Source organism: Sminthopsis crassicaudata, chromosome 2 (assembly GCF_048593235.1).
Source record: "Sminthopsis crassicaudata isolate SCR6 chromosome 2, ASM4859323v1, whole genome shotgun sequence".
Lineage (NCBI taxonomy): Eukaryota > Metazoa > Chordata > Mammalia > Dasyuromorphia > Dasyuridae > Sminthopsis > Sminthopsis crassicaudata.
In genome coordinates, this window is record NC_133618.1 from 363771887 (window position 1) to 363832968 (window position 61082).

A 61082-nucleotide genomic window follows, 5' to 3' on the forward strand; every position below is an offset into this window, starting at 1 on the left:
AATAAATCTGATATGATTTGATCTTGATGAAGACACACTGGCTTTTTTATTTGATCATGCCTTCACTTTCTAAAAGTCCACAAAAAGTCCACAAATCCTTCCTTTAATAACGCTATACATTTTGCCACATATAAAAGTTAAATTCACTGACCTATAGTTGGTGAATTCAACCCTCTTCCCTTTTTTGAAAATCAAATAATATTAAGTGCCTGTCATGTGTCAGGTACTATGTGTTATGCTGAGCACTGGAAATATTTTAAAAAGGGGGAGACAAAAGACTGCTTTCAAGGAGTTCACAATTCAATAGGAAAGACAACAAACAAATATGATAACAAAAATAAGACAGCAAAAAATAAAATTCTTTTTCCTTCAAAAAGGAAGGAGGTATATTCATTAGATGTTGCAAAGGTAGGATTGACAGCTTAGCAACAGATTGGATATGGAGAAGGGGAGAGGGTAAGAAATAGTGACAAATCAAACATGACAGGATGGTGTTCCCCTCTATAGAAACAGGGAAAATTGAAGGAAGGAAGGGTATAAGGAAAAAGATAACAAGATCCATTTTAGACAAGTTGAGTTTAAAATGTCTACACAACATCCAATTAAAGGCACTTGGTGATGAGAGATGGAGGTCAGCAGAAGAGCTGGGACAGGACAGGTAGATCTGAGACTCATTAGAACAGAGATGGTAATTAAATCCATAGGGGTTGATGAGATTATCCTTGCATATTCTATCCATCAACATCTTTCAAAGATAACTGATAGCAGTTTTGTAATCACACCTGACATTTTTTTAGTAACTAGGATGTAGTTTATGCAGCCTGGTGACTTGAACTCATTAAGGGCAGCAAGACGCCATTTAATGCTAAGTAATCCATGTAAACAACCCTCTATTTCCCTGAGTCCAACTCAGCAGAAGAAATATCTATGAATAAATCATAAGAATTACCCTCACCTACTAGACTTCAGGAAGGAAAACACAGTTAACTGTAAATTGTTAACTGGTATTTTTAAATAGTCCGGAAATGTTTTTTAGAACTGTCTTTCAAAGGTTCTGCAAAGGTTTAGGCTCTCTTCAAAACAGCTCTACACTGTTTTACTTAAAACCAAAAGAATGACAGTGGCACTCAAGGAATCAGGTCCAGGATGAAATATAAACCATTGGAATGCTGTTATATGTAGCTGCTACATGTCACCTTCTCCAGATGGTGACCGTGAAAGAGCAAACCCAGAGAGTAAGTCAAGCCTGTCCCAGTCCTGTGATGCAATCTGGGAAGACAGTTTAGCCTAATAATTCCAAAAGGAAGCTGATTTTGTTAATCCTTTTAGTCTTCTGTGATACATGTATTAGTACTATTGTGCTCTTATTCTTTCTTTAGGCTAACAGATATGAAAGTTACCTTGCTGAAATGACATGAAAAATCTTTGCTATAAAATCTAATTTGAGCAGGTGTAAAATGCACTATAATAGATCCTCAACACCAACAGCTTTTCCTCCCACTTTAGTCAATTTTACTGGCCTTGTTACAAGGAAGCAATAAATGGAAAAGTACGTGTAGATTAGAAAACATCTTTTTTCTTGACTTTGAGTATCTAACTGTCCTGGCAAAGAGGTAAATCTAATTCCTTTTGAGTTTTAATCTCTCAATCTTAAAAGCATCCTCCCTTGGGAAAAAACTTGCCATGCAAAAAGGGGAAAAATTTGGGCTCTTTTTATTCCCTTTAGCATGAAACTAACTTTTATTTTTTAACAAGGTTTAAGATTTAACTATTACAAATATATCCAACAGACAGCCAGAAAAAAACATAAGGGTAATATCTCTAGACTTCAGTTTCCTAATATCTACGAAATGAGAATGACACGAAATGAGAATGAGAGTAACACACAACTTCCTCTTCCCTCACTTCACCCTTAAAAATTTGACTTTCAACCTCAATACTCAACTGAAACTTCTCTCTCCTGTTAACAATAACCTCCTAATTCCAAATTTGATGGTCTTTTCTCTTTTCTTTATCCATCTCAACAATCTACTATATTTGATGTTGTTCAGCACCCCTTCCTCCCAAATATTCCTTTCTAGAGAATGTAGGTGTTGCCTAAGGCTCTATCCTGGGCTCTTTTATCCTCTCTATCCTCTCTCTAGGTGATCTCATCAATTTTCATCATCTCTAAAAAGAAGATTCACAGATGTATATATATATATATATATATATATATATATATATATATATATATATATATATATATATATATATATATATATATCACCAACTGCTTCTTGGGCATTTTAACTGGACAGAGGCAACCTGTTGGGACCCTGGATCTCAATCAGCCAGAGTCAGGATAAGCAAAAGTCTTTATTCTTGGTCTTTTGGGGTCGCAGTCAGGGGATTAAATCTAGGAATCTCCACACCTCCTTCCTCTCTCTCCACCACCAAAAAATGATCCTTCTCTTCCTCCTCCACTCGATGATCTCTCCTCCCTTCTCTCACCACACCCATGGATCCAGCCAGCATAGAGTTATGCTTAATGTTAATAGAGAATTGTCCAATTGGTAATTAGCCCTAAGTGCTAGATTACCTAGCATCTAGGTTAAGTACATCTGCTCAGTTCTAGCCCTTTACATCCCAAATTCAATCTGAGGATGCATTATCTTTGTTTCCAGATCGATCTTGCAACTAAACTTTACTATTTTGTCAAACACTCCACCAGTATTCCAGTCTCCAAATCTTGTAATCTCAGTCTCTCTCACCACACATTCATCCAATAAGCTAACAAATCTTGCTATCTTATTTTTTTTTTTTTAACCTCCACAATATCTCATCTAGCTCCTTCTCTCTGTTCTTACAGCCAGTCACCAGTCAAGTTCAGGTTCTCAACATTTTTTACCTAGACCACTGCAATGGTTTCTTAATTGGTCTCCTTGCCTCCAATCTCTTCTACTTCTTTCCATTCTCCACACCACTGCCTGTCAAAGTGATTTTCCTAAGTGAAGATCTAATCATGTCATCCCCCTATTTAGTAAATCTCAGTGATATCTAATTCACTATATACCAAGATAAGATCCAAACAAGTCTATGATAGAGAGAATCACATAAGACACACTCGTTGACCCAGTAAAACCATGACTAGATCTATACCCCCCAAAAAAAAAGATGAAAAGAACCCATAGGTAACAAAATATTTATAGCAACTCTATTTGTGGTGACAAAGAATTGGAAACTGAGGGGGTACCATCAATTGAAGAATGATTGAATAAGTTATATGATTATAATGGAATACTACACTGTGCTATATATAATCAATCAAGGGGATGATTTCAGAAAAACCAAGGAAAACTTGTATGAACTATTATAGAATGAAGTGAGAAGACCCAGAAGAACAAAGTATACAATAATATTATTATACAGACAATCAACTTGGAAAGACTTAGTGATCATCACAATGGGGAATACCTGAATATCATCACAGTTCCAGAGGACTCATGAAGAAACATGCTACCCACTTCCTATCAAAAAGAAACAAGACTTAGAGGGCAGATTTCTACATAACTTTTTGAACAGTCAATTCAGGAATTTGTTTTGCTTGACTATACATGTTTGTAACAGGGGCCTTATTTACTTATTTAGCTAGCTAGCTATGTATCTATTTTATTTATTTATGGCTATCTCATTGTAAGTGATGAAAAGATGGAGAAGACAGAATTTCTTTTGAAAAATAAAAACTTTACTTAAAAAATATGTAAATATATATATATATATATATATATATATATATATATATATATATATATATATATATATATATATATATATATTCTTCTATGTGTTTATAAAGTCTTTCACTCCTTGGTCCCATCTTACTTTTAGAGCATCATTACATTCATTCCCTTCTATCATCTTTGCCCAAACAGACCTACTATATCTTCTTTGTACACTCTTTGTCTTTACACTAACTGGCTCCCAGGCCTGAAATGTACTCTCTTCATTCAAGATACAACTCAAGACAGTACTTTTTACACACAGCCTTTTCTGATTCTCTCAGTTGTTTGGTGCCTTCCTTCCTTAACTTCGTTTTATTTTATGTGGATATGTGGATGTATACATACTCATTAGAGGGTAAGCTCTTTGGGAGTAAAATTCTTTTAATTTTTTGTAAATGTATCCCTAGCATCTAGCACAATGCTTGTCACATAAAAATAAGTGCTTAATAAAATATCTGTCAACAAATAGACAAATATATGGTCTGTAAGCATGGGTCCATCTCTCAGAGTTCAAATAAGTAACATGTTAATATATGTATATGACATATATATAAACATATGTAAGAGTTGTTCAAATGAGTAACATGTATGCGCAACACACATATATATAAAATAAGGAATATATAAAATTTGGCTTTTTGGGGGCATCTTACATAACTTTGAGAGATGGATCCACCTTTACAGATGAGGAAACTGAGACTAAGAGAGGTTATACTCAGAGTCATAAGTACAGAAGTAAAATTCAAAGCCAGCTATTTCTAAGTACAAGACCAGCTCCTTACAGGCTACAAATACCATGATGCCTCTTTAATACTGTCTACTTCCTAAGGAGCTTGTAAGGATCAATATGTCACCTTCTATGTGAAAATTTTACTCTGTCAGTCAGCACAGACTGATCAGTCTGGAACTCTGAAAAGACTTGCCCACATTATAGGAATGGTGCCAAGAGCTGGGATTTCTACAATTCCTCTGACAAGCGCCTGACCTTGTTATGTTGCCTCTGCAAAATAAGATCACTAATGTGAAATGCTGTAAACCATAAAACATGTAAGGTATTATTATTAATAACATGAATAGAGGAAGACCCAGGATTCTTTAAACATGGAGTACTCCTGGGAGGGAAAACTACTTCCACCAACTACTCCCTTACAACTTAAGGAAGGCTGTGAAAACAACTTTTCCTGACTCTAAGTCTAGTACTCTATCCAAGATTATACATAATCTCCAAATCGTCAACTAATTCCATTATTTTTGTTACATTATTATAATGCTGTGGAGGCCATCAAGTTGATCATAGAAAGAACTCAGTTCAACAATATACGGACGTGCTTGTACCCACACAACTTGCTAGAAAGTTTCAGCCCTTTCCCTGCAATACAGAATAAAAACTTCCATTAAGTAGAGGATCAGTGGATCACCTAACTTTCAGTCACTGTCCTAAGCCAACACCAAGTATCCATACACAACAAAGTCAGGAACATAGCTTCTCACAGTAGCTTCTCAGCTAATATAATTATCTTCGGATTCTACATATCCTTTACAAGGAACCTAATGTTTACAGTATCCTAACAATTAACAACTGTTTTGATTGTCTTTCATGTCTACATCTCTACAACAGATATAGGCAGTATGTAAAATAATTATGACATTATCTTGTACTATGGCTGTAAGAAAGGTTAGAGATCTTGTACCTGGTAGATCTATTTGCTTTCATTCTAAGCATAATTTGATATACATTACAATATGTAAATATAAATCACATTAGGTACAAAGTATAATCTTACTATGGGAAGAGCTTAATAAATACCTGCTGACACAGCATTCAGCAAGGGGATGGTCAATAGGGGCAGCTGGATGGTCCAATGGACAGAGCACTGGCCCTGGAGTCAGGAGGACCTAAAGTTCAAATCCAACCTCAGACACTTAACACTTCCTGGGTGTGTGACTCTGAACCCAACTGCTTCACAAATAAATAAATGAAAGGGCAATTAATAGTGCATATTATCAAAAAGAAGGAGCTCTAAGAAAAGACATAGATGGCTAAATGTATATTTAGGCATCATAGACCAGGGGTGAAGAGGAAAATAATGGGGATTAGCTATCTGAAGGTGAGGGTTATCTAGAAAGAGACAGCTTTTATTTCAGCTACCTCCTCCCAAGGTTCTTCCCATCCCAGAGCCCATTTCCACCCAGTTCTTACCCTACCTCCTCAAACTCCCTTCCCCAAAGCCCAGCCTCCCCTGTTCCCCACCTCCAGCCAACAAATAACAACTTGTTAACAACTACTATGCACCAGGAATTGTAGACAAAGACAAAAATGAAGAAGTCCTTCTCTTTCAGGGGCTAACATGTACATATACAAACCATATACAAAAGTATCCTTAGGAGAGAAGATACTAAGTATCTGGGGCGACCACGTGGAAAATGGCACTTGGGCTTAAAAATTAAGAAAACCGGGGCTGCCCCAAGGAGGTGACAAGAGAGGTAAGACGAGAAAGTCGGGCGGCTGAAGTCATGGGCACAGGAAATGAGTGCCAAGTGGGAAGCAATACAACATGCCGCGAGCGCAAATACTTCATCATGGAAGTGTAAGCTTGGGGTTTTTAATTAAATCAATTTTAAATGCAATAAACACCAAGGCTTCGAACGTGCATCTTAGCGACAGAAATGTTTTTAAAAGATCTAGGGTAGGAAACCTAATGGTCTCAGCCAAGAATTACTAGGAATGAAGAAACCGACAAGGCCGTGTATGTGAGAGGTGACTTTCGTATCCGAAGCTTGTTTGGAAATGGGTTTGGTCGCAAAAGTGAACGCATTCTTCCCACAAGCAGCCCCCTCCCCCAGCGGCTGGACTGGTGTGACTGAGCAGCACTGACTACGTGCACTAGTTTCCCAAGCAGGGGATGCTGCCTTCAGCAGAAAACGACCCGAAGCTCCCGCTCTCTCCCGAGTTCTGGGGCGGTACAGATCTAAGTAAGAAACGTACCACCCCACGTGGTAACCTCACAAGCGATAACAGAACAAAGCTGGCTACAAGTTTCGCTATCGAGTTAAAGGTTTGGAAGGACACTGGCCGGGGAGAGTCTGGCTCTAACTCAGTGACTTCACGCTTTTACTAAGAAAAGGCACAAAACGCGCCGCAGGTGTCAGTGATGCCGGGGCTGGGAAAGGGAAAAGCAGGAAAGAAAAAGCCCATCCCGCGGACAAGAATCCAGTACTTCTCCGATTTATGCCTGTTTAGGTTCAGTAAGTCCCAGAATGGCACGGGGTGGAGAACAAATGTAACGTTAGAATTGAGGACCGGTTACCCGATGAAAAGCACGTTTCCCCCACTTAGGGCTGTACACACTAAAGCAGAAGAGTTCTCTTAAAGGGTCAGTCTCCTTCTCGGGGAAGTGATCCCGCACATCTAAGCCAAAATGCGGGGGCACTAGGACCACAGCGCTGCACACAATCTCAGCCCTAGTTAAACCCCAAACGTTCCGGACTCCGCTTCTGCTCCGGGGCGGTCAGGCCAGACAGGCGCGGGAGAGGCTACCCCCCCCTTTGTCCAAGCTCCTTCACTTCCCCGAGCCCACTGTCACCCAATGCTTGCCTCCCCTCCAGAAACGCCCTCCCCCAACGCCCGGTCTCCCCGCTGCTCCCTCCCCCATCTTCTCCGCCCCAGAAACTCTCCTCCCCTCCCTTCCCCAGCATCTTCCCCTGAGCCTCCCAGCGCTGATGAGAGTACCCCTGGGCTACCTCGCGGGGCTCGGCCAGCGGCGGGCATCAAAGTCCAGCTTCCAGCGGTCAGGGAAAAGGAGAAAACCTCCCTTTGCATTTTCCATGTATCCCAAGAGCAAGAAGAGCCCTCAGCACTTGGGAAAGTGAAAGCGAAAGCGAGGGGGAGGAGCCTAGAGGCCAAGCTTCCCCGGCCACGCCCACCCCCAGTGCGCAGGCGCATGGATTGGGGAAGAGCGGGAGGGGGGTCTGGGTTGATCCTAGGCTGAGCCTAGCGTTTGGAAGGAGGGGAAAGAGTTGTCTCCGAGATGCAGCGCACCAAGCTGGGTCTCCTGGGAAGTGTGGCTCTGGGCGAGTCCCTCAGCCCTGTCTGCCTCAGTTTGCCTATCTGTAAAATGAGCTAGAAATGGCAAATCATTCCTGTATTGTTGCCAAGAAACCCCCACGTGGGCATCTAGAAGGACTCAAAAAGCCACTTAACCTCCTCTGGCCTCAGTTTCCCCATAGCACCTATAGGCCCAAATGAGATATTTGTGAAGTGCTCAACACAGTACCGGTTCAAAATAGCTGTTTAATCAATGCTAGCTGCAAAAGTGAATGTTAAAAAGGACCTTTGCATGTATTTGGAAAAATAAAATACTATTAAGAATAATTTTTTTTAAATTTTCTTTATACATAATTAGAAAAAAATACTGTCTAAATGAAAAAAATAAATAAATAAATACTAGCTGTTCTTAGCTATCACTCAGAAAAGAGACCCGTCTGGAGCTCGAGGCCCAGGCCACCTGGTCCCTCCAGACTCCTTGCTGGGCAGGCTGGCCGCAACATCCCACCAGTAATCTTGTTACAAGCCATGGTGGTTCCGTAGCACCTGAAACCCAGGATAAACAACACAAAGCAAAGACTCCAGACCCGTGTCTTGAGCCAAGGTGAAACTCAAAAGAAAGAGCAAGCCAGAAAAGAGAAAGGTTGTCCCAGGATCACCAGCTCTAAATCCGAAGTCTGTGGTAGGAAGTGTGAGGGCTCCTCCCTGTTAGGCGAACTGAGCATGACTCTTTAAACATAAGAATTGATGCAGGGTAACAAAGGCAGAACTAAGAGAAAAATTATACACTAAAACTCATAGATGAAATAACAGATTAAGGTCATAATCTCCCTCCATTCCTTCCTCATTCCTTCCTTCCTTGTTTCCCTCCCCCTTCTCTCCTTCCCTCCCTCCCTTCCTTCTTTTTTCCTCTTCCTTTCTCTGTCCCTCCTTCCTTCCTTCCCTCCTTCTCTTCTTTCTGTCCTTTTTTCTTTCCTTCCTTCCTTCCTTTCCTCCTTTCTTCCTTTCCTTTCTCCTTCTTGTTTACTCTCCCTCCCTTCTTTCCCTCCTTTCCTTCTTTTCTTCTTTCTTTCTGTCCTTTTTTCTTTCCTTCCTTCCTTCCTTTCCTCTTCTTCCTCCTTCCATGCCATCTGTCCATATAGGGTATATCATGCCCTTTCTTGTGGGTCCTTTGCCCAAAAGAATGCAAATTTTGATTACTGAAATCTTGCAAGAAATTTTGGAGTTTATGGAATAGATTTCTTTCTTAAGGACCATGCCTTAAAAAATTGACATGAGTGAACTCTGTATGACCTGAGTGAGCTCTGTAAATGAGATTAGATTCAGGGTAGTCTCCCCTCAATTCCCAGGCAAGGAACCAAATGATGAGATTAGATTCAGGGAACCAAAATGATGAGATTAGGGTTCCTGATAGTCAGGGTGTTAAATGATGAGCTGAGTGGCAGGTTTGGGGTTCAGGGAACCAAATAAAGAGGTTTGACTCCCCTACACCTCCTTGGGATTCAGTGCATGGGTAAGGAATTTTGGGAACTCCTTCTGTGGTTCAGAGGTCCTTCAAAAAGGAATTTACAAACCCAAAAAGCTAGACTAGTAAAAAGAAGTTTATTTTAGGCATTGGGAAGTCAGCCTTGGCTGTGCATGAATAGAAAGGATGAATTCCTTAGTGGCAAGGTCCTGGCAAAGAAATAAAGTTTCTAGTAGAGAAATCCCAACAGAGAGATATAAAGTCTTAGGTGAGGATAAAGAGAGAGTAAAGCTGAAGAGAATATTATTCCAGTGGGCAGAGGCTGCTATGCCAGGAAGAGAGAGTTTCCTTGGCATGCCATATTAGATCCTCTGCAAAGATTGAGCCCCAAGTTGCCATTTTTATAAGGAAATATGAGACAAAAGTTTCAATTGAATGAGATCCCCCCAATGCTGTCATTGCCCCCAAACCTGGATGAGACCACTTACTGGGAGTGGTTTTGAGCTAACAATAAGGGTAGAAAATCTTGGAATTGAATACTTCAACTAGTCCCACCAAGATAAACCACTTTATCTTGGTTCCTTGGGATGGGTCTCACAGAGGAAGATTCAAGGAGAATTTCTCCTTGAAGGAGTTTTCAGAGAGTTTTGGGGTCCCTTTGTCAAAATCACAAAAACCATATCCCCTTTGATCTACAACCCAATGGTCTTGCATCAGAGGGAAATAAGCTATATCATTCAAGAGCAAATCAAGGTCCTGTCGGGAAGTCACAACCCCAGGCAAGATTTCACAGTCAATTGAGAATTATCAAACTTCCCCTAGACTTACACATAAAAATGGGTCTTCAAAAAATGATTCTTTGCAGATCTATCTCTCCCTTGAGAAAGATATGCCCAATGAGAAAATTCCTCTTGTTGTTTCTTTAACAATAAAGCCTCTTAATCATAGCCTCTGGATTTAGCAAATTCTTTTGCTCCAAACTCCAATCTTTGAGAGAAGGAACCTTACTCAAATGGTGCCTCACCTCATCACTGGCTCTCTTTGATTGGCAAACAACAGCTCTCAGCCCAAAGCTCACTTGACCATTATTTGGGCCCTTTCTGGTTCAGAGGGAGTGTAAATAGCAATTGTTTTTGTTTTGACCAGAAACCCAGGGTCTTTTCATTATTAGGCAAATAGAAAGCCTCTATTGACCCAGCATGCACTCTAAAATTACTGCCAAGCCACTCTCTTACTCTGTTCTCAAGTCTCATCCCAGTTTCTGGGTCTTTTTTGAACATGACCTTTTGTATTTGTTATCATGAAACACACAGTTTATTGGTCTGAGTAAAAGAAAACTAAAGCAATTACTCATCATCATCCCCACACCTCCTCCCAGCCCATAGATTATAGGAAAGATCAAAGGAAAGAAGTCCACATTTGGAGCTTGTCGGAAATTTAAACAAGACAGAGATGAAAGTTCACAAAGTGAAAATTTAATAGCCAAGATTAGAAATCAAATTTTCCATCACCAAATCTAGTGGTTTTGCTACTATAGTATAAAAACACTATAATGTTTCTCTGCAACAAGGGGAAAAAAAATTTTTTTTCAATGATTTAGCCCTGAAGGTCATGATTTTACCTGATCAGAAACCTCAAAGGGAGGTTTTAATTTAAATAAATATATTTATTTATTTATCTCTTCCAGAGATGCTGTCAGCTAGTACTAGGTGGACCAAAAGCTTCAAATCTTTCCAGTTTCTAATAAGCCAGGCATGTAGACCCAACAGAGATGGAGGAAAAAGCACTCCAAGAATTCATGTTAGCCAAGTGCCCCTCAATTGTCCAGAGACAGGAACTGAAGCAGAGTAATAGATGCTGCCTGGTACTCCATTAGCTAAGATGAGGAGTCTGGGATTGAGGTACCTTCTGTCATACACAGAAGAGACACAGAAGGAAGGAAGTACAGAGGAACAGACGAAAGATGGGGCAAAACGTCGAAATATCAGATAATGGTTGGTAAATCACTGAGAATTTTGTCTCTAGCCCTCTTTGCTTTCCTCCCCGCCTTCCCTCTTCTGGAATCCAGTATTCTTGATCCTGTTTGCCTTACTTCCCATTTCTCCTCTGACCAATGAAGAAGGGATGTATGTGTATGAAAAAATATTCATTACCTTCTTCTTGCTCCCTCTGTAGCATCACAACCTGCATTTTAATGGCCTTATTCTTTTGAATAATCATTTTTATTACTTAAAGCTGATGTTATACTATATGCCCACTTATACTTTGTGACGGAATTCTCTGTTCAAGACTAAAAATGAGAAGGCTAACCCAAGACAATATTTTCCCCAGACTTGCTTAACATTCAACTGAACCTGATCTCATCTACATATATTGTTTCCATCTACTAAAGAGATTGTCTCAGTTTTCTATTTGTATCTCTAGTATTTTGCACATGGCAAGCATTTAATACTTTTTTCATTCACTGATTCATTCATTCAGTCTACAGATTCTAGAGATCTAGAATGTATTTTTTTATTTTTCAGGTGCATCATAATCAAACTGGGTTACTATTAGAGGGGAAAGGAATAGATAGAAAAATGTGAATCACACAATTGATGATCACACAATGATAGATTTTTTTAAGCTCTCTGAGAGCAACACTTAGGACTCATTTATTTTTGTAGTTTCCAACACCAAAATAGAGTCTATTAATAATAAGAGCTAATATTTGTATGATACTTACTATGTACCAAGCACTGTGCTAAGTGCTTTAACATTATTATCTTATTTGATCTATACAACAACCCTGCAATATAATTACTATTGTTATTCCTGTTTTATAGATGAAGATTTTGAGGCAGAAAGAAGTTGACTTATTCAGAGTCAGGTAATAAATGTCTAAGGTTGGATTTGAATTCAGGTCTTTCTGATTTCAGGCCTAGTGTTCTATCTACTGTACTGATGAGGTTTGTATCCTCTCGATTCCTGGTAGTGATGAGGTTAGTGGCAATAAGAAAGTTGTTAAAATCCCCGCAGGTTCAAAGTGAAAGAATTCATTTATCCCAAAATATTATTGGCAAAATAAAAGTTTATTGTTGGATAGAAACTTCTCTAGTGGCAAAGTCAGGGAAATGGAGTCTGGCACTGAGAAGAAAATGCCTTCTCAGCAGGCAGAGGGTCCTAGCAAACTGCTTGGGCCTCTGCAAGAAGTGAGTTTAAGGAAACCTGTTATATAGGTAGCTCTTGGTACGGAGCAGGGACAGCCTGAGCTGATCAGACCAGGATTTCTCAATTGAATGAGAATTTAGAATTTCAAAAAGATCAATGGAAGTTGATTTGCCCTTGAATAGTGTTACTTCTCTCATCCTGGGAAGATGGGCCCTCTCTAGACTCCTTGGAACCTGGGAGATCCTGATCTTTCAAATCAAAAAGGGGACACAATTTAAATTTTAAAGGGAACAGTTTCAGTAAAGGGATCACAATTTCAGTGATAATCTTAAAGGGAACACAGCTTCAGTAAAGGGAACAGTTTCCCTTCCACTTTAGTATCACTTAATTGTACATAAGAGTTTGTTAAATGAATGAAATTAAATACCCATTAACTCTTCCCAGAACAAATAATCTTTTTCTTTATAATGGTTTCTAAAGTCTATATACATATTTTACGGTATTCAGTGTCCTGTCATCAGCAGAGCTTACTGACCTTCTTACCATGGCTCATTGTCCATGACCAAGACAGAGGTAAGCTGCAGTCCAAGATAGGCTCAGCAAAGAGCGGCTCCTATTCCATCCTTAGTGGAATTCTGACCCTGAGACCTTTAGCTGGAGTTTCCAGTGGCCAAGAATCAGTCCATATCTGCTCAGTCCCTCTAAGTTTTTGGCTTCCTTCCTTTTGGCAACCAGGTCTTGTGACTTTTCTTAATACATCCGTGTTCTTATTAAGCCACTGAAGTCCATTGAATCTGCAGAGAGGAGAAAATGCTAAAGAGCAAGAGGGGTGTCAAGTCAATCATTAATGGGCCATTTGGAAGGTCTCAGGGAATGTCTCAAGGAATCTGTCTTCATCTTTGTGATAGATCAGAACTGAGGGTCTACTCAAAACTATATCCCTCATTAAAGAATGTGGAGTATCTTATCTCCTGCTCTTTATTTAGAAGCTGGCCCATGATTTTGGCATAATAAAGTCTTTTGTGACAAGAGAATCTCCTTGAATTCTTTCAATCTGATTACACTTGCACTTATTGAAATTTTTTATCATTGTCTTGTATAATGACATAGATGGCACCCATCAAATTGGGAAACTTTCAATAGGTTTACTGATCCTAAATATTTAACTTTAGGAAAACTCATATTGGCCATCAGCAGGATCTATTTCCTAGAGTTACATGGGTCTTTCATGTTGTCTATGACTATGAAATTGTTAAAAATCTCTAAGTGGTGAAGCACTCTTAGCAGTAACTGGAAAGATTATCTTACTGCCCAGACCTGAAGTTAGATCCCAATGATCAAGTTACTGAAATTAGAGCTGACAATAGGAAGCATTATTAACGAATAAGCAAAATAGTCAAGCTGCGGCAAGGTCTCAGCATGTGCCCAGACTCAGCCTTTACCAAGATTGCCAAGAAATCTTGAGCTCCAATGGTCAGGGTGATGTAATGGCAAACTATGACTGATATTTGGCCCAGAGAGGCTGGAAAGTGTCCAGGGAAACTCCAAATGTCATAATAGCAAAGCAGGTGCTCCTCACATATCACAAGACATGGCTAGTGTTCCCTCCCCATATGGCTGGTGACTTAGACCCTGGGAATCTCCAAGTGGCTTCATTTCAAATAAGGATTCACCCCTTGTATAAGAATGAAGCAGGAAGTAGGTCCCATGACCAGCTGCCTTTCAACAACCTCCTCATTCTTTTTTCTTGTTTCTTAAAACAGGATTTGTGACTTGTTCCATTTATTCTATGGTTCTGTGACTTATTATATGCTGATGTTGGGGAAAGCGGGAAAAGAGGTTCCTCAATATAAAAACAGCCTCTCCTCTTATAAGTGTTTGAGTCTAAGATATCAAAGAGGATCCTAATCCTGTCTCTGGACTTGGGCCAGAGGTATGCCTCTTGGGATCTGTTAAGTCCACAAGTATATATTAAGTGCTTCCTACAAGGCACTTTCCTAAGTGCTGGGTATACATTACCTTCAAGGGTTTTGCGTCATTCCAGAAACTTTCAGGAATTCTGATGTTCCCACATGGTGCCTATTCCAAATAGCTCTCCTTGAAAAATACCAACAGGAATGTGTTTGCAGCAGAAGTCAGAGTCAGATCAAATCAGCATTTATTGTCCTGGGGACACAGTATCCTCTGGGAAATTATGACCTTTCTTTTGCTCTAGAATTGATAGAATCTATCCAAGTCAACAGTTATTTATTAAGTACTTATTATGTTCTTAAGTACCTAACCTCAGAGAACTGTATCTGATCAGACTCCAGGATAGAGTCAGTAGTTCAAATTTTGGCTCTGCCACTTATCTTAGGCAAATTCACCTCTCTGAGACTCAGTTCCCTCATCCTTAAAAAATGAAAGGATTGACTTGGATGGATTCTATGTCCCTTTTCAGCTCTAACTCTGTAATCTTTTGACTTGGGCAAAAATAGGACCTCATCATAGAGAGGAAACTGTGGCCCACTGAGAGTTGCTAAATTTGTCCCTGTAGTGAATCTCTTGGTTATGATGAGGTGCAAATGATAGGCTAGTGGTCAAGAACTGGGATGGGGAATCTTCTCTAGCTGGCACAGGTTTAATGAGAAAGAATTTGCAAACCCCAAAAGTCTCTATGGCAAAGGGAATTGTATTGCTCATTAAGAAGCCAGCCTGTTAGGAAAACAGACTTTTTAGTGGTAAGGTCCCGTCAGGGAAATAACAATGATTAATGTTTCACAGAGGGCAAGAGTTCTAAAGGCAGGCAGCTTTGCCAAGAAGAGAGCTTCCTTGGAGAGCATAATCCTGTTTCAGACTTCTGCAAAGATTGGGTTGTCTTTTATTAACCTTTTGAGATTTGGGCTCTCATTCACAATTGAATGAGATTCCTTCAATGTTATCAATGCCCCAGGCCTAGATTCCAGTTGAAAAGAGATTGCTTATCTTGGAGTTTTGAGCCATTCAATATCAGGCTGAGATCTCCAACTGAATGAGACCACTTAAGAGAGCATTGTCTGGGAAAGGCATGCTTCTCCCAAGGGAGAGCCTGAGACCCCAAATCTCCCTTCTTTTACAGATTAAAGGGGACACAGTTTCAGGGTTCACCCCCATCAGTTCTACAATCACAGAGCATTCCAATCAATAGTACTCCAATCTCAAATACTTAGAGAAACTTCAGAGCCAACCTCCATTCTTGCAATGCCCCTTAGATGCCTCCTGGGCACATGATAGGATGTTTGCTGCCATCAGACTCGTAATCAATTTCTTTTTTTTTTTAATTTTTAAAGCTTTTTATTTTCAAAACATATGCACAAATAATTTGACATTGACCCTTGTAAAATTTTGTTTCATATTTTCTCCTCTTTCCCTCCACCCCCTCCCTTAGATGGCAAGCAATCCAATATATGTTAAACATGTTAAAATACTCCTAACCAATTTCATTGCATTTTAGGGAGAGCTAGATCAGTCTTAATAAAAATCTGCTTTGATGACAACTGTTACATTGCAATGGCTGATTTTTGAAAAGTCATTGAATGCTGCCCTCTAGGGGTCACCAGAAGGATCATAAAAAATGGGCCTTGAAATCTTAAGGAAATATAAGCTTCATAGCACCGGAGAATTTGTGGGTTGAGAAGGAAGAGTCTGACTCTGGGCTATTTGGGCTCTAGGTTGTCTCCTCCAACTCAAGATAAGGATACCCAGTATATACAGATGTATATGGGTTTATGTCAAGCTTTCTGCCTATTCCCACTCCCTTACCTTTCTGATCTGTGAGAAATGGTATTTTTGAAGTTAAGACTAGGTTCTTAGAACTCCTATTTTGTTTTTAGCTTTTTTTCTCCTGTCCTCATATCTTAATAACAATAAATATAACTGTCAAAAGAGATAATGTATATAAAGTAGTTTTAAACCTTAAAGAGCGATGCAAATATATTGAAATAGAAGTCCATTCCTTAAAGCACACTTAGTATTCTCTTTCTAGTGGAGGCTTTGAAATTTACTTCTAGAAATGTTTAATGATGCATAATAGAGGGCTTACTCTCAATTCAGAGGATGTGCAGGTAATATGTGATTTCACTTAATTCATGAAAAAGAAAGGTGTTTTAATAGGCTAATGTAAAATTGTCTTATCTTCTCAGCTGATTTTTGAATGAGAAAGAAAAGTTTTTGGTAAGGAGTTCAACAGAGGTTTCACTTGCCTGCTCTGCATTATTTTCTTACCTAGGCTACCATATGGGCATTAACGTGATGAGGTGCTAGAATTGAGGGTATGAAATCTCCTAACAGCAATGGGGTCCCCTTGGCCAGCGGCACAGATTTTGCAAAAGAATTCACAAACCCCAATAAATACAGGCATATGGTTTGTAGCAAAGAATGAGTTTACTTATGCTAAGAAGAGAGCTTTCTTAGTGGTCAAAGAATCCTGTTAGGATAATTTTGCAAAGATGGCTTGACACTGAGAAGAAGATACCTGCCCAGAAGGGCAGGTCTTCCTGGTTATGAATTAGCAAAGATTGGGGTTCAGAGTTATCTTTTATTAGCCTTCCGATACTTGGGCCTTTTTTTAATTTAATTTTATTTTTTTTAATCTTTGGATGAATCTGAGAGACTGATTTTCAATTCAATTCAATTCAAAATTGAATGAGATTACTTATTGGGAGTCTGAGCCATTCAATAAAGGATGTTGACTATGCCCCAAACTGAGATTTCCAATTGAATGAGATTACTTAACTGGAAATTGTCTGGGAATGGTGCTAGGAGGGTTTGAGAGTCAGGAACACTTTTTCCCCAAAGATTCTTTTCTAACCCTTCTCCCCAGCAAAGATTAAAGAAGACACAGTTTACATCAAATGCATGGATCACTGCTGATTTTTTTGTCTTAGATGTGTTTCTTCTTTCTTGATATTAGGCTGGTGAGCTATAATGTTAGAAAAAGACATGAAATCCCCAAAATTATTCTCCTTGAAGGAGAATTATTACTCTTTCTCTGAAGACTTGATCTTCTAATCTAAATATAGATTAAGAAAGGAGCTCCAGAATTTATATGAGCTATACAAATGTGTCCAAACATAGTTGATATGTTAGCTATCTTGCTGAACTGCTTTTTTTTTTTTTAAATCTTTCATTTTAATTCTTTGTTATAAGGGATAACTAAGGAGAAGAAATTTTCAGAAAAATGAAGGCAATATAAAATTTTTTTAAAAACATGATAAAAAGGTGCTTTTAAAAAATTTAAGTGGGGTTCTGGTGGAGGCACAGTAGATAGAGCACTGACCCTGGCATCCGGTGGACCTGAGTTCAAATCCAGCCTCAGACACTTAACACTTATTAGCTGTGCAAATCCTGGCCTTGAAAAAAACAAACAAGATTGAATGGCAGAGAAAACAGATTAACCTGCCTATTTGTTGCCTTTTTTGATATATTTACCACGAAAAAGCCATCTGTGTTCAACTACTACTTCAAAGTTTCTCAATCTAATCCTAGCACCAAGAGTATATATAATCCTCATCACATGATTTTAATTCCATATCAATATTAAAATATGTGTGCCAGTCCTATCGTTGAGGTTGGAAAGGGACCTCAAAAGGTTGGGGTCCTAGACTGGTGTCTCCAAGAGGCAAAGTTTATTGTAATTATAACAAGTGGGTTAAGTTCCAAAAGAATTTAGCAAAGAACCAGGAACAAAGAGACACATTTATCTAGTGCTTCATGCCATTGATGTGCTAATTTTATGGCCTACAGGTGGAACTGAGGAGTGGTCTCAGAAATTTGGTTATCATTGACCAGCAGATCTAGGACTATCTTAAAGCCAGAAAACTTCAGAATCATTGTTAGACAAGATTGTCAGAACTATAGTATTCTAAGGTCAGAGAGCCTCAGGATCACTAATATATCTACTCTAAAGTCTAAGGGAAGAAATAATATATTTCTAGGCCACAGGACTTTTATAGTCATTGACAGATAGGTTGCCAGAGTACTCCAAAGTTGGATGAGGGGGAAAAAGACCTCAGGATCATAAATTCCAAAGCCAGAAGATTTAGAATCACTAACAGGTTTGTTAGAACAGAAGCACCCTAAGGCAGGTGCTTAAAATTATTGCTGTCTCCCCTAGAAGCTATATTCAATCATTTCCCCTCTCAAGTAATTTGAACCTCAAATTCATTTGGAACAAAGAAACAGAGATCTCATCTTCTGGACTGCTTCATGCTGATAAGGGGTGTAGAGCTGTCCTTGCCTAGTGGGATTTAAACTGAGTTGGAGACACATGCAACTTAAAGAAGCATTCAAGAGTGGTGCTGAGAATCAGTTAACTGATGGTATTCATAGCTTGGAGTCTGGAGGAAACAAATCTCACAAATATGTTAAAAATGAAGGGGCCAAATATGAGCAAAAAGGATAATTAAATTGGAATTAGTAAAAAGGTAATTAGAGAAAGTAACCAGGAAACCCCCATACACACACACCCAAGACTAGGGTGGGGAGGGAGAGCAGACAAGGCTATCATGAAAGTCTCTCATCCAGACAGCTCTTCCTAGGGTAAATACCAAAGAACATTTCTCCAAATCCCTGCTTTTGACTCCTCAAAGAAGTAGGGGTAATGGGTAGAATAATATGGTAGAATATACATGGATAGAATAGAATACATATAAAAGGAGTGATTACTTAAGGTGCAAGCACCATGATGTTTAGTTAATCTTATATGGGTTTTTTCTCCTTTAGCAAAATCCTCTGAGGCTTTTCAGTCTTACAAGGGAAAATTTTTACCCAATTAATAAAGGAGTCAACAAAAACCAAAAGCAGTTTGAAGCCCCTGAAAGAGCATATATGTATAAAATCTATTTGCCAGTCCTCCTCAGATATATAACCTCTTTCCAGATAGACTTCAGAATGGGGGGGGGGGAGTTAACAGTCCTTTCAGAATTTACTTGGGCACAAATTGTGCAGACCTGATTGATCTGTTTAGTTGTTTCTCCTAGCTTGTGACCAGTGAAAATAGGTTTCACATGAGATTGAAGAGCATTTTTTTTTCAAGTGAGTACCTTGGTTTAGACCAAAAGAAGTTTCCACTAGCTGGCCTCTGCAATTAGAAGTTGATCTGAAGGTTTGAAACTGAAGGGACCCCAAAACTCTAAAACTCCTTGAAGGATAAATTTAAAGGACAAATTCTCCTTGAATCCTGCCACGGTAAAGACTCTGCCTGAGGACAAACAGCTACATTCTATAATCTAGGTGGGGCCAGCTGAGTCCAGAGTTGGAGATACCAATCTCATTGAATTAGAGAAACATCCATTCAATTCCAAGATTTTCTATTCAATTCCAGCTCAAGCTGAAAACCCAGCCCCCATGGAGCAGGCCCCAGCTTGTAGCCAAGGCTTATAAAAAGAGCTAATCTTAAACTCTTTCTCTGCTGAGGAGCTAATAATATGCCATGCCAAAGAAACACTCTCTCCTGGCATATTTGAAAACTCTGCCCGCCAGGATGATATTCTCTTCCAGCATTACTCTCTTTATCTTCACTTATTTCCCTAATGAGACTTTATATCTCTCTGTCGGGACTTTGCCACTAAGGAATTTAGTCTTTATCTTCATGCATGGCAAAGGCTACTTCACAATGCCTATAATAAACTTCTTTTTATCAGTCTAGGTTTTCAGGTCTGTAAATTCCTTTATGAAGGACCTCTGCACTACCAGAAGGAGGTGCCCCAAAACTCCCTACCCATGTGCCAAATCCCAAGGGGATTTAGGGGAGCCAAACCTCTTCATCTTGTTCCCTGAACCCCGAACCCGCCACTAACCTCATCATTTAACTCCCTGACCACCAGAAACCCTAATCTCCTCATTTTAGTTCCATGAATCTAATCTCATCATTTGGTTCCCTGACCACCCTAAATCTAGACATCATCAAAACCACCCAGAGGGGAAATTGGTGAACCCCTTTCTTTAACAAGGGCTTGTTCCTGAGAGCTATGAAAGAGTGTAGGAGTTGGACAGTTGGGGAATTAAAGGTGCCATGTTTAGAGGCAAAACAGAGGCACAGACAGCTGAATCTGCAAGCCTGTTTCCCTTGGCCTGAAGTGAATCCCCTTTCTGGTGTTTTTACAAAACATAACAGAAACCTCTTTAGGTCTCTGGACATCTTGTCATAATTGTTTTGCTGTCAAAAATTCCCTTTCTTTCCATATAGCCCAATGAGCAGGCAAAACATGTTGGAGTCAGTTTAGATGTTCATTCTCATTCCTTTTCCAGTTCTAAACCTCTGTGAGGGTAAAAGTACTCTGAATCTCATGGGGGTGGGGAGCGGGCTAAAACCTCCCATGGTTGGCCTCCAGTGAGCTTGGGGACTTCCTCAATTAGGACTGTGGCAGCCAGTTTTTTTTTTTTTTTGTTTGTTTGTTTTGTTTTGTTTTTTATCTAATAGTTTTTATTTACCAGATATTTGCATGGGTAATTTTACAACAATGACAATTGCCAAACCATTTGTTCCAATTTTTCCCCTCCTTCCCCCCCCCCCATGGCAGGTCGACCAATACATGTTAAATAGAGTATAAATTAAATACTATATATATACATATATATATATATATATATATATATATGTATATATATATATATATATATATACATATATATATACATATATATATATATATATATATATATACATATATATATATATATATATATATATATATATATATATATATATATATATATATATATATATATATATATATATATATATATACACATACATGACCAAACAGTTGTTTTGCTGAACAAAAAGAATCAGACTTTGAAATAGTGTACATTTAGCCTGTGAAGGAAATAAAAAATGCATGTGGACAAAATTAGAGGGATTGGGAATTCTATATAGTGGTTCAAAGTCATCTCCCAGAGTTCTTTTTCTGAGTGTAGCTGGTTCAGTTCATTACTGCTCTATTAAAATTGATGTTATATATGACATATTGTTAAAGAGGGCCATGTCCATCAGAATTAATCATAATGATCTCCTGGTCCTGTGGCAGCCATTTTCTTAAAGAAAGGAGGGTGACCTAAGGACACTGAGTCAAGTTTCTTTGAGAAGTAGGCAATGGGTCTGGGATCAGATCTAAGAGTCTGAGTCAAGACTCCTGGGGTCTAAAGAAGAACCAGAGATCATTATTGATCACAAAATAGAAAATTTTGATTATATCAAATTGAAAAGCTTTTATACAAACAAAACTAATACAGATAAGATTAGAAGGGAAACAATAAACTGGGAAAACATTTTTTCAGTCAAAGGTTCCAATAAAGGCCTCATTTCCAAAATATATAGAGAATTGACTCTAATTTATAAGAAATCAAGCCATTCTCCAATTGGTAAATGGTCAAAGGATATGAACAGACAATTCTCAGACAAAGAAATTGAAACTATTTCTAGCCATATGAAAAGATGCTCCAAGTCATTATTAATCAGAGAAATGCAAATTAAGACAACTCTGAGATACCATTACACACCTGTCAGATTGGGTAGAATGACAGGGAAAGATAATGCAGAATGTTGTAGGGGATGTGGGAAAACTGGGGCACTGATACATTATTGGTAGAATTGTGAATACATCCAGCCATTCTGGAGAGCAATTTGGAACTATACTCAAAAAGTTATCAAATGGTGCATACTCTTTGATCCAGCAGTGTTACTACTGGGCTTACATCCCAAAGAGATCTTAAAAGAAGGGAAAGGGATCCGTATGTGCAACAATGTTTGTGGCAGCCCTTTTTGTAGTGTCTAGGAACTGGAAACTGAGTGGATGCCCATCAATTGGAGATTGGTGGAATAAATTATGGTATATGAATATTATGGAATATTATTGTTCTGTAATAAATGACCAGCAGGATAATTTCAGAAAGGCCTAGAGAGACTTACACGAACTGATGCTCAGTGAAATGAGTAGGGCCAGGAGATCATTATATATTTCAACAATACTATATATTCTGATAGACCTGGCCCTCTTCAACAATGAGATGAGCCAAATCAGTTCCAATAGAGCAGTAATGAACTGAACCAACTACACCCAGCGAAAGAACTCTGAGAAACGACTATGAACCACTACATAGAATTCCCAATTCCTCTATTTTTGTCCACCTGCATTTCTGATTTCCTTCACAGGCTAATTGTATACTATTTCAAAGTCCAATTCTTTTTGTGTAGCAAAATAACTGTTTGGTCATGTATACATATATTGTATTTAACATATACCTTAACATATTTAACATGTATTGATTAACCTGCCATCTTCAGGGGGGAAGGAGGGGAAAAATTGGAACAAAAGGTTTTGCAATTGTCAATGCTGAAAAATTACCCATGCATGTATCTGGTAAAAAAAAAAAAAAATATATATATATATATATATATATATATATATATATATATATATATATATTAAAAAAAAAAAAAAACTCCTGGGGTCTGGCCTTGTTTTTCATCAACATACAGAGTAAAAGGCTTTTAGGTAGAGCTAAGGTTGGGCAAAAGATTAATTTAGTTTTCAGAGTCTTAAAACTTTGGCCTGATCAGGGCCCCCAATCAAGGGGAATTATGTCATAGAGGAGCTTGACAATAACCAAAACTAGTTATAAAATTCAGCCATGCTCACAAAAGTATTCAGGAAGTGATTAACAACCTGATGGGTTGTGTGGGCCTTTAGACAAACTTCATAGCCCTGGGTGGAAGAAGGCCTGGAAGTTAAGGGTTTGTATAGATGCAGCCAGAGAAGCCTCTCAGGTAGGGCTGCAGATCAAGATATCTCCATATTGGATAGCCAATGCCTGTGCAAATGTGTGGGAGCTATCACAGAAGCCCTAAGTCATTAATATGACTGTCCAGGTTAATTGGTGGGGGTTACATTCCCCTGGATTTGCCCCTTCAAAGGCAAAAAGAAATTGTGAGTCATTATGCAAAAGAAAGCATCTTTAAGATCTAGAGTAGAGAACCATTGTGTCCCCTGGGATACTTGTATTGGGCTCATGGCTTCTATTGACCATTTGCTCTGATTATAGAATTTTTCTATAAGAGGAAAAAGCAGGGACATGAGAATAATAGCATCAAAAGAAGTCCTTCAGGCCTCAGCCTGAAAGCACATACATGACAAGATAAAGCATCCTTAGTTCTATTTAATAGCCAATCATACAGTAACAATTCCACCTTATAGTCAGACCCTGGAATAATCAAATGGGAACCAAAGAAACAGAACCAAGAAACTGAGTCAGAAGGATCCCACCATAAGCAGAGGCTAAGATTTTCCTCCCAACTCTTGACTAGATAAGATGTCTACTTATGATAGTTCAGGAAGTAACTTATGACATTTCACTCGAATGGTAGGCTTCTGACTTAATGATTGGGCAATCAAATTCAAAACTCTAATAGCAAATTCTACTAATCACAGTTTAGAACTAGATACATTATTTTAAAAGCTTACCAGGACTTACACACATGAGATGTTTGTTTAACATGTTTTATATGTTTAAACTTATCCTGTTGCAAAGGATCAATCATTAGACAAACTTATAGATTCTTAGTAAATACATTCCTTATTTAGAAATTATAAATCCTAAAGAGGCTCATTTCCTCAGGATTGATGACCTTGATTTCAAGAAAACTGGCAAGCTTACAAATTAAGAGGGGATTGACAGAGACCCCAGAAAAGTGACTGAGTTTGCTGTTGCCCACCCCAACTATTCTTAGTGTTTTCATGGGCTGTGCTGTTTAATACCTCCCCCCACTCTGTAAAGGGGGAAAAGGTGTTGCACACCTCATACTTGGAGGTGAATTGATAAGGCTTTCACCTCATCCCTCTTGTTCCACACAGTAATTACCAATTTTAGGGTTTAACGTAATGACAATAACTCCAACTAACTTAGTTAACAGTTTTAGAATTTTCCTAAGTAATAAATAGTTTTAGTTGTAATTTCTATTCCCTCAAATAAGTTTCTCTTTTGTTTTAGGAAGAAAATAAGACAATTCTTAAAATTGAGATAGAACAGATTTTTAAATTGACTTAACTTTACTTAATGAGATTCCCTAAATTCTCATTAAATGTTCTAGACAAACTGAATTGCATTTGGTTATATTCCAATTCATGCAAATCATTTCTTTTTGTGAGTCAGGAAAAGGGTTAAGGTGCCAGTTTTTTCTGACAAGGCCTTCAGGAGTTTGATTCTAGATAACTCAAAAACAGGCTGTTTGTTGCCAGAGTTTTTAAAGTAGTAGTAAACTGCTTTTCTGTTTTCCTAAAGTTCCCAAAATCTTAAATCTTCTGTTAACACTATCAGTGCAAATATACTTAATTTACATATCCCTTTAGTGGGCTTTAATTAGAGCTCCTTTAAAATTGATTTTATTCTTATATTTCAAATAACAAATTAGAAATCATTTATCTCAACATTGGCAATATATATTGGTCACATCTAAAAACCCATAAAGTTATCAAATATGAAGCAATTATGTCCAATAAAGCAGTTAATATTCATATAGTATGCTTTATGCTAAGCACTCTTGCAATCATGTGATCTTCACAACAACAATCATTATTGTTTCTCTTTACAAATCAGAAAACTGGGCAAAGATAAAATAATTTGTCATAAGTTACACAGCTAATACATATCCACAATTGAAACAGAGAATGGTGGTCTTATCAAATGCAGAGGTTGAGTGGCTTTCTAACCTCATACTGCCATGTTGGGTGCTGACAGAGGTACCCAGATTCTTCCCAGGCAGTTGCTGGTCAGAACCTGCTGAAGGCTGGAGTGACAGGTGTCAGGATCTCCAGTTGATGGTAGTTTCAGATGCTAGGGTTCAGGGAATGCTGACCATAGAACCCTACTCCCATTCCATCCCTATTCCACCAAGCTGGGTTGTGGAGGTATTTGAGCAAAATTGTGTAGGGTCTCCACCGTTTTGCTGCTTCCCCTAGTTCTACAAGGTAGGCAGAATTTGACTTTCCCTACAGTAATTTAACTCTTTTCTTAATCTAAGCTGAGATGAGAGAAGTTAGCAAACGGAGGGACTTGGATTATACTGATTTTATTAGCAATCCCCACAACTGAGATGAACTCAGGACCACTCCAGAGAGTCTAGTAGAGAAGGTCCCTTGGAAAGTAAAAAGTTGCTATTGACCTAGCTTGTTTTTTTCCCTTTTCTTTATGAATGGGGTAAATTCCTGGAATTATCCCCAATGTTCCAGGAATTTTTCTTGCTATCTTAAAATGACTAATTGTCAAACTTCTTTTTTTATTAAAGCTTTTTATTTTCAAAACATATGGATGGACAATTTTTCAACATTGATCCTTGCAAAACCTTGTGTTCCAATTTTTCCCCCTTTCCCCCAATTTCCTGCCTCAGACTTGCCAAACTTCTTTTTTTTTTTTTGCTGAGGCAATTGGGGTTAAGTGACTTGCCCAGGGTCACACAGCCAGGAAGTGTTAAGTGCCTGTGTTTTTTTGTATAGCCTCCCCAGCTTGGCCAGAGCTAAATTCCACAGGAAAAAGTTAGGCTTTTATGAGTCAAGGATGTTAAAAAATCTTTCCCAGCATTTTAATTATAGCAAAGAAGTTTTTTCTTGCTGGTTGCATTTTAAATCTTTTCAGGTAATAGAATCTAGCTCACAAAACAAACATGATCGTTCTGCACAGAGACGCAGACACAGACAAAAATGACACAAAAGAGGGCTGTCTCATCTTTGCTAAAAGCCATCCTTTAATATTTTGTCCACAATCATGAGCAGAACATATTTTATCTATATTGGATTATTTGTTATTTTGGGAAGGGGAGAGAGGGAGAAAAATTTGGAATACGAGGTTTTGCAAAAGTGAATGTTGAAAAGTATCTTTGCATGTATTTGGAAAAAATAAAATAGTATTTTAAAAAATCATGATGGACTTGGCTCTTTTCAACAGTGTAGTGATTCAAGGCAATTCCAATAGACTTGTGATGAAAAGTGTCTCCACATCCAGAGAACATCCAGACAAGAGAACTATGGTGATCACTGAATGTGGATCAAAGAATAATATTTTTTTTTACCTCTTTTGTTGTTGTTTGTGTTTTTTTCATTCTGGTATTTTTTCCCTTTTTGATCAGATTTTTTATTGTGTGGCATGAAGAATACAAAAATACGTTCAGAAGAATTGCAAATGTTTAACCTATTTCATATTGTTTGCTATCTTAGGAAAGAGGGAGGGGGAAAGAGAGGGAGAAAAATTTGGACCACAAGGTTTTGCAAAGGTGAATGTTGCAAACTATTTTTGCATGTATTTGGAAAAAATAAAATACTATTTTTAAAATCGTGAGTAGAGAAGGATTACTATTTGAACCTTCAAGAAAAAAAATAGAAATTTTCTCACACTGGGCTCCATTACTATTTCTGGAAGTTTCATCCATAGTCCACACCAACTCAAAAAAAAAAATTAAATCACTACATTTAAAATGGAATCATGGGTCCCAATGCTGTTGCAATGCTTTTGGCTTCTTTTAACCTGTCTTTGGTGGATCTTCATGACTATAGGAGACTGCAGAAGTTCTCTCACTCACTCTTATTTATTTCTTCCAGCACCAGCAGTCTGTATAGCTCCTTTGCTCTACTGCATTCTCATGATAAAGTACTGGTAGACTAATAGACACCTGTCCCTCTCCCAAATGGTTCCCAGATGCTCCTCCTAGGGAGAAAGAAAATAAGTGCTGATTTGATTCATATCACCACTGCCAACTACATATAATATAGTATTAATCTTGACTTCAATAGTCTTATCCCAAACCTAGAAGAGTATGGTGACTCTAAATTATCCTAGAAAGGAAACAGAGATAATCAATGAACAAGTATTTTTGGAAATAACTTCAACTTGCACACAATTCCAAAATCTCTTAAGTCTATTTTTTTCTCCTCCAATGTGACAAAACTCCCAGCTCTAAGAAGTATTTTCATGTCCTTCTTCCCAATCATGATTATTGTTGATGTAAGGAATCTTTTGGGAAAATGGTTTTGTTCCTACAATTCTTTGGGTCCAGTGAGATTCTTCCACAGGGGAGAAGGTCCTGAACTGGCTCTCAGAGTGTAAATATGAAACCATCTCTGAGGGAAGAGATTGTAAAAGGATAACTAACGCCAGAAGTAAATAGGGAGAGAGATGAAAGAGAGGGAAAAAATGTCATGTCAGTGTTTGTACAGGGCTAAACAAAGGACTTTAGGTGTGACTGGAAAGAATTCCATGTATGGCATAAGAAAAAGAATGCCTAAGCCTTCTATACTGTGAAATTTAGTACCTATTATTCTATACACCTGAAGTAGTCACATGACATAAGGTGGAAATTATCTCAATGAGAGACTGATGCCATTAGGACCAGTATCACTTGGACCATGAGTTGACTGGCCATGTCCTGCACCTAATAGATTACATTAACAGTGGGGCTTCAGTAGAAAGCAGGAGTCCCCAGAGAAGTTTGAAGGGGACAGAGTAGCTTATGCTAATTATGAAGGGGACCATAGTTGTAGCTTATGCTAATTCTTAATTATGTACCTTGAACATTTCTATTTTTAAGTAATTGTTCTGCTATAATGACATAACTTTGGTCATGAGATTCAGAGGGGGACAGAGGGTTTATGAAGAATAAAATTTAAACACATATATAGATTCTATGAATCTAAGTGTAACTTGGAAGACTTGTTAATATAGTCAGAGAGAAAAGGGGAGAAGAACAATTCCTGAAAAACCCAACAAATGGACAATAAATCCTTAAATACTTGAGTTTCCTTTTCTGCTTAAGTTGTAAGCAACCAATTTCTAAACGCAATTTGGTCTGTCAGAAGAGGGAGCTATTGTTATATATAAAACTGCATCCGATCTCCAGATCTCTAAAAAACAGGGTTGGCTATTGCAGATAATGAAGGGACTCAATAAACTAAAATGTTTATGTCTTATATGGAAAAATGTTATCTGTACTCTTAAGATTGTTATCATTATTTAGACAGTTTGAAAGCTGATAAAAGCCTAGGGATGAATATAATGGGATGATTCTAAAAAATAAAATTGTGCAGGGAGAGATAAAATGGAGTAATCACACAAATGAGGCATAATTGCAAGAACTGTTACAATGGAAGCAAGTGGGATTGAAGAGCTAGTAGTGCTAGAATCTTACATCGGAACAGTTAAATACAGAAGAACTTATATCTAAAAGTGAATAAAAGTCTTTTCAAATTTATAAAACAAACAAACAAACAAAAAACAATAGGAGGATGAGGGAATAGGGATGAGGGAAGGACTTTTAGAAGGTTGTGTAGACCAAGATGTAGGAGGGTGGGAAGAAAGTATAAGGGAGATACTCTTAGAGGGATTGATAGATTAAGGAACAGGAAGTCAAGGTAGTGGCTATAAGTAAATTTGATGCTCAAAGAGATCCGGATAAGGTAAATACAGAAAGAGGAAAACATAACTAATAATTATAACTTCAAACGTGAATGGGATGTACTCACCCATAAAACTGAAATAGATAACAGAATAGGTTAAAAATCAGAATTCAACAATATGTTGCTTAGAATTATATTAAAAATGAGAAATACACACAGAGTTAAAATAAAGGCTGGAGTAGAAGTTGTTATGCTGGAATTGATTTTTTAAAAAAAGTAGAGATAGCAATTATAATCTCAGATAAAGTTAAAGCTAAAATAGGTTAAATTAAAAGAGATAAACAGAAACTATGCTATGTATCATCAATATTATTTAATACTGTTTTAGAAATGCTAGCAACAGTAATAAAAGAAAAAAAATTTTTTTGAAAGAACCAGAATGGGAAGTGAGGTAATAAATTATTTCTTTTTGTAAATAATATGATGATATATTTGGAAAATCCTAAAGGCTAAACTGAAAATGTAGTTTAAATAATTTTACCTAACTAATCTATTTATTAATTACTGTTCTAATTAAATTACCAAAAAATTATTCTGAGTTAGAAAAAAGTATTGACACAAATCATTTGGAGAAATAAAACATTAAGAATTTTTTAAAAAAACCTAATTTTTGAAAAACGTAAAGGAAGGAAGTTTACCACTACTAAATTTTAAATGATATTAATAAAGCATTAATTTTCAAAACTATCAGATTAGACACATAATAGTATGTAAATGATTATAGTAACCTTGTGTTTGACAAATGTAAAGAATTACATTTAGGTATTAAGACTTCATTATTTGGTTAAAATTGTTGTGAAAGCTGGAAAATATCCTGGAAGAAATTGTGTATAAACCAATATTTCATACTATTTACCTAAATAAAGTCAAAATGTATATATAGTAATAAAAATAAAATAAAAAGATAAAGCTACATAGCCTGCCTAACTTGATCCAGGCAGTGTATTTCAATAACTATGTGTGGATCATTTAATTTTTTATAATTATATTTTATATATATATATTATATTCTAATATATCTATTTATATCTGTATAAAGAAAGATATTTCAAGAAAATTAAAGAACATGGAACACATTAACTATCAGACTTATGGGTAGGAGAACAATTTGTGAATAAATGAGAGAAAGCATTGTGAAGAATAAATTAGATAATTTCAATGACACTAAATTTAAAAATTTCATACAAAGGAAAGCAGAAAATTGGGGAGAAATTTTATAGATAGTCTCTCACATAAAGATCTCACATCTTAAATACATAAAGAATTTTGTCAAAGTTATAAGAATACAAGTTATTCTCCAACTAATAAATGTTCAAAGGATATGAACAACAATTTTTGATGAAAAAATTAAAATTATATGTAATCATAAGAAAAAATGCTACAGATCATTACTAATTGAAGAAATGCAAATTAAAACAATTTTGACATATTTTACACCTATTAGACTGGCTAAAACAATAGATATCTTTCAATTGTGAAATGGCTAAAAAAGTTTATACTTGTATATACTTGTGATGGAATACTTCTGTGTTATAAGAAATGACAAACTGATTGATTTTTAGAAAAACAAGAGAAAACTTGCATGAAATAATGAAAAGTCAAATGGGCAATACTAAGAGAATATTGTCTATAATAATAGAAGTATCATCATAAGAATAACTTTAAATAATTAATTAATATTGAGTATTATAAGTACTCAGATCAATTACAAAGACTATGAAGGAAGATGCTATCTATCCACCTACAGAGAAACAACTGATAAATAAAACTATGCATAGTATGGTTTTACATATATATATTTATGTGTGTATGTATGCATGTATACATAAATACATATATATCTGTGTTTAATTGTAGCTTTCTCTAAGGTGCTATAGGTAAGAAGGAAAAAATTAAAAAGTACACAGCAAAAACAAAAGAAAATTTAGAAGGAAGCACAGAAAAATAGCGTAGTTTTGAAAACAACACGCAATATTTATTACATAGTTTTAAAAAATCTGAAATAGAAATTCATGGTTTTATATTGAAACCTCTATTTCTGTTGTACTACTTACTTGGAAATTTTTTTCTGTATTTAAGTTCAAAATTAACAAAAAAATAAAATAAAAAGATAATGCAACATAGCATGCCTTACTTGATCCAGTCAATGTATTCCAATAAAACTCTGTGTGGGTCATTTAGTTCTTTATAAATTGGATTCTACTTTTTCACTAATATGCATTACCATTTCAGAAATGTTATATCCTCATTTCTGATTACTCTTAATATTTTATCTTAATTGTGCAATCTTTAGCTTTCCTTAAACTATTTAGGATCATAGATTTCTAGCTAAAAGAAATAGCTGAGATCATTGGTTCTTGCCCTTGCAGCTGTATGGATAGTGTATTAGAGAGGGAAATTTTTAAAAGGAGAGAGACCAATTAGGAAGTAAGATTTGACAATTGATAAATTGATGGCTATGTGGAGAAAGCCAAAAAACCTTCAGGGACTCTCTGTTTTAGGAAAAAATACAAACTCTACAACCTAGCATTTACTTCCCTTCATGATGTGATCATCTAACCTGCTCTCCAGGTTCTTTTCAACTGTGGGCCTAGATCACTGTATGTCTATCATTCCATATTAAGATGCATGTGAAATATGGACAATAGAAATTTGTCATCTGTTTGGTCTTTTTTGTGTGGATGAACAAGCCGCAGTTTTTTGAATAATTCCAGATCTTTTCCAGAAGGCTGTTTTGAGGCTAGAGGCAATAAATATAATATTATCCAGAAATAGAAATAGCTAGAGACTTCACTATTGCCAGGAAGCTTCTCTTTGACCTGGATTTCACACTAGATCTCCACTATCACCATAGTGTTAAGGGAGAAGTAGCACCCCTGGAATAAGGATTTGCTGTACTCTTCTCAGGGCTGCTCACCCATTTTTGGCATCTACTTTAATCCAATTCTTATGAGTGGCTCCAAAGAAGATGACACCTGTGCAATGAAGACCAAATTACAAATGCAGAAGAAAACAACAAAGTCAAAACCACCGCATCAGAAACCTCAAAGAAAATGAATTGTTTTCAGGCCATGGAAAATCTTGAAAAGGATTATAAGAATCAAATAAGAGAGGCAGAGGAAAAATTGGGAAGAGAAATGAGAATGATGCAAGAAAAGCATGGGGAAAAAAGTCAACAGCTTGGTAAAGGAGGAACAAAAATTTCCTAAAAAAAAAAAAATAACATCTTAAAAAAACAGAATAGGTCAAATGGTAAAAGAGGCACAAAAATCCAATGAAGAGAAGAATGCCTTAAAAAGCAGAATTGGTCAATTCTGGGAACCTATAAGTTTTCCAAAGTAGTATAATCTTAGAAAAGGCCTGTGCTCTGGTCTGTGAGAAACCCCAGGCATTCTTTTCTGACCTGGAACTGAGACTACAGTTCCAGTAACCCTGTGGCTGCAAACTCTGGTGTGCTAGGGCTCCTCCTTGTTTGGTAAATGAATTGACTAGGAATACAACCAAGAATCAACTAACTGCACAGCAAAAGTGAATATAATCCTATAGGGGAAAATGGGTGTTCAATAAAATAGAGGACTTTCAGGCATTCCTGATGAAAAGACCAGAATTGAATAAAATATTCAACAAGACTAAAATGCTTATATTCCTACATGAGAAAATGATCCTTGTAAATCCTAAAAATTTTCTCATTATTAGAGCAGTTAGAAAGTATATATAGACAGAATACAAAAATGTGAGCTGAATGATGGCATTATCTAAAAAAGGCATTTATCTAAAAAAAAAAATAAGAGGCAAGAAAGAAAGATACATTGGGAGAATGGGAAAGGCAGAGATATGATGGGATAAATTATCTGACATAAAAGAGGAAAAAACTTTTACAATGGAGGGGAAGATGGGGAAAGTGAGGGAGAAGAGCTTTACTCTCATTAAAATGGGCTCAGAGAACAGAAGTAGGATTATATTGTAAACAATAACAGCAATATTATACAATGATCAACTTTGAAAGACTTGGTTCTTCTTGGCAGTTCAGCGATTTGCCCAAATATATGTATATATTTTGACCAGCAATGTCTTTGTATTCCAAAGAGATGACAAAAAAGGGAAAAGGACTCACAAGGGCAAAAATATTTATAGCAGTCCTTTTGGTAGTGTCAAGGAACTGGAAAGTGAGTGGATGCCCATCGGTGGGGGAATGGCTGAATAAGTTATGGTATATGAATGTAATGGAATATTATTGTTCTAAAAGAAATAATCAACAGGATTATTTCAGAAAGCCCTGGAGAAACTTGCATGAACTGCCACTAAGTGAAATGAGTAGAACTAAGAGAAAATTGTACAAAGCAACAACAAGATTATATGATGATCGACTCTCATGTACTCTTTTCAACAATGAAGTGATTCAGGTCAATTCCAATAAACTTGTCATGGAGACAGATATCTGTATCCAGAAAAAGGACTATGTGGACTGAATTTGATCATAACAGTATTTTCACCTTTGCTGTTGTTGTCTGCTTACTTTTTTCCTAACTTTTTTCTACTTTTGATCTGATTTTTCTTGTGCAGCATGATAAATGTGGAAATATGTTTAGGAGAATTGTACACGTTTGACCTCTTTTAGATTGCTTGCTGTCTAGGGGAGAGAGTGGGAGAAAGAGAAGGGAAAAATTTGGAACACAAGATTGTACAAAGGTGAATCCTGAAAACCATCTTTGCATGTATTTTGAAAATTAAAAGTTACTATCAAATTTTTTAATATTAAAAATTGTTTTTACATGTAATGGGGAAAATAAGCATAATTTAGGTCTCAATGTTATACCTCAGTTTCTCTGTCTCAATTTCCCTGAATTGTTCTGCCTCAGTCTCCCTGGTGGCAACCCCCCTTCCTGGCCATTAGGACTGAGATAATTAGTGCTGGGAGCCCTGGCCCACTGGCATTCCAAAGAATCATCAAACTCCAGATGGCTTATCTCAAATACTTAGATGGGACTCTGAACCAGACTTAGTGTTTCCTAACTTCTTCCCTCAGAATTTGTGATCCTTCCTCTTTACCCCCAACCTGTCAGAACTGAATTTATGGTCCTTTCCTGAAGTTCCTGCTCACCAGTGCTCTACTCCCCCTTGCCTTTGCTTCCCTGATCACTGGAGCCCTATAAGAGTCTCCGGAATCCCTTGCTTTTTGTTGGATGCTTTGAGACAAGAGTGCCATCTTCCAGCTGGCTAACATGGCTCAGCCAGTACAAACTCTTCCTCTAATAAAATATTTAAAAACCTCATCTCTATCTTGCCTCAGTTTCTCTAGCACTACGTCAAATCAAGTCCCATTTCCTCCACAAAGCTTTCCCTTCTCTTCCTTCCTATTCATCTTTTGTATATATGTGTGAATGTGTTGCATTTTCCCCATTAGATTATAAGCTCTTTTAGGGCAGAGTTGGTTTTTCTTTTTCATATTTGTGTCCCAAGCATGTAGCACAGTACCTGCCATATGGTGTTCATCCTTCTTTTTCATTGTGGGAAGGATTCTGGGAAGATGATGAAGTTGATTGGTGGATCTCAAGATCTCCAGATTTCCCCCGCAAACAGAACAAATTTGTGCTTCAGAGCAAAATAGACTCGGGAAAAATCTGGAAGACTTAGGGTAGAACAGATGTCCTCTTGATACAACCTAAGAATATCTGAAGAAAGACCCAGGACCAGGATTAACCCGGATAACACTTCCAGGACACAGTGGGGAGCTTTGGGGTGAGCTGGGTGTGACTGGAGCCTCGTCTGGAATCATAGGGACTTTCATCTCCTGGACTTTTGGGGGAGTCAGGGTCTGGGAAGAATGAGGGAACTTGGCTGATTGGGAACACCAAGCTCAGATGCGCTGCAGGGACTTGACCCTGGATGAGAAGGAACCAGTATACCAGTGATTACAGAAGCAGCATGGGGCTGAGATGCTGCTGGCTGTGGACACTTGCTAGAAGGTAGAGCACTTGGTTTGGGGTTCAAGATCAGAGGGGAAAGCTGAAGGGCAGCTTGAGACACCATTCCCTATGCCCCACAATTAGAGATGCTTTCAGTAATACCTCTTATTTAAAAAAAGAAAAAAGAAAAAAAAAAAAAAAAGAAACTGGCAAAGAAGAAAAAAATTCACCACTCCATACTATGGGAACAGGAATACTGGGATTAATCTTCAGTGGAGGACACTAAAGTAAAAAAACAAAAAACAAAAAAGGCCAATGTTATGATGAATGAGTGATGTTTTGATTTGCCTGTAAATTGAATTTAAGTGATGGCAGAGTTGCAGGAAGTCATCAGTCTCATTCTCTTTTCCAAAGTCATTGGAGCTCAATGGAAAGGCAATAATTAAAATGATTGCTAACAGCCTCAGATGCCAAATTCTAAGCATTTCACAGCACCTGCTTTAGTGATCTTCATGGTAGTTGGAACAAATTGTTCTCATCTGTCCATTCTTTCTTTCTTTTTTTATTTATGAGGTAATGGGGTTAAGTGTCTGAATCCAAATTTGAACTCAGATTCTCCTGACTAACCACTGGGAAATCTAGCTATCCCAGAAGTCTTCACATTCTTGGAGCAGACATCCCCTTAACTCACTGACAGATTTGTGGCTTGTCTTCTAACCTAGTATAGCTTGTCTGTGGAGATGGATTTACTGGGATGTTGCCTCTGCACATGCTATGGCTTCTTGGAGCCACAAGTGAGAGTGGGGTCACAAGTGAAAAACAAAAGAAGGTGAGCAAAATGAAAAAAAAAAATTTGAACTTGGATCCCCAAAAGCGATAGTGCTCTCTGAGCAGCTCATCCATTTCACCTGACACATAATAGGTGCTTAGCAAATACTGATTCACTGACTGACTCAATGATCTTTTCCCAGTTGTCATTGGTGGAATTCTTAACTGGCCTTCAAGTTTCACTTCAAATGCTGCTTTTTCCATGAAGCTTTCCTTCTTTGATTCCCTCCCTTTTCATCCAGATGTTATGTTTCTCTTATATAAACACGGCATCTGGTATGTGCCTTTCTTTTTATTCTATTTTTATTCTACCTTACAACTATTCTTCCTTATTTGATTGTTAAACATCTAAAGGCAGGGGCTAGAATCTTGGATAGATTTTGTAGATAGATGATGCTAAAAGAATAGTGTTTGAATGAAGAAAAGATTAGATCCTAATCACATATGAACATCATGAATCAGTTATAGTAAGCATGTAGAAGGAAGTATAAGCTCAAGGGGGAAAGGCTAGGGGAGGAAGCAGGGAGAAAGCAGCAACGTCAGAGTTTCTTACTTAATAATGCTGATCTATTTATTTAGTGAAATGACCTATTTTGAAAATGCCGGAGTTTGCATTTCTTATCACTGTGGTATATCTGAGTATTCATAAGAGTCCGTATGATCTCTCACAACCAGGAACCTTATTTAGCTTACATCTTCAGGCCTTATCTATTGGTTTTCCTGTCTCTTACTCACTGTGTGAAAATTGGACTGAAGATCCAATACAGGGAGCTTAGAAACTGGAGATGTTCTTAAGATTTGAAATTGTGAGTTAGCCTCGATAAACAAGGCAGGTTTCTGAGGGTAAGTATTCTAAATTCTCTTCTTTAAAAGAGCATAAACTTCTCCTGAGAAACAGGAAATGCTATTATATATGACTGGGTTGGAAGAAAGTGATGAAGCGGCACCATCAAGTTCATTTTACTTGCGGCTTAAAAGTGACTGTTTTTTGCTGCCTTTTAAGGATCACTTCTTGAACTATACCCCGTATCAATGTGTGAGGATAACAGGAAAAGATTGTTTAAAAACCAACTTTAAAAAAAAAAAAAAAAGAAAAATTGAACAATTGACATTTCTTTTGTTTAATTTGCGTAATCCTTAAGTAGATCTTGAGTTTGCATTTATTTTCTTGGAAGTAGGTAATCAGTGACTCAGAAACTGTGTCTTCTTTTGCCTTCAGACTTGACTGGAAATTCAACTCTATTAGGTCAGCCACCCCAGCTCTAGTCCCTAACTAACCTTTGACTACTCTGTCCTATGATATCATTTCTTCTCTTCCCTCTTTTTGCTTCTGCATTGTGGATCCACTCACCAACTTCCATCTTGAGTCTGCAAGAAATAATATCTTTTCAAACTCCATACTATGAGATTTGCAAGAGGAGAAGTCAGAGCTTGTGCTCTAAAGGAGCTCACACAATGGTTGGAAAGACACAATCATACACACACACACACACACACACACACACAGACAATGCATGGTTTTTTATATATTGTTATATGTATGACAGCATATAAGCAGATGCTACTTTGAAGTTTAAACTGTGAGTTCTATAAGAGAAATAAAATCAGTTAAACCTGGAAGTCTTCAAGGAGGTGGATTTTGAGCTGGATTTTGAAGGAAAGGAAGGTTTTTAATAGGAAGCATGTGGTGGTTTTCTTAAGTAGAAGAGAACATTGAGAGCAAAATGTGGAGATAAAATGAGAAGCTGGCTATAAAACCCACCATGGATTTGACTCTCAATCTATAACTCCCAAGCACCTAGATAACTAAAATTTCCATAAAGTTTTTGCCCCTAAATTAATCTCCTTCACCTAAAACAAAAATAAAAATACTGATGTAGGCCAGAAATCACAGGGCTACGTATTGACCACATAGAGGAAAGTCTAAGACCTCTCTCCTTATATTATGGCTTGCAAGGTACCAGCAGCAAAGGAATTAAACCAGGAATAGAGATCTAAGCAAAAAAGATGACTGAGATTGAATAAGATCTTTTGAAGGCACATCTAGTTCTAGCTGTGGAATTGCAACCAGTGCCTACTCACAGATTATAAATTCCTTGAGAGCAGTACTTATATTTTTTTAATTATTTAAATTCCCAGAGTTCCTCGCTGTTCCTCACACATTTATAGTTGTTGTTATTTCAGTCCTGTACATTTCTTCATCACTCCATTTAGGGTTTTCATGTCAAAGATACTGGAGTGGTTTGCCATTTCCTTCCCCATTTCATTTTATACATGAGAAATTGAGAAAAACAGGGTTAAGTGATTTGCCCAGGTTCACATAGCTAATAAGTATCTGTTGTGTTTCCAGGACTGTGACCTCAGGTGATGAATGGCTATATTTTACCTGTTAGCTTTTGCAGGTTAAGGTGCTGTAAAATTAGTTCAAGGCTCTCTGGGCCATCAGAAGAAGCTGTAGAGCAGAGATTCTCAAATAGTTTGAATTCAAGACTCTGGTACTCTTAAAAATTATTGAGGACTTCCCAAGGAGCTTTTGTTCATGTGGATTAGGATATTTACTGTATTAGAATTAAAACATCTTCTTATAAAAATAGTTTTGATCTGATGGACCCCCTGAAAAGATCTGAGGACCACACACTGAGAACCACTGCTCTCTGGTAAGAGACTCCCTCAACTGGATGGCTTCTGTGGGTGGTTGCTGCATATTCAGTTGGCCCACCCTGAAGGAACTAAGCTGGTTACTGGAAACTTCACATAAGGAATCATAGTCTGGAGCTGGAACTGGTCTTAGATATCTTATCTAATTGTCTGATCAGGTCTGATCCTCTCATTTCACAGATAAACAGACCCAGAGAAGTGAACTAAGTAACCCCAAAATCACCCTTATAGTAAGTGACAAAACTGGTATTTGGAAGTTAGTTTTTTCAACATAAATTCCATCTTTTTTTTTTTCCCCCCTTGTGCACCCTGCCGGATTCAAGAAGGAGTATTGGGACTTTTCATGAGGAAAATATTAAATCAGATAGATTGAGTGCAATCTCCAGACTCAAGCTTTGTTCTTCCTTTGGTTCTCAGTTTAAGATGGAAAGAGGAAGGAGGATGCAATACCCACTTTCTCTTAAGCCTCAACTAAATCTGGTAATAATATTTATCATGCTTGGTGAGCAACTGACTCTAGCTTTCATACATTCAGTCAGTATACATGTACTTATTGCCTACTTTGAACCAGGCACAGTGATAAATTAAGCACTATAAGGGGATGCCTTGTGCCTACTCCAAGAGTATCAGATGCTAGATTAGAAGTCAGGAGCAGCTCAGAGGCTATCATCCTCAGGGGATGCTGACACAAAAGGGGTGGGGCGGAGGAGGAAGGAGGTGGGAGGTAGGGCGGGAAGCAAAGGAGGTGGGGGAGAAAATAATGTTTTCAAATCTTTCTCTTTCTGGTGGGGATTCCCAGGGTGAAACTGAGGGCAAAGTAAACTTCTAAGAAGGGAAAAAAGCTACAAACTAGAGAATTGCTTCCTGTGAATCAGGGCAGAATGTTCACAAAATCTAGGGGCAAAATCAAGTGGGGTGTGAAGAGCAGGGGAGTCAATTTGAGTTTGAGCTAGAGTGGGTCCTTAGGACTTTACCCTCAAATTTGCCCCAGGGTGGAAATCATAAAGGGTCACAATCAATTATATTCTTCTAAGCAAAAAAGTTAGAGCCAAGGTAGAAATTGATGGTAAGGTGAGAGAGAAGATAAGGAACCTCCTTGGAGCTAGAAATCAATGATGGGATGTTAAGAGAAGAGGCTAGAAGAATCTTTTGATAGAAAGGTGGATCTGCAAAGGAAGAGTCTGGTAGGACCCAAGCTCGGGCTTCTCCTAGAGTTGAGAGAGAGGCCCATCCTTGCCCAGTTTTCTAGTCCTCTCACTGCAGAGGCTTCCTCACATGTCACATAGCCAGAAAGGGAAAAGACTGGAGATCAGAAGCATCATGTGGCATCATTATTCAACAGATCCGATGGGTAAAGAGAAGGAATGGACTGATTTCAGCCCTTAGCTTAATTATTCTGTGAGGAAAACATGTGTTTGTGTGAGTGTGATAGGATACAGATTCTAGGGGAAATACAACAGTGATCCTAAGGTCCCTGACCTCAGAGTGCTATTTTTCTAACAATTTGTCAATGATTCTAAAGTCTTCTGGCCTTAGAAATATAATAAGATAGCTATATATTTCTTTTCCTAGATTTTAGGGAAGGTATAACAATGATCCTGAGGTTCCCCTGACTTTAGAATGCTATTGTTCTAACAATCTGTCAATGATTCTAAAGTCTTCTGGTTTTAGGATAGTCCTACGAGTATTGCTGACTGTCAGATAATCTGCTGGGGGCAGCTAGGTACCACTCCTGAAGTCAAGAGGACCTGAGTTCAAATCTGGTCTCAGACACTTAACACTTCCTAGCTCTGTGACCCTGGGCAAGTCACTTAACCCCAGCCTCAGGGGGAAAAAAAAAAAAAAAAAAAAAAAAAGGGAAAGAAAAAAGAAAATCTGCTGGTCAGTGATAATCAAGTTCCTGAGACAATAGACCACCCCTCAAACCTACCTATAAGCCATAAAATTAGCAAATAAATATCATGAAGCTCTAGATTCTCTAACTTTGTCCTACAAATTTATCTTCTTTCTCCTGGTTCTTTGCTAAATCCTTGTGGAACTTAGCCTGCTTCAATTGTCATTACAATTAAAGTAAATTTTGCCCGTTGACTTGGGAATAGGTTCAAGCCTACAAATTCTTTTGAGACACCTGGCGACAACAGTCTGCAACCCCAATCTTTTTGGGCTCTCCTTTTGAACCTCAACAAGTATATCAATCTATCTGTATATGATATATATGTGTATGTATGTATACCCACACATATATAATATAAAATAATTTTTTTGTTGGGAGAGAAGGCACCAGCTTTTTGAAAGATTAGGAGAGGCTTCAGGTAGATGATTTGAACTGAGCTTTTAGGGAAATAGAGGATTCTGGGAGGCAGAAGTAAGGAGGGAATGCATTCTAGTAAAAGGCAGAGCCTCAGCAAAAGCAAGGAGAAGAAGGGAGATGGAAGTTAGGTATAAAGAACAGCAAGCATTTTGTTTTCTTTTTCATTTTTTTCTTTTTTGATCTGATTTTTCTTGTACAATCTGATAATTGTGAAAATATGTATAGAAAAATTGCACATGTTTAACATATATTGAAATACATGCTGTCTAGGGGAGAGTGTGGAAGAAAGGGATAGGAAAAACACAAGGTTTTGCAAGTGTGAATGCTGAAAATTATCTATGCATATGCTTTGAAAATAAAAAGCTTTAATAAATTCTTAAAAAAAAATTAAGACCAGCAAGCAAATCAGTCTGATGGGGCTATAGGTTGATGAGCGGAAATAATGTACAATAAGTCTGAAAAAGGTAGTTCTTAGATATCAGGTGTGAAGAAACAACTAATTATTCCTTTTAAAAATATGCTCTATTGATATCTTTTTTGTCATCACAGTTTTCCCCAATATCCTTCCATTTCTCCCTCTCAGAAAACCATATCATATATCAAATAGTATTTTTTAAGACAAAAAAAGTAAAGGTAGAAGAAGAGGGGGGAAATAGCATAACTGATAGATACATCAAAAAAGTATCAAAATATGTATAATATACAACAACTATGGACCTCTCACTTCTGGATAAGGGGTAAAGTGAAAATGTCTTCTCTATATCTTATATCAAACTAAGGATATAATTTATAATTTCACAATAGTCACTTTTAGTTTTTCTGTGATTGTTCCTTTCATTTTCATTGTTATGGTCATTTATATATAGTTTTCTTGGCTATGTTGAATTCACTTTGTATTATTTCATGTTTTCATGTTTCTTTATATTTATCACATTTATCATTCATTTCTTCTAGCATAGAAATATTTCATGACATTCATGTATCACGGTTTGCTAGCATTCTTCAATGATGGATCTTTGCTTTGTTTCTAATTCTTTGCTATCATAAAAAGTGCTACTATTAATATTTTCTTGTATATGAAGAATTTCTTATTATCAGTGTCTTCCTTAGGAATAATTCCAATAATAAAATCTCTGGGTCAAAGAATATGAATATTTTAATCACTATTTGCATAATTCTCAATTGTTTTTCAAAAGGGTATAAGTGAAATCTCAGAGTTGTTTTAATTTGCATTTCTTTAGTTATTAATAATTTAGAGCATTCTTGTGGTTTTTAATGGCTTGACATTTTTCATTTAAAACTATTCATATCGTTTGACCATATATATAAATGCACACAATACACATATAAGTATAAATACATGTAAATACATATCTACATATGTAAGCATACATATAATGTGTATTGTGCAATACATATATAGATATGTAGGTTGCATATATGCATATGTGGATGCATATATATCAGATATGTTCATTGTTTATATATATTGAATACCAAACTCTTGAGAAATTTGTTTAAAAGGATTTTTTCCTATGTGACCACTTCTCTTCTTATTCTAGATGCATTAATTTGATTTATACATTTTTTTTAGCTTCATGTAATCAAAATTATATATTTTACATTCTATAATTTTCTCTATTTTTTTGTTTGGTTAAGAATACTTTTCTTACACATAACTGTGAAATAATAGATTCTTTATTTTTTATTTTTATTTATTATTTTTTTTTTTTGTAGAATGACCTAGATAGAGCTCAGTAAAGTTATTGGGATTATAAAGTGGTAGCAATACCACTACTAGGTCTGTACCCAGAGACATCAAAGAAAAAGGAAAAGGACATATATGTACTAACATTTATAACAGTCTTTTCTGTACTGGCAAAGAATTGAAATTGAGAGGCAGCTCATCAATTGGGAAATAGCTCAACAAATCATGGCAAATGATTGTGATAAATACTATTGTATTGTAAGGAATGACAAGGGAATGGTTTTAGAAAAAACCCAAATACAAAGAAAGTGAAGTGAGAATATTGGGAGATAATTTGTGCAACAAAAGGACACTATTGTAAAAACGATCAACTGTGAAAGACTTGACTACCCTTATCAATATAATTCCCAAGAAAATGTTATCCAACTTCAAAGAAAGAACTGATGAACTCCAAGTAGAAATTGAAATATTTTCTTCTTTCTTTCTTTCTTTCTTTCCCTTCCTTCCTTTCCCTTCCTTCCTTCCTTCCTTCCTTCCTTCCTTCCTTCCTTCCTTCCTTCCTTCCTTCCTTCCTTCCTTCCTTCCTTCCTTCCTTCCTTCCTTCCTTCCTTTTTCTTTCTTTCTTTCTTTCTTTCTCTTGTTTTTTCCTCTCATGTTGGGAATTCTTGCCCAAGTAATTTATGCTTTCTAATTTATCAAACATTGGATTATTGAATTCCATTGTCTCTGATTTTTTTCTTGTCTAATCTGTTTCATTGATCTCTCTATTTTCAACCAATATCAGATGGCTTTGGTGATTACTGCTTTATAATAAAGTATGAAGAATAGAGGTATTATTCCTCCTTTATTCATACCTCTTATCATTAATTCCTTTGACGTAATAGACATTTTATTTTTCCAAACAAATCAGTATTACATTATGTGTAGAACAGCAACACACAAATTAAAATCAAAGACTCAAGGTAAAAAGTAAAAAAAAAGATTTATTATGATCTCCTGAAAAAGGGCAACTCTCAACAGATAAGTATCACCAGTAGAGGATTGCAAAGCACAAACTGCAAACACAGGATTATATAGACCTTAACACAGAAGCCCCACCCCTTCTGACCTTTTCTTCCATTGGCTGGGGGAGTTAATTCTACTGTGGAAATCTACCTAGAGACAAAGAATTCTAGTCAATAACACACTCTTTACCATATTAGGTACTTAATGCTAATAAAAAGATTAGGGGAGGAAGAGGAGGGAAATGCTTGTTTATTTAAGATGATCAAACACCTGCAACTTTAGGCTACATCTCAATTTGTTATTGAAAAACCTCAAGTCACAATTAAAGGTTAAGTCAAGGTCACTTTTTTTTTTTTTTTTTTTTTTTTTTTTTTTGCACATATGGGGCCTTTTCTCTTTTTTATGATCTCTTTAGAATGCAGGCCCAGTAGAGACACTGTTGGATCAAAGGGTATGTACAGTTGTATTGTTCTTTACTCAGAGTTCCAGATTGCTCTCCAGAATGGTTGGATTCTTTCACAACTCCACCAACAATGCATCAGTGTCCCAGTTTTCCCACAGCCCCTCCAACATTCATCATTATCTTTTCCTGTCATCTTAGACAATCTGAGAGATGTATAGTGGTACCTAAGAATTGTCTTCATTTGCACTTTTCTGGAGGTCACATTCTTATGAGAGGTCTTCACTCAGTTCATGCCATTCATATTATCAAATCCTAGAAAGGATCTTTTAGAAATTTCAGAGTTTATATTATAGCCTCCAACTTTGCTGAATTAATTGCCCCAATTAGTATCTTGTTGATTTTCAAAGGTTTTTATGTTAACTATCATATCATCAGCAAATAGAAATATTTTTATTTCTTATTTGCCTATCTTCATTCTTTTAATTTATTTTTCTTGTCTTATGGCTATTGCAATTGATTTTCTTTTGAAGATGCTTTGAAAATCTCTCTCTCTCTCTTTTTTTTTTTTTCATTAGTCATCAGACTCATAGATGCAGAGTAAATTTCCTTGGGTTACATCTAGAGCTTCTTTGCTCTTCTCAACACATCTGACATTTTCCTCCTGTGGCTTCTGAAAGTTAAAGTCTCCTGTGATTCAATTTTTTTTTCTTTTGTATTTGAAGGTCTTCTCTCAAAGTCACTTACAGAATTTGTTGTGAGTTTTCTTTGATTAGTTCTTGTATTATGATGTTTAGTTTTATTCTTTAACCTATTATGTTTATAAACCATAAGTTGTTTCTATGCATCCTGTCTTCAATATTAATGTTTTGCTTGTATAAAAGCAGTGTTTTCTTTTAATGTTAGAGAGCGTTCAATTGGGTCCAATTCCTGATTGTTTAGTAAATGATTCAGTAATTCAGGCTCTTTCCTATTAATATTCCAACTTATCGCCCATATAGCTAAATAGGACCTGGGGTGGGATCTTATTCACCCTATCACAGATTCTTCACCAACTAACTTCTGGGGGATGCAGAATAGGACCCAGCTTTCTCTCTCTCCTCCCTCCCTCCCTCCCTCTCTCTCTCTCTCTCTCTCTCTCTCTCTCTCTCTCTCTCTCTCTCTCTCTCTCTCTCTCTCACACACACACACACACACACACACACACACACCCCAAAATCTGTTCCAGTGCCCTCAATTCTCTGGCTTAATTTTGTTGTAGCTAGTTACTGCCATCTGACTGTACCAGCCAGGATAAGCTACTACCAGAGTGGTAAATCCTGGTTGAAGTAGTGCTGACTGAGCATGTTAGGGACTAGTAAATATCCTCTCTTTGAATCGTTTCTTTCTTTCTTTTTTTTTTTTTTTGAATCATTTCTTCATTTGAGTTCTCAGTGATGTGATCTATGATGTGCAGTTTGACATCAAATGATGGCAAGCACCAAAAGTTGGGGATCAGTCATGTGAAGAATTCACAATTTATTTGTGGATATATTTAGGGGAATTGGTTATAGACAAAAATGAAGAGATACATAGACACCAGGAACATAAAAGAGTGAGAGAACATATGAAAGACAAGTTCCTCAGTGGAACTCACAATTACAAGTATAAAGGGAGCCCCTTTATGAGGTTGAGGCAGGCTACCTGGCCAACACCTGAATTCCTGAAAGGGACTCAGCTCCCCAGAAGAGTTAGTTAGCTATAAGGAGAAGAAATGGGGTTGGGAAGCAAAGTGGAGCTAGGGGATTTACCCTGCGGCATGGGGGAAGGGGAAAGACACCACAAGGCAGAGTGCCATAGTGGACTGACCCAAATGAGGGCATTCACTATGTCATGGGCTATAAGTTGTCTTATGAGGAAGAATTCAGTCTAGAGACTTGACATAATTTGGATTTTTGACTGGATTATCACCGTTGGGACCAGGAACTAAATTAATCTCAATTATCAGAGTTTTCTTCCTGCCTACTCTAGGGAATAATTTTTAAAAATTCTTCAGTTTCTCTCTGCCTACCACACTCACCATTCAGGACCTCATAATTTCCTACTCTCTTAATTTGCTAAAGAAATATTTTGAAAAGTGAGTTTGGGGTCCCTGAACAGAAGGAACCAACTCTAAAAATTTAGGGGCCAAATCCTGGAATATTTGTTAAGTAATGTCTAGAAAGTGGGGTTTTGGGGGTTGGAGTATTGCAGAGATTGTTGTGCCACAGTTCCATTCTAATTGTCCTGCTTCAGTTTCCCTTAAATTGTTCTGCATCAGTTCCTAATTGTTATGCCTCAAACCCCTGGTTGCAACACCACTCTTCCCTCCTGATCATTAGAACTGATATAATTTAGGGCTGGCTATGCTAAGATTATAAATTGTAAATGTTTAATCCAGATAAGGAGAAAGATCTTCTACCTTAGACATCATGACCCCAGACCTTCCATACTTATCAGAATGTCATTGTTTTTCTTGATCCCAACTTATCATAATGTCCCATGCCTCCCTCCACCCTGTCAGAACCAAATATGCTTTGATTCTGCCCCTGCCTTCTACACCAGTCACTTGGAGCCACATGTGCATATATATTTCATGGGAACCTTACATTCCCAGCTGGATGGTTTTGAGACATCAGCCCTGGGGGCAACATGCCCCCAGCACAATCTCTCCCTTTCAAATAAAATATTAAAAACTCTTTAATCTCTATCTTGCCTCAGTTTCTCCATCATTACAAGATGAACTGAAACTAATATTTGATGACATCATAGGGTGATGATGTGTGAATGAATGAGATCCCTTCTGCTCAGAGATACACGTTCAGAGGCAAAAGAATTCACTAACCCCAAAGTCTGTGGCAAAAAAAAAAAAAAAAAAAAAAAAAAAAAAAAAAAAAAAAGAGGCTTTATTTTTTACTAAGAGACTTTCTCTTAGTGGGCATGTTTCTTAATGAAGAAAATTTGTAAAGAATGATAGGCAAAGACCTGTTTTATGGGCAAATCTGGGGGACATTTGAATTGATAATCAGACCAGGATTTCTCAATTGAATTAAAATTATTTTGAAGGTTTTAGAATTTCATAAATGAGGATGTGACTCCCCAAAAGATCAGTGGGAGTTGATTTGCCCTTGAATAATGCTGCTTATCTACCCTGGGAGGATGTGTCTTCTTTCTAGACTCTTTGGAGCCTGGGGGTCCCTGATCTCTCTTCTTTTGCAGATCAAAGGAGACATGGTTTCAGTGATTATTTTACACAATTTTTACAGAGTTCATCCATTGTCAGGGATACAAAGTTAGTTACCACGGCTCAATAGCAAAGATTAGCCCAAAAGCAGTTTGTACCTTACAGTTCCTGGGACAATAGGTGATAGACCACCCCTCAAACCTACCCTAAGCCATAAAATTAGCAAATAAGTAACATGGAAGCTCTGGTCTAACTTTGTCCTATACATTTATTTTCTTTTTCCTGATTCTTTGCTAAATCTTTTTGGAACTTAGCCCACTTCAATTGGTTACAATTACAATAAACTTTGCCCCTTGACTTGGAGATGGGGTCAAGCCTGCAAATTCTTTTTAAATACCTTGAGACATCATTCTGTGACCCCAATTTTTGGGGTCTCCTTTTGGACCTCAATAATGTCAGGGTAGCAATCCCTCATTCAAAATAAACATGTGAAAAATTCACATTGCCTATTTTCAATCCCAAAGGGAATTTATTTAGGAGAAGAGATTACAGACAAAATGAAGAGGTAAAACAGGCACTTGGAGTGGTAAATATGGGTCATAGCTCAGGATCTATTGTCTAGCCAAGGATTGTGGAGCAAGTAAAATCTTTTTGCTCCTTCTTTGTCTCCAAGAAAACCCCCACTTTAACTTATCTTCCTTAATTCTCTTTTACCACTTTGTAGGCTATTAGAATTTCTAAGTGCTAAATTTTAGTATTGCTAATATGCTAACCCTCCTTCTGAGTCTAGTCTGAAACAAACTAGCCTTCTCCTTTGCCCAAAGGGGTCCCCCTTCATTTTAAGTCCCATTGCTCTGGAGTAGCAGGTCACCAGGAAAGCCTAGTTTCTATCCTGGGGCACAGGGTAACCCAATAGCAAACTGGGGTGCTATTGGTTGGATTTATTTGGGGCATGACTCACATAAATCATTTCATTTTGCATAAACCCTTCTTTTTCTGGGACACTGGGATTGTGGGATTCAACTACTGGGGATTGGGACTATGATCTTCTCATCAAAGGTGGCTACTGGCAGGGAGAATTATTTGTGCTTGTTAAGAAAATCTCTTTGATCCAGAGATATTCCCTTTTAAGACCTGAATTCTCTTTAAAATTATTTATACAAATAGCTTTTAGGTAACTCTCAGCCAAGAGAAGAAGGATTGTGGATGAATTTTTTTTTGAGCCCCTACTTCTCAAACCTGAAGGCCTTCTAGGCCTTAAGGACTAATTCTGAGTTAGGGAAAGATTTTTTTAAAATTAATTTTATAATTATAATTTTTTGACAGTACATATGTATGGATAATTTTTTTACAACATTATCCCTTGTATTCACTTTTCCAAATTTTCCCCTCTCTCCCTCTACTCCCCGCCCTAGATGACAGGCAATCCCATACATGTTAAATGTGTTACCATATATCCTAGATACAATATATGTGTGTAAAACCAAATTTCTTGTTGCACGATATGAATTGGATTCCGAAGATAAAAGTAACCCGGGTAGAAAGACAGTAGTGCAAACAGTTTACACTCATTTCCCAGTGTTCCTTCTCTGGGTGTAGCTGATTCTGTCCATCATTGATCAACTGGAACTGAATTAGATCTTCTCTATGTTGAAGATATCCACTTCCATCAGAATACATCCTCATATAGTATTGTTGTTGAAGTGTATAAAGATCTCCTAGTTCTGATCATTTCACTCAGCATCAGTTGATGTAAGTCTCTCCAAGCCTCTCTGTATTCATCCTGCTGGTCATTTCTTACAGAGCAATAATATTCCATAACATTCATATACCATAATTTATTCAGCCATTCTCCAATTGATGGGCATCCACTCTGTTTCCAGTTTCTAGCCACTTCAAAAAGGGCTGCCACAAAAATTTTGGCACATACAGGTCCCTTTTTAGGGAAAGATTTTAATTTTTATATCAAAAAGAAAAACCTGACATATTTCTGTAAATTTATAACTGGCCATTTTGTGCCTATAGAAGTTAATTTAATTAAAATTAAGGAACTGCTAAAACATTTTAGTGATTCCGGGGTTTTTGAGACTAATCATAAAGTTGGTACTAAATGACTTGTTTCTTCTTAATTGACTCAAAAGGGAAATACATTTGCTATGAAACAGTAATTGATAAGTAATAGTTATTTGTGGAATTATAGAACTAAAACTAAACTAAAAGCCTTCTGCAGGCCTGAAAAATTTGCCAAACATCTGCAGAAAGAAAAAGCTCTGTGGGACTTTCCATGCTTCTCTCCCTTAGAAAGGCTTGTGGAATCTGTCCTGGCTAACCTGGATTCTTCTGGAGTTTTACACTGGTATCCCATCATCTCTGATACAAGTCCTCAACATTTCTGGCATGGAAGGTAGGCAAATAACTAAGCTACAAGCTTCCTGGATCCAAAATTCTTTGCTGCTCTTCCCCAGAGTTCTAAATTCCACCAATTTCTTACAGCTTTTCTTACAACCCTTGCTCTAGAAATGGGTAAGCTGCATGTCCCCTTCCTTTGTCTGTATGTGAACGTGTGGCTGTGTGTGGATAGGTGTAAAAGGGTGTGGTTATTGGCTCAGCCATCTTACACCCTCTTTCCTTTCAATCCTAACTGCAGAGGGTTGAATTGGAGAGATGGACTTGAAAGAGCAGTTTTCTGACACCTTAAGTTTGGGTTGCGTGTGTTTAAATTGGAATTCTGATTCTGAAATTGTATGAGACAATTATTATTAACTAATGCATGCTAAAATTGTGAACTTGTTTATTCTGGTATAAGATTTTAGAAACCCATGTGCAAATATTGAAGAATTACTACTGGAAATTTAAATCTATATTTAATTTGATTATAAGCAAAAATTGAGTCACATATTTCTATTTCCTAATTGGATGAAATACATTTAGGGTGTTATGTTGCTTTCTAAATTGTATATTGTGCAATTATAGAACGTTATGAGGCATGTTTTAAAATTCTGTTAGCTCTACTGGACATGTGCTTACTTTGTGAAGTTTTTGCTCAAAATGATTTAGTTATCACTTAAGTTGTAAATTTTAGAATTGTCTTGTTTCTTTAACAAAAACTATCAGCTGAAGCTTCTCAGTAAATATTGAGTTCATGAGTTTTTTCTGAAATTATAATTCTGGGATGAATTATTCTTTTGAGTTATTTGGTACAGTGAAGACTTTAGATAGAGTTTATTCTTGGATCTTTTAGCCCATTCTTTCTAACATCTAGCAAGGTAATTAGCCTTAGGAGATGAGTTTGGTATGGAATGTGAAATTCCCATACAAGAAAGAAAATACAGATGTAATCTGAAATTTTGGACTGAAAACGATCACAAGAACAAGGTCCACATATTCCTCCAAACTCAGAGTGAAGAAGGAGAAAATAGGGGAGGGGACAAAAGGAGGTAGAGAAGTAGGATGAGTAAAAATGTAGAATTAATGGGAAAGGGATGAACTCAACTTTTCAATGAACTCTGAAGTCCTCTGATAAGAAAGGCACATTCTGAATAGGTGTACAGAGGTTACTGACTGCCAGTCTTTCCTAACCCCAGGCCTTCAGAGATCCCTGGCCACAATATTCCTGCACTCCTCCTACTTCCTGTCCCCCACTACTTATATTGGTTCTATGAAGTCACACACACACAGCCAATAAAAGGAGATGTACCCGTTGATGATGTGTTCTCAATGAGGCTAGAATTCCTGTTCCTGAGGTGGTCCTTATTAGCTGTAGAGATCACGTCCGAGTGCCTCAGACATCAAAATTGACTTCCTTGTTTCACTGTGTGAGAAGCGAGGTGTGGGGGGGAAGGTTCTCTTTTGACCCTTACAGGTAGGAGACTTGAAAGAAGAGAAAAAGTTTCATATCGTTAGTGGATAAACAGTTAGTGGACAAAAGAGAAAAGTAAAAGGATAGATATACATCAGTGAGGGCTGAAATGAAGAATGTCCATTGTTCATACAAATATCAAGTTCAATAATCAGTACCTTAGACAGACTTATAGAGATTAAGCTAGACCCAGAATTCAACAGTTGGAAGAACATGATCCGGATTACCCTTCAAAAATAGTGCTGCTTTTTTTTTTTTTTTTTAAGATTCCAAAATTCTCCATGAAATAAGGGCCTACCTTAAAAAAAAAAAAAAAAAAAAAGTTTTTGACTGCTATTTTTTTCCATGCATTTCCCAGTATTCCTCCAAAAATACCATATACTTAAAACAAAGAGGAAAAAAATAGAAAAAATCGACCTGCCATATTTTAAAAAAGGATACTTGCAGTATTCCACATCTACTGTCTCTGAAAAAAAAAAAAAAAGGGAGAAGGTATCTCTTCTTTTTTTTTTTTTTTTCCTTTTTTCTGAGGCTGGGATTAAGTGACTTGCCCAGGGTCACACAGCCAGGAAGTGTTAAGTGTCTGAGACCAGATTTGAACTTGGGTCCTCCTGAATTCAGGACTGGTACTCTATCCATTTCGCCACCTAGCTGACCCTAGGTATCTCTTCTTTGGGGCCCAGTTTTGTCATTATAATTTCATAACATTCAATTTTTATCATTTTGCTCTTATCCTTATGAACATTGCTGTAATTATGCATACTGGGTTTTTGTTTTGGTTTGGTTTTTTTGGTTTTCTTTGCTTCACTTTGCATTAGTTCATGAATCTTCCCAGGACTGTGTGATTTATCATATTTTTCTTATAACACAATAATAATTTATTATACTCTCTCTCTTTTTTTGCTGAGGCAATTGGGATTAACTGACTTGCCCAGGGTCACACAGCTAGTTAAGTGTCCGGGACCAGATTTGAACTCAGGTCCTCCTGAGCAGGGCTGGTGCTCTACCCACTGCACCATCTAATCTCCCCTACAGTCTGTTTCTTAACATCAATAAACTTCCAGTGATATCATAAGATTTTTAGTCATATACTACTATCCCAGAGCTGAAATGGAGAATTTCTCAGAAGGCAATAGAGAAGTGCATGATAGGTGTGAACATTACAAATAACGAATTACCCAGAATTGTTATATAGAATATCATTGAAGAAATGTAGAGCCAGGAAAAAAAAAAGATTTAACTGATCACATAGAAAAAGCTAGGAATAACAAGTTACCAGAAGGAGATTTAATAGCAATAAAGATATGTATTGAGGAGATCCTGAATTGATTCAATGGAGCAAAACCTGTATCCTATTACGACTTGAGTTTCTGAGCCTACAAATGGAAAGGACAAACACAACAGAAATACTACCAAGCCTGATTCTTGAGACCAGAAAAGGAAGTGGGGAAAATAGTTCTTCCCCCACATCCAACTCAGTGAATGTTGCCTAAGCTTCAAGTGAAGGGACCTTTACTCTCTGAATATTACAGAAAGAGAGGATACTATCCCATTCTGGTTGTTTGAAAGACACACTTTTTTTCCAGCTATGTAGCTAGTGGAAAAAGACTGCTTCCACCTATGTTAGAGGAACATATGTCCCTCCCAGAAACAAGTCCTTGCCTCTTTCCACCTGGATGCTTCATTTTAAGTGATCTAGGCTCAGACGAGGCCAGTTACAAGGCGATACACATGAGTGGACAGACAGGAAAAGAGGTACAGGAAAAGGCTGTCATGAAAACCCAGAGAAGACACAATGGCGAAAAAAAGACGAGGACTGGAGACAGTTAAATGATGTAGTTGATAGAGCACTAGTCCTTAAGTCAGAGGGACCTGAGTTCAAACCCAGGCTCAGCCATTTAACATTTCCGTGTGATCCTGAGCAAGTCATTTAACCCCAATTGTCTCACACCCCCAAAAAAATTTAAAGAAAAGACAAGGACTGAGAAAAGATTATTATATTTTGTCATTAAGAAATTTTTGTTAACTTCAGAGAGAGTGATTTTGATTTGAGTGATGAGAAATAGTAGCCCTATTTCTTTGCAAAGAACTAAGAAGTGAATTAAGAGAAAGTGGAGGCAAATAATGCAAATATTCTTTAGAAATCTGGCTGAGAAAGAAGGAGGAAAAACAGTATGACAGCTAGAGTGGATGACAGGATCTGGTGATAAGTGATTTTTTTGTTTTGTTTTTAAGCTAGGGATCAGAAAATAGGGACAGATTGAAAATTAGGATGGAATCCAGATTTGGGAATGGAATTAAGTTTTCTTATTCCAAAATAAGTGATCTTTCCACTATATTAGGCGGCCTCTCAGAGTAGAACAGTGGGAAGGGAAGAAAAAAATGAAAAAAATATAAAATAACTTTATTATATATTTGAAAGGAATAGCAAGTTGTACATGATAGATTTTCAGTTTCATGTGCAATTATTATTTTTATTATATTATTATAGAACTGTTTTTGTTCCATAAATAAAAAATAAAATAAATTTTAAAAAGAAAAATTACTAGGACCTTCTTCTTTATAATCCTAAAACCAATAAAGGAGAAATAAAATATAGAAGATGCTCAGAACACTTAACTATAAACAGTAAGCAGAAGGTTTGGCCTTGGTGAGGAATAGGTTCAATTTTTCATCAGAGAGTGGAGAAGGTGTAGGGATGATATCAAGGGATTTAGATATGTAGAATAGGGTAAATATATGCAGTACTTGATTTCTATTTATTCTAAACCTCTAATTTAAAAAAAAAAAAAAGCTATACTGATCCTTTTTTCCTTTTGGATATACTTACACCTGGCCAGTGAATCTTCTTTTGTAATAAAGTTAAGCAAAAATAACCAATACATTGGTCACTTCTGACAGTGTATAAAAATACCATACCTATTGTCCCCTACCTCTCTAAAGAAAGAGAAAAGTTTTCCTCATCTCTTCTCTGGAAGATTAGTCATTGCGACTATGTACATAGCATTGCTTTTTAATGTTATTTGAGTTTACATTACAACTCTGTTGTTTTACATATAAAAACACTGAAGCTCAGAGAGTAACAAGTCCACAATTAAACAGGAAAGGCCCAAATGGCCCTACATTTTAAACATATCAAAGTAAATAAATAAAGTATAACCATGTAATTTCTTGAAACCACCAATGCCACACAATCTTGAGCCAAGGTTGCTGTCATTGCTTATACTAGCTATGAAGTAAACACCAAATAGAAATAAACATCAAGAGCTGCATTTGGGAGCAGAAAGGAGACAGATAAAATTGCCAGTCAGTAAATCACAACTGGGTCAGAAGGCATCATTTGGGTATCTCTTGACAGCATTATTTTTAGAAGAATCAATTCATTTCCAGAATTTCCAAAAGTCCAGTTGGACAAAACTAATATTTGAATATATGATGAAGAAATCAGAAAGTATCAGTAAAAATTAAGATATTCTGTTTTGCAGAAAATGTTTGTGACAACAAAAAAGTCTCATTTGTTTTGTAAAAGCTGCCAGTATGTCCTTCATCCCAGTCAGGCAAGGCTCATTTAACTCCCCCAAATCAGTCCATCCCAGCCTCCCTTTTCATTTTTAACTTTCTACTGTCCACTCAGTATTTACTGTTTGAAGAAACTCTTCCAGGTAGTCCAAGAACTGCTCTACTTTTCTTCTTTCTCCCCCACATTGTTTCTGAAAAAGGAACAAATGCCAGTGTTAGAGGCTGTCCCTTCTCAAACCACAATCATATAAAATATCATTGATCCTTACAACTTACTTCTTTGGTAGTAATGTGTTCTTTTAGAGAAGAAAAGTTTTGAAAAATTCTTTCTACCACATTGTCTTCAGCAGTTTGGTTCTTTAGTGTTTCTATTCCCTGGAAGATTTCTTCAATACACAGTGGATGCTAGAAAGCAAGAGGTAAACAAGAGGTAAATATTTATTTTAAAATACTGAATCTGCTTTGTTTGGCCCTGACAGCATGCTTATAGTTCCCCAGAAGTTTGCTAAGTTCACTTCTCATATTATAACTAACACATAGACCACTGGAAATGTACATTTTACAATTTTGATATAATTATATGAGAATTCAATTCAATTAGATTGTCATGATTAAATTAAGATGCATATTTGTATGAAACGCATAGATCTGAATGACTAATACTATCAACTATCAATATATGGGTAAATATTTTAGAAAAATATCAATTAATTGATCAATAAGTGTTTATAATTTGCTGCTATATCATAGTAAGTTATTAGTACTGTGCTAAGTAATGAGAATACAAAGAAAGATGCACATGCATATACTCTGTCATTCTCTGTCTCTGTCTCTCTTGGTCTCATACACACACACACACACACACACACACACACACACACACACACACACACACCTCACCCCCCCCCCCAATCAGAGAATCTCAGTTAAAAGTGCCTGGCTTAGTTAGCTATATAATGCCATGCAAGTATTTTCTGTGTGATATCCCTGACACTCATCTCATGAGGCAATCCATTCTATTTTTCAACAGCTATTCGGAATGATAATTATAACTAATACTTGTATATTGTTTTTAAAGTTTTACAAAATGCGTTCCTCATAGTAGATAAAACAAATATTTTCTCTACTTACAGATCAGAAAATTAAAGCTCAGAGGTTAACTAATTTGTCCATTGTCACTCAGTGACTATCAGAGTTGTTTTTGTAACTTGAGCTTTTTAATTCCAAGACAAATTCGAAGAGGCTGCCTCTCAATTACAAAGAATTACCAAAAAGTTTTTCTTCATAATCCTAAAACTGTAAATAAAGAAGCAAAATATAGAAGATACCCAGAATACTTAGCTCCAGATAGTAATTGCTGTTTTACATTATATAAATATGATACTTGTTTATAGATGCAATTGTTATTCTGTGACCATAATTTCACTTACATTTTTTGGATCAGGTATTGAAATCCTGAGAGTCTAAAAATAAAAGCATAACAATAGTTATCTTTTGAGTTTTTGACACTTGTTACTAGCAATATTATTTCATCATAATATCAACAATAAATGGTAAGCAAAACACCAAAATTATGACACATTTTAAAAAGAATCTGTTAAATAAATTGAAAATTACCCCATTGCCTATCAGCAAAGTTCGGTGAGCTGTGATTAAAGATAGAGTTTCTGAGACCAGTCCCGTCACTGGGTTTCCTGTTGCAATCCCGTAAGAACAGCCTGTACAGAGAGCCAGCAGTGGAAGACACACAAGCATTTTCATTATGCTGAACTGCTCAAGGTTAATCTCCAGCAAAGAAAGTGTGTACTACTGGGCTATATCCCCAACCAATTTATTCTCTCTCTTTGAGGAAATGAATAATTACTAGTGATCTTTGCAACTGATAGGGAATTCTGAATAGGGGCACATCATGGAACTTAAAATTTCCATTTCTCCTCAAATTATTTTACTTTTATTTCCTCATAAAGTGATATAACTCTTTATTTTTTTAAATTTCCAAAGATGTTTTATTTTAAATTTTTTCCCACTTAATAGTATTTTATTTTTTTCCAATTACATATAAAAAGTTTTCAACATTTATTTTTATAAGACTTTAATTTCCACTTTTTCTACCTCCTTTCTTCCCCTTTCCCGACCCCAACATATCAAGGAATCTGATATAGGTTATACATGTACAATCATATTAAACATATTTCTACATTCATCATGTTGTGAAAAAAGCATCAAAATAAAAGGGAAAACAATGAGAAAGAAAAAAAACAAAACAAAAAATGAAAAAAGAATTTTCCAACCAGCATTCAGACTCCATCTTTCTCTTGATGTGAATAGCATTTTCCAACACGAGTCCCTGGAATTGTCTTATTGTATTGCTGAGAAGACCTAAGTCTATCAAAGTTGATCATTACATAATGTTGATGTTTCTGTGTACAATGTTCTCCTTGTTCTGCTCACTTCACTCAATATCAGTTCATTTAAGTCCAGTTTTTTCTGAAATCTGCCTACTCATCATTTCTTAAAGAACGATAATATTCCTTTACCCTTAGATATAACTCTCAACTTTAGTAAAATAATTCATGGGGAAATTTCAATATTATTGATTTCAATGCAATTGTGATTTCAATATTATTGAGGAAACTCCCTCCACCAATATATGCTAGCACTTCCTCTGTATCTCTTAGTCTTAGAGCACTGCCTAGAACACTGAAAATCAAGTGGCTTTAAAGCACTGAAAAGGTAAGTTGACTTTTACAGGACCTCATAACCTATATATATATATATATATATATATATATATCTCACAGGGGTAACTTGAACTCAGCTAAGCTGTTCTTGGAGCTGTCCCTTATTCCATGCTAAATTTTGAATTCTAAATTCTCTCTTTCAGGGATGAATAGAATTCCTCAAGCCTAAGTGTCCACCCTGTGATTGACTCCTCTATAAGGGAAATATAAAAGTGAGTGACAGACATTAAAGTATACGTGAATCAAAGAAATATATAATCAACTTTACAGAGTAAGCTAAAAGCTAAATTAGAAGGCCTTTATATGCCAACAGAAAAGACTGTGTTTTTAATTTAAAAGGAATGGTGAACTCTTAGGAATATTGCATACTTTATCAAAGCTGACAAATGATTAAGGACATTCTTCTGGAACTCTCCTCACAGCCTCCCCTCAAGTATTCTTGCTGATTTTTTGCCTTTTGAGAGATTTTAGGTCTTCTCTCTTCTTTGAGATGAAGGAATGGATAGACTATTCCTTTTAGAAAGCCATTATTTTTGCAGTCCCTGGTCACTCTCAAAGTGGTGGTATAGTTTTAAAAAAACTCTACAAAACATCAGCCAATGTAGGAAATCAGAGATTTCAAAAGGAAAATAAGTATAACTAAGGCAATAAAGGACAAGATTTTAGAAAATTGATTAGAAGGCAATTAAATTTCATTAAACTTGAGATTATTAATAAAAAGTATTAACAGCTAGCCCCTTTAAAACCTCAAATGTTTTAACATTTCTCAAGTGCTTTATAAATACTTTCTTGTTTTATACTCACAACAACCCTGGTACTTTTATCCCTATTTTATAGATGAGGAAACTAAGGACAAGTGACTTGCCCAGGGCCATAAAGCTATTATATGTATGAGGCACGATTTGAAATTAGTTTTCTAAATCCACAACTTTATCTACTGCTTTACGTAGTTTAGGTTGTTCTGTTTTAAGAAATCACACTAAAAATAAGACTTGCACTGACTAGTATTGATGCTATCTAAAATGCCAGCATTGCCTTAAACCAAAATCTTTATCACCAAACTTTTCACCCACAAGGAAGTTCTGCTTGGTTTTATATGTTCTTTAAAAAAAAAATTAGTTTGGGTTTTGGCACAAATGAAACCAATGCAGTTAAGATTATTAGGGAAACAGAAATTTGAGAAACCATTTTTCCAGTTAGTATTTCTGATAAAGGCCTCATTTCTATTTAGTTAAATTGATAAGAATACATGTCATTCCCCAATTGATAAATGTTCAAAGAATATGAACAAATAATTTTCAGATAAAGAAATTAAAGCCACTTATAGTCATATGAAAATATGTCCTAAATCACTATTGATCAGAAAAATGCAAATTAAAACAGCTCTGAGGTATCAGATTGGCTATGATGTCAGGAAAAGATAATGCTAAATGTTGGAGGGAATGTGGGAAAATTGGCATGCAAATGCACTGTGGGAGTTGTGAACTGATCCAAACATTTTAGAAAGCAATCTGGAACTAGGCCAAAGGGCTATCAAACTGTGCTGAACTCTGATTCAGCAGTGTCTTACTGGGTCTATATTTCAAAGAGCTCATAAAAGAGGGAAAAGGACCTATGTATGCAAAAAAAAAATGTTGTAACAGCTCTTTTCATGGTAGCAAGGAATTGGAAATTGAGGGGATGTTCATTAATTAGTGAATGGCTAAATAAGTTATGATATATGAATTTAATGGAATATTATTGTTCTAAAAGAAACTATCAGCAAGCTGATTTCAGAAAAGCCTGGAAAGACAGAAGTGAACAGAACCAGGAAAACATTGTACACAGGAACAAGATTGTGTGATAACCAACTACAAGAGACTTAGCTTTTCTCAACAATACAGTGATACAAGACAATTCCAAAAGACTTTGGATAGAAAATGCCACCTGCATCCAGAATAAGAACCATGTAAACTGAATATGTATCAAGACATACTATTTTCACCTTTTTGTTTTTTTTTTTTTCTTGTGTTCCCTCCCCCTTTTCCAGATTTTTCTTTCCTGATGTGGCTCATATGGAAGTATGTTTAAAATGATTGTACATATATATTGTATTTAACATATACTTTAATATATTTAACATGTATGGGACTACCTGCCATCTAGGGGAGGGGGTTGGGGGAAGGAGGGGAAAAGCTGGAACAAGTTTTTGCAAGGGTCAATGTTGAAAAATTACCCATGCATATGTTTTGTATATAAAAAAAAAAATTAATTAATTAAAAATAAATAAATAAAATGATTGTACATGTATAATCTATATCAGATTGCTTGATGTTTTGGAGAGGGGAGAGTTAAGGGAAGGAAGAAGAAAAAAAAACTGGAATTTTTACAAAAATGAAAAACTATCTTTACATGTAATTTAAAAAAATATATTATTAAAATAAATTTTTAAAAATAGTTTGGAAGGGATATGGAAGCTTAGAAATGTTGCTGAATCACAGAGATGGAAGGGTCTGTATACAGATGTCAATAAGTTTAATCCACATTCAAATCATAAATCCTGTTAATACCATTCCTGGAAAATATTTATCTAGCTATTGCTTAAAAGACCTTTGATGACAGGGAACTCACTATCTACCTCTGAATCAATGCAGTATATTTTTGGATCTCTAATTGTTAGGAAATTTTTCCTCTTTTTTGAGCTGGTCTATTTCTTCCTCAACCTCTTTGTCCAAGTTCTTCCATCTGAAGTCCAACAGAATAGTCACAGGTGGCATTAATATAGTATTTTAAGAATATTATCTTATTTGCCCTTCACAATAACCTTGTAAAGAGGTTAGAATCCATTAAACTCCAGGATATTACAAAATTGCAAAATCTTAAGAGTTGCAAGAGACCTCAGAAGCCATCTTATAGCAATTCTATCTACAATATTCCCAAGTAGTCACCCAGATTCCTTGTGAAGACCTTTATTTAGTGAAGGGGAATGTATTACCTCCCAAGATGACCCACTCTGCTTTTGGTGGATAGTTCTTATTGTCAGGAAATTTTCTCATATCCTCTGTAATTTCTATCTGAGCACAAAAGTCTAATTCTTTTTTCACTTGATAGTCCCTCAAACATTTGAAGACTGCAATCAGGTATTCCCCATGTCTTTTCTTTTCCAGGCCAAATACCTACAATTCTTTTAGATTTAATTCTTTATGCAAAAATAAGAAAACACATTTCATTACTATGCAAATTTATTTTTGTTTTTAATAAGTGATAAAAATTACATGTATACTAAAATTTAAAAAAATAAATTTATGGTTATAAGTAAATGTTTCATTTTTATATCTATTTAATATACTTTTATGTAAAAAATTTAAAATTACATTAAAAATGTAAAAAAATAAAAAATTTATGTAAAAATTTCTTAGGTGAAAAAGGGTCACAAGTGCAAAAAGTTTAAGAAATCTCATTCTATATGATAGCTTTTCAACTATATGAAGTCTCCTCAAACTTTTCTCTTCTTTAGATTTATTACTTCTTTCCATACTCCTTTAGGCTATCTTCAAATAATTTTAGCATGAAATAGTTTCTGAGTCCTTTTATAATTATGATGTCTTCCTCAAATTTTCTTCCAGTTTGTCAATGTCTCTCTAATACATCCCATTTTGAACTAGATATAAAATTCCAGATGTGGTCTGATCCTAGAAAAGAATGCAGGACCTATACTGTGTATCACTCCTTCCCTAACTTTAGACACTATACTTCTAAGGAGATATAAATACGGGAGATGGGTTAAATTACCAACGTCAAAGAATGAAGCCTTTGCTTTATTTTTAAAGATGACTCCTCATGAAAAGTGCAAATATCCCCACTAATACACTGAGATATCTGATGACATTTAAAGTGTCTGACTCTAGTAATCCTAAATGCATTTACCTTCTGGAGGCATCTCATTTACAAAGTGAAGCTGTAAGTCTGAAGAATTGTTCACTGTCTCTGCAAAAGAGGGAGTCTGATCTTTTAATGTCTGTCATTCACTTTTGTATTTCCCTTATTGAGGAGTCAATCACAGAATTAGTCAATCATACCCTTAG

At 36.4% G+C, this 61082-nt stretch overlaps 1 protein-coding gene across 1 annotated transcript; it reads right to left on the bottom strand.

Moving 5' to 3' along the window:
- Positions 1-53272: 53272 nt before the first annotated feature.
- On the bottom strand, positions 53273-56060 carry IL5 (interleukin 5). The gene is made up of 4 exons (XM_074285141.1): positions 55895-56060; positions 55708-55740; positions 54554-54682; positions 53273-54468 (listed from the first exon to the last, which is right to left on the bottom strand). Exons 1-4 carry the CDS (start codon positions 56036-56038, stop codon positions 54370-54372), a joined length of 405 nt encoding a protein of 134 aa, XP_074141242.1. The 5' UTR covers positions 56039-56060; the 3' UTR covers positions 53273-54369.
- Positions 56061-61082: the final 5022 nt, after the last annotated feature.

Excerpts from the sequence above, each read along its gene's own strand:
- IL5 (XM_074285141.1), bottom strand. The coding sequence starts at position 56,038 with ATGAAAATGCTTGTGTGTCTTCCACTGCTGGCTCTCTGTACAGGCTGT. Across the intron at positions 55,741-55,894 it reads CTTTGCTGATAGGCAATGGG|ACTCTCAGGATTTCAATACC; the intron begins GTAATTTTCAAT and ends TTTTATTTTTAG. Across the intron at positions 54,683-55,707 it reads CAATACCTGATCCAAAAAAT|CATCCACTGTGTATTGAAGA; the intron begins GTAAGTGAAATT and ends CTTGCTTTCTAG.